This window comes from Vicia villosa, linkage group LG2 (genome assembly GCF_029867415.1).
Source record: "Vicia villosa cultivar HV-30 ecotype Madison, WI linkage group LG2, Vvil1.0, whole genome shotgun sequence".
Classification (NCBI taxonomy): domain Eukaryota; kingdom Viridiplantae; phylum Streptophyta; class Magnoliopsida; order Fabales; family Fabaceae; genus Vicia; species Vicia villosa.
Window position 1 is genome coordinate 190,887,870 of NC_081181.1, and position 72,089 is coordinate 190,959,958.

The 72,089-nt window shown below is 35.5% G+C and overlaps 3 protein-coding genes across 3 annotated transcripts; 1 reads left to right on the forward strand and 2 right to left on the reverse strand.

Moving 5' to 3' along the window:
• Positions 1-26,518: 26,518 nt before the first annotated feature.
• On the forward strand, positions 26,519-31,193 carry LOC131650956 (rop guanine nucleotide exchange factor 14-like). Its single transcript, XM_058920650.1, has 10 exons — positions 26,519-26,565; positions 26,653-27,017; positions 27,156-27,310; positions 27,398-27,472; positions 27,680-27,949; positions 28,093-28,446; positions 28,728-29,710; positions 30,339-30,398; positions 30,790-30,870; positions 30,968-31,193. Exons 1-7 carry the CDS (start codon positions 26,519-26,521, stop codon positions 28,737-28,739), a joined length of 1,278 nt encoding a protein of 425 aa, XP_058776633.1. The 3' UTR covers positions 28,740-29,710; positions 30,339-30,398; positions 30,790-30,870; positions 30,968-31,193.
• Positions 31,194-32,384: 1,191 nt separating this feature from the next.
• Positions 32,385-33,364, reverse strand: LOC131647744 (kunitz type trypsin inhibitor 106-like). Its single transcript, XM_058917595.1, has one exon. It carries the CDS (start codon positions 33,279-33,281, stop codon positions 32,688-32,690), a length of 594 nt encoding a protein of 197 aa, XP_058773578.1. The 5' UTR covers positions 33,282-33,364; the 3' UTR covers positions 32,385-32,687.
• A 4,419-nt stretch (positions 33,365-37,783) lies between these two features.
• Positions 37,784-41,133, reverse strand: LOC131653376 (probable sodium/metabolite cotransporter BASS1, chloroplastic). The gene is made up of 7 exons (XM_058923502.1): positions 40,551-41,133; positions 39,394-39,487; positions 39,168-39,201; positions 39,033-39,087; positions 38,623-38,706; positions 38,236-38,523; positions 37,784-38,140 (listed from the first exon to the last, which is right to left on the reverse strand). The coding sequence occupies exons 1-7, from the start codon at positions 41,040-41,042 to the stop codon at positions 37,988-37,990; spliced, it is 1,200 nt and encodes a 399-aa protein (XP_058779485.1). The 5' UTR covers positions 41,043-41,133; the 3' UTR covers positions 37,784-37,987.
• Positions 41,134-72,089: the final 30,956 nt, after the last annotated feature.

Here is a 72,089-nt window from a genome sequence, read left to right on the forward strand (position 1 = left end):
AAGTTGCTGCATCTTTAGAGAATCTCAGAATTTCTGAAGAGCCAACAGTCAGAAGATCTTCTAGACTCACCTCAGCTAATTCAGAAGATGTGATTCTTGGAAAGAAAGATGATCCTATCAGAACAAGAGCATTCCTTAAGAACAATGCAGAATGTCAATTAGGTCTTGTTTCTTTGATCGAGCCAACTTCTGTTGATCAAGCTCTAGAAGATCCAGACTGGATAATTGCCATGCAAGAAGAACTAAATCAGTTTACAAGGAATGATGTATGGGATCTTGTTCCAAGACCAAAAGGATTCAACATCATTGGTACAAAGTGGGTTTTCAGAAACAAGCTAAGTGAGAAGGGAGAAGTGGTAAGAAACAAAGCCAGACTGGTGGCTCAGGGTTATAGTCAGCAAGAAGGTATTGACTATACAGAAACCTTTGCACCAGTGACCAGGTTAGAATCTATTCGCTTATTAATTTCTTTTGCCACTCAACATAACATCACTCTGTATCAGATGGATGTTAAGAGTGCCTTCTTAAATAGCTATATAGATGAGGAAGTTTATGTCCACCAACCTCCTGGTTTTGAAGACTCCAAGTCTCCAGAACATGTTTTCAAACTAAAGAAATCATTGTATGGGTTGAAGCAAGCTCCTAGAGCTTGGTATGAGAGATTAAGTTCTTTCCTTCTGAACAATGGTTTCACTAAAGGACAAGTGGATACGACTCTCTTCTATAAAACGTCTAAGAAGGACATTTTAATTTGTCAAATTTATGTTGATGATATTATTTTTGGAACATCTAATGCTTCACTTGGAAAGGAGTTTGCTAAGTCTATGCAGGTTGAATTTGAAATGAGTATGATGGGAGAACTCAAGTATTTTCTTGGGATTCAAATCAATCAAACTTCTGATGGAACTTATGTTCATCAAACGAAGTATGTGAAAGAACTTCTGAAGAAGTTTAATCTTTTTGAAAGCAAAGAAGTCCAAACTCATATGCATCCAACGTGTGTTTTAGGTAAGGATGAGGTAAGCAAGAAGGTTGATCAGAAGTTGTACAGAGGTATGATTGGATCTCTTCTATATTTAACTGCTTCTAGACCTGACATTTTGTTCAATGTTTGTTTGTGCGCTAGATTCCAATCAGATCCTAGAGAATCTCATTTAACTGCTGTTAAGAGAATTCTGAGGTATCTGAAAGGTACTACTAATGTTGGTTTAGTCTACAGAATATCTAAAGAATACAACTTAGTAGGATTTTGTGATGCTGACTATGCTGGAGATAGAATTGAAAGGAAGAGTACTTCTGGAAGTTGTCAATTTCTTGGAAGTCACCTGATCTCCTGGTACAGCAAGAAGCAAGCTACAATTGCTCTCTCAACAACAGAAGCAGAATATGTTGCTGATGCTGGTTGTAGCACATAAATGCTCTGGATGAAGAGTTAGCTAGAAGATTATCAAATATATGAGAGTAACATTCCTATCTTCTGTGATAATACTTCTGCCATATGTTTATCTAAGAATCCTATCTTACATTCCAAAGCTAAACATGTTGAGATCAAACATCATTTCATTAGGGACTATGTTCAGAAGGGTGTTCTTTCTTTAAACTTTGTGGATACAGACCATCAATGGGCTGATATCTTTACAAAACCCCTTGCTGAAGATAGGTTTAAGTTCATTCTGAAGAATATCAGTATGGATTTATGCCCAAAATGAGAAGATGAGAAGGTCTTACGTATGGTTAAGTTCTAAAATGTGTTGGGATTATGTTTTTATAAGAAGTTCTGATAATGATCAATTAGAAGTTCTGATTCTGTTATTACCAACGTTTCATTATCTAAGTTGATTCAGAATCTCTTTTAGAGTAAAACAGCTGTCACCAGTTTTCCAGAAAATGAACACGTGTTCACTATTTTTGGACAAGCATGCGTGCAGTTGAGGAGACGCCGCCCTAGGTAACTATGCAAATCATGTCAATTTTTCACTTTATCTCTCCTAACGTCATATCTCATTAAATGCAAATTCATGTCATGTTTTTCTGTAATCATTCCACTTAAAACATATTGCATTTTTTTATTTTCTTTTAACCAACCTTTTATATACTCATTGTAGCGGGGAAAATCTGATATCGAAGCCATGAAATTGACTCGAATCAATATTTCGTTTGAAATCGCCACCGCGCTTTATTTTTTCAAAGGAAAAGGGAAAAGAACGAAAAACCCAAAGTTTTGTTTTTAAAACAAGAAAGAGATCTCAGGTACGGGTGTTGATTATATGAGGGGAAGGTTTAAAGCACCCCTCATATCCGTGGTACTCCACGGGAACCTTTTTGAAAATATGTGTGTGTGTGTGCTAAAAAAGGGTTTGTTTTATTTTTAAAATAAGCTCGGCAAAGTGTTAAGCTTTGGGCCTACATACCTCCTCGGTGCAATGGAGAAGTCAGAGCTAATGTAGTTCCGCTTTTTTGGGAAAATACGTTTTTAAAACGAATAAACACTTTGTTGTCGTTAGAGAGAAATACTCAGCCATTGATCTTGAGCATGAGAACAAACAAGTTCTTTGCATCGCAAATGAAAGAAGGGCTCCAACTCGGATAAAATCAACGAGTATGCCACTAGCTCTCTCACGCGGAAAAGATCTCGTTATTATCAATGAATTTCAAAATCGTGGGGTATAACCACTCGTTTCGACAATTAACGATGTCTAAACTTTTGAAGAAAAGCCACTAAGGGCGAAAGATATTTTTAAGAAAAAGTTTTGAAAAGGTTTGCAAACATAAGAATGTTTTGGAAAAAAGAGAGAAGATTTTGAAAATTTAAGAATGGGAGGAGATGAAGAGGCTATCCTATTGCGTAAAATAAAAGCTAAGGAAAGAAACGGTCTAACCAAGTAAGAAGCCAACACTTGACATTAAGAGTCAAGGTAGATTTCCCATCCTTTGGAATTATCGATACCAACACATTAACACTTGGGGATCCAGATGAACTTATTGTCTTAGCACCACTTTTCATTAAGCACATTAAGATTCTGACAAAAATCGGGCAGAGTAACGGCTGTTTTCGGGTAAAATCCTTATCTCAATGCCTTGGAATTAACCATCAAGGGCTTTCAAGGAAATACCTGCACACATAAACATACAACAGAACAATGCCAGACAGACAGAACAATCACAGGATAGTAATAGAATGAGTCCAGAGGTACTAGGTCCATAAGTCCGAATCTCCAAAGTGCTAGGGATAGTAACCGATAGTCCAAAGAGAGCCTTATGTATTTTTTTAGATTTTGGTTATTTATTAGTGTTTTAGCAAGAAAAGATAAAGTATGGTCCAAGTGGACAAAGGAAAAATGGCGGAAGCATAAACATATGTCCAAGTGGACAAAGAGAAAATAGCGGAATTATAAACGTCCAAATGGACAAAGAGAAAATGGCGGAATGTAAATATGATGAAATGATAAAATAAAGCGATAAAGCGAGAAATATAAAGAGCGGTATAATAAATGGCGGAAATTAAAGTTAGTGGTTAGATGTTAAAGATAACCATCTTGAAACTTGTCAAGTATGTTATCAAAGTTAGTAAGAAAGATCGATGGTGAGTGAATGATGTACTCGGATTTAAGGTCAATGGAAACTTATCAGAAGCTTGATAAAATCATAGCGACTACACGATAAATTTCCATAAGTCATAAATCAACCGCATACAATTCTCTTCCATATTTGATCTTTTATCGAGTCGGGACAAATGTAGGAGAACTCTCCATGTATCAAGATCATCAATCAAAAGAAATAAGAAGGAGAAGAAGAAATGATCTAGCCTTTATCAAGAATCCATAGAATTCTCAAGATATCAAGACTTTCATCGATCAAGAGAAAATAAGATGAAAAAAGATAAGAATGAAAACAAATTGATCTAGCCTTTATCAAGAATCCATAGAATTCTCAAGATATTAAGACTTTCATCGATCAAAAGGAAATAAGATGAAAAGATAAGAATGAAAACAAATTGATCTAGTCTTCATCAAGAATCCATAGAATCCTCAAGATGTTAAGACTTTCATCGATCAAAAGAAAAATAAGATGAAAATAAGAATGAAAACACAAAAGATAATCAACTCACACTATCATTGATATCATTCATCCATTTTGGTGGATTAGGTCATTTCAAACCTATCAACACCCTAGATCCAATGATATTAATGAAGTGTAGGAAGAAGGAAGCCAAAACAAGCACAAAAAAGGCAAAAAACCACATTCTGCCTGCTGGAAATCGATTTCATGCAGGGGGAAATCGATTTCCATAGTGCAATTTTCAAAAAAACAAGTTACGTTCAGCAGGAAATCGATTTCAGCCTTAAGGAAATCGATTTCCTCAGTGTAAATTTCAGCAAAAACAGCATTTAAAGGCATGAAACTTGATTTGAACAAATATACAAACACCTTATGATCACACATCAACTTGAGCACGAATTTTCCATCAAATTACTATCAATTAGCACCAATATAGCATCAAAGATGCATCACACACAAGCACAAAAGAATTGCATTATGATAGATGAAAAAAGATGATGAAAATTACCAAATCTTGAACAAAACTTAGATCTACTTCAAGAATCACCAACACAAATCTTGATCTCTCAACAATTGAAGAAAAAAGAGTGAAATGGATGGTGGCTTAGCTCAAAATTTGTGAGGTTCAAGATGTGACTCACAAATTTTATGAAGGAAAAAGAGCTTTGGTGAATTTTGGTAGGGATGAGGAGAGAAATTGCAAGGGATTTTTTGGCTCTCAAAGCTTGAGAAATGAGAGACTAGTGGGCTCTATTTATAAGATGAGAGCAAGAGTAGTGGTAGTTTGGTCTTTTTGCATTTGGTAATTAGCTTGTGTTTAATTGGTCATTAAAGTGGTATTTAAATGGTAAAATGAGGTTTAAGTGGGTTTAATGAAGGGATTAATTTTGATGAGGTGGAAAATTGGTAAAATGATCAAATAAAAAGGTGCCAAAATGATGTCAAGCTTCCTTCCTTATATTTTTTGAATTTCGCCTTAAGGAAATCGATTTCCCCAGGAGTGAAATCGATTTCACTCTGTTCCAGAAGAGAATTTGGCGCAAAATACACTAGGGAAATCGATTTACCCAGGAGGGAAATCGATTTCATGCTGTCCAGAATGTGATTTTGTTGAAGATTGCTGCAGGGAAATCGATTTACCCAGTAGGGAAATCGATTTCATCAGTCAAAAATTTGAAAAATGCCTTGTTTATTGCATGTCTTGGCTTGGTACCTACAAAACAAAAGCCTACAAAGAAACAAAGCAATATTTTTGGTATTTGGGTTAGTATAATATGCATACAAGATAAACAATCATTGGTGCTTGATGGTCCCTCTTATTGATGAGGTGAGTGCAACACCATAAACAAAACTTCCAAGTGAAGCTCTTGATTAGTGATTGGGATATGAATGATATAGGATCTTAGGGTCAAAAATTGGGGTATGACAGATGCCCCTATTTAAGTTTCTTCGATTTGGAGATACGATGATTGGAAATCTTCGTTTTGACAGAATCGAAGAGACTTAAATATATAAAACACAATTTTTGATCCTAAGATGCAATACAATGTTTAATGAATGCATATGATGATAATAAAGCATGACAAGGGGAGTAAAAGGTACTCCACTGGGGAAAATAAATGTCTTGCTGGCAAATCTCCGCTGGGGAAAATAAATGTCTTGCTGGCAAATCTCCGCTGGGGAAAACAAATGTCTTGCTGGCATAAATCCACTGGGGAAGGCAAGACTTTGTTGGAGAGACAAAACTTTGGTGGGAAAAGAAACTTTTCTGGGGAAAACATTTCGCACCAGAGAGGTTAAAGCATCACCTTTCGCTGGAGGTGAGAAAATGGGGTATCCTCTTTCACTAGGGATGAGAAAGTACGCATCCTGAATCAGAATTCCAATCTTCCGTCAACAGAAAACACACCATCGTACCACTGATGATATGAAGAGATGTACCACCGTTCCACTGACGATAAGATTTTGATTCGCGGACCATCCTCTTACTCAATAGTTGAAGGTAGAAGAAAATCGAATCACCGTCTCAATAGTTGACGATAAGCTACCAACTCAATAGTTGAAGGTAGAAGAAGATTGAATTACCGCCTCAATGGTTGACGATAAGCTGCTGAGAACAATAAGTTGCCGCTAAGAATAGGGATCAACTTCTTCAAGGACATGGCTTGAGAAAAGGAACTGGATGCAAACTATCACTTCTGATGAAGGGATTTACCATTTGCTGACTTTGTTGAGGAATCTTTAAGCAAAACGAACTGTCTTCGTGAAGAAGGCTGCCATTCGTTATCTCAAAGGGAACAAACTGTCTTCTACTGAAAGAGACTGCCATTTGCCGACCCTGTCGAGAAATCCTTAAGCGGAACGAACTGTCTTCTGCTGAAAGAGACTGCCATTCGTTGACCCATCTTAGGAAAAAGTGAGCAAACTGTCTTCTAATGGAGGAGACTGCCATTTGCTGACTTTAAAATAAGAATTCTTAAACGAACTGTCTTCATGAAGAAGACTGCCATCCGTTATCTCAAAGGGAACAAACTGTCTTCTGCTGAAAGAGACTGCCATTTGCCGACCCTGTCGAGAAATCCTTAAGCGGAACGAACTGTCTTCTGCTGAAAGAGACTGCCATTCGTTGACCCATCTTAGGAAAAAGTGAGCAAACTGTCTTCTAATGGAGGAGACTGCCATTTGCTGACTTTAAAATTAGAATTCTTAAACGAACTGTCTTCATGAAGAAGACTGCCATCCGTTATCTCAAAGGGAACAAACTGTCTTCTGCTGAAAGAGACTGCCATTTGCCGACCCTGTCGAGAAATCCTTAAGCGGAACGAACTGTCTTCTGCTGAAAGAGACTGCCATTCTTTGACCCATCTTAGGAAAAAGTGAGCAAACTGTCTTCTAATGGAGGAGACTGCCATTTGCTGACTTTAAAATTAGAATTCTTAAACGAACTGTCTTCATGAAGAAGACTGCCATCCGTTATCTCAAAGGGAACAAACTGTCTTCTGCTGAAAGAGACTGCCATTTGCCGACCCTGTCGAGAAATCTATAAGCGGAACGAACTGTCTTCTGCTGAAAGAGACTGCCATTCGTTGACCCATCTTAGGAAAAAGTGAGCAAACTGTCTTCTAATGGAGGAGACTGCCATTTGCTGACTTTAAAATTAGAATTCTTAAACGAACTGTCTTCATGAAGAAGACTGCCATTCGTTATCTCAAAGGGAACAAACTGTCTTCTGCTGAAAGAGACTGCCATTTGCCGACCCTGTCGAGAAATCCTTAAGCAGAACGAACTGTCTTCTGCTGAAAGAGACTGCCATTCGTTGACCCATCTTAGGAAAAAGTGAGCAAACTGTCTTCTAATGGAGGAGACCGCCATTTGCTGACTTTAAAATAAGAATTCTTAAACGAACTGTCTTCATGAAGAAGACTGCCATCCGTTATCTCAAAGGGAACAAACTGTCTTCTGCTGAAAGAGACTGTCATTTGCCGACCCTGTCGAGAAATCCTTAAGCGGAACGAACTGTCTTCTGCTGAAAGAGACTGCCATTCGTTGACCCATCTTAGGAAAAAGTGAGCAAACTGTCTTCTAATGGAGGAGACTGCCATTTGCTGACTTTAAAATTAGAATTCTTAAACGAACTGTCTTCATGAAAAAGACTGCCATCCGTTATCTCAAAGGGAACAAACTGTCTTCTGCTGAAAGAGACTGCCATTTGCCGACCCTATCGAGAAATCCTTAAGCGTAACGAACTGTCTTCTGCTGAAAGAGACTGCCATTCGTTGAGCTTCTTCCATTTGGAATCAAGAAGTTCATAAAGTATGAGAGATCATCACTTGATTTGAAGATAAGATTGATATGTGGAGACGCACAAACTTGCTCAAATAAAGAGGCTTCAATTTGTTGTCAACCAAAACATGATGGGGATAACACAAGTTGCTTAAAGTCAAAACCTGCCCCTTGCTTTCAAGCACAAATTCCAAGGGAGTGCAATAACAACACTGCTGGAAAATAAATATTTCAAGTCTCTGATAAGAACATCAATCACAAATGAATTTTCCATTGTTGAGGAAAGAAGAAATCCTCAAGAGGTGCAAAATAAATGCCTTCTCAATCTAGGTTTCCCAGCCTAGAGAGGTTCAAAATAGTATTGTAAGAGACCAAAGTTCAACTCCAAGAACAAGCTGGATAGAAACGGTCAAACAAAGCTTTGCCCCTTGAGGAATAAACTCAACTGGGGATTAATTCCATCCTGACAAATGAGCTGAGGAGGAACACCGAAGCAAAATTCTTCCACGAAGAACAAACTCAGTGGGGATTATCAATCTCTGCGAGGAATTTACAGATCATCTTCTTCTTATCAAAAAGATCGGACAACACCTCAAGCTCTATTATGGGGAATCAGAGAAAATTTCTTTGGAGACAATCACCATTCTGAACTTGCAGAGGAAATAAGAAGTTAACATCAAAGCAAACAAGTTAACATGCAGGGGATTTTAGTTCAAAACTCAACACAAGGTGAGAAAGAAAACCCAACAGTCAACCGTTGTCTCAAAACTTCTTGGTAGAGAGTGACATACTCTGGACTGATCATGGCAACAACCTTTGTTCTTCAAGCTAATGAGGTGATCAAGGTAACTTCTGATTCAAAACTTGCCCCAGATTACATAGTCTATGAGAGGAAACTACCTCAAAAAGGTTCACAGAGACCCTTGGCGTCATGAAGACTTGGAATAATCTGCCCCAGATCAACATATTTTGTTTTTGAGATTTGTCAAATCTCGACGTAACTGCCCCAGATTGACTAAACTTGGCACATTCTTTTACTCGACAAAGTCTTCGAGCTTTGCCCCATGATGGTAATCAAACTTGCAAAAGCATTATACTGGGAAAACAACATGCCCCTGGCAATGTTTTAGTTTTCTATTGATGATCAGATGTAAACTTCCTGGATGTCAAACAAATGTTTACAAGCAGAAAAATGTTTATTCTGAGAATGATAATGAAAATGCAACAATTATGTAAGTCTTGAAGTTTTATTGAAAAGATGTCACAAAACCTTGTGAATGAATCACTGGTTAAGGAATGACATTGATTTTTGTATGCATATGATACCAACACAAGTTTTCAGCATAACCGAGAGGAGTCACGAACGCTTTCTTGTTTAAGTATGCTTTCGAAACAAACCCTGCTTCAATTAGGACTTTTGAGGGTTGTAACGTGGCCTGGTTCAAGGTTTTCAGAAAAAAAAAAAATTTAGGCTCAAAGTTTATTTAGCCCACCCCAACTTCGTGATGTTCTCCAGTCCTATGTTCAGTTAACTCAACATGAGTATTCATCTCTCAAAATGATTTTGTGCCATTAAGAATCCTATGAAGCTTTCTTGGAGATAGCAGTCACCCTTTTTGTCTTCGTTTTCGTATTCACACAGATTTGTTCATTTTTTAGGACTTTTGCTTTGTAGTCCTTTCTTTTCACTTTTCACTCTTTTTTTTTATTTTCCCTAACTTTTGCCTGGACTAATTCTTTTGAATTGGTCGTCCAGCGGGATGCTCTAACTTTTGCCCAAGTCACTTGTTTTCAAGTTTTTGACTTAGCGAGCTTTTTTTCTTTCTTTTTTTCACTTTTTCTTTCATTCTTTTGATTTGAACAAATCGTGTAACATTGACTTTGTCTTGACTTGTTGAGAGGGTTGTGACTGCCTCGCTCCTTGGCGTATGGAGGATAACCATTGTGGTTTCACATTTCCATGCCTTTTGATGCGTGGGGAATAACCATTGTGGTTTCACATGATCCATCCTTTGATGTGGATATGACGTGCTTGACCTTTGGATGCACAATCCTTTTTGAAATATGAACACTCGGTCAAATTAAACTGAACACTACCCTGCCCCAGGTTAAAAATTAGGGTTTTTCGTTTAGAAAAGAAAACTCCTACTTCAAGGCTCAAAGGGGTTAACAAGGGATTATCTTCCTTATATCTCCGGTGTTTGGGAATTTGAAACAATGTCTGTACATCATCAGCAGGGTCTTATTCAAAAGCATACAACCAGAAATTTTGCGTTTTCAGATCATCATCCTCCCTCCAATCTTTGCATAAGCAAGAGTTTGGCAAAAGTAATTGGTATCATAATGCATAAAAACAAATAAACATGAGTGAAACGAATGGATTACTTCAAGACAAACATTATCATTGCATTAGCATTAACATTCAAAAATAAACAAGTTTCTACATGCAAACAATGCATTGAAAAACAAGAAATATTACAAATGGAAATCAATAAGAATAATAAAAACTGAGAAAAACTCTCTCCATCTGGGCATATGCTGAACGAAACATCTTTCGAGCTTCAGGCTACCATCAATAGTGATTCAATCATGCTTTGGCAAAGAATTGGCTTGAACATCATAACCAACATCTTGGAAAGTCAAAATACCAGCATGGATTAATCTTTGAACTTCATTTTTTAGAGGCCAACAATTCTCTAAGTCATGTCCAGGAGCATTCTGATGAAAAGCACAAGTGACGTTAGCATTGTACCACCAAGGGATCTTCTCGGGAATTGGAGGTGGTGACCTTGTCTGAACCAAATTCTTATGAATTAGAGCAGGGAACAATTCTGCGTAAGTCATGGGGATAGGATCAAAATTCCCCTTTTGAGGTTGATTTTGCTCGTTTGGTGGAGAATCTTGTTGACGAGTGCTCTGCTGATAATCTGGGATTGCATGAACTGAATTGGATACAGGAATGACATAGGAAACATTCTGATGTTGATGATGATTGTTTCCTCCCCTGATTATCTTCTTTGAAAAGTCATTACCAAACTTCTTCACACTACCAGCTGAGTTACCTTCTTCAAACAAACATTCCTTTCGGACATCCTTTTATAGAAGCGCTTTCATATCCACCTCTCTGTGGAAGTCAGCAGGTGTACTGACTACTGTCCCCTTGGGAAAGAACGAGTTCAGAGTTTAAAGAAAGACCTTTGCCATCCTTTCTTCCATCATAGGAGGATTGACTTGGGCAGCAACTAGAGCCTCAACCAGAGTAGTCAGATGCTCCATACCAGCCTTCAAAGTAACCACCTCTTTACGGAGCTCAAGAATCTCTTGTTTGATGCTTTCCATTTCTTCTTAGCAAGAGTGTTGTACTGATGATACCAGGAGAAAGGAAATAAGGCTCTGGAAAACTTCTTTAGAAAGCAGAACCAAATGCAGAATGATGCATGCAATGCAAATAATTTGTTTTTTTTTATTTGAGTTTCAAGGAACTTAGGATATTAACTTGTAAACACTCAACATTGGACTAAAGCTTCGATTAAGTTATCATCAAAATCAATCATCCATTTTGGTGGATTAGAGTTTTCACCCCATCAACACCCAAGATCCATTGAGTTTGATGAAACTTATGATGTTTACAAGGAAAGACGTCTAAGTTCCTTGAAAATCAAAAGAAAAAGAGTTTTCATGGATGCATGAATGCATGGTTTATGCATCAACCACAATCAAGAGCATGCAAGGTCACATAAGATCATAGTTCAAAGGTTCGACGTCACGAGCATGGAGCCATGGGTCTAACCATCCCAAAAGGTATGATCTAAGGAATTTTGTACCTGCCAATCGAGTTCTACAAAGGTTCCCAGAGTTTTCAATCTTCTATTGGATATTACCGGCACGCACAATTGCTCATGGGCGCCAATAATATGCCTAAAAAGACCTCGTCTGAGCGTAGTATCGCATGACAACAAGCTCAAATTGGTACTTGATCTTGTTTCTGCACTACATCCTAAAAAGGCTTAGATGGGTTAAAAAGGTTCTAGGTCATTCAGCTTCTACGGACACTCACTATTGAAAGTAATAGCGTTATCACGATGGTTCGTAACAACCTCTACTACCTTCCATGAGGCCTCCACTGATTGGGGTTCCACCATATGACGCTCATGGTAAGGATTGCTCCTGACATGCGACTATTGGTCTTATCACCTCCTATCTCAAGTTACTCACCAAAGTCCGGGTTAGAACTTTATCTCATCACAGAGGAACCATCGAGCACCAAAAAGAAAAAAAGAAAATAAACAAACAAACAAAGCACACAACAATATATACAGATAAACAAAAATAGGCTTAACACACTTAAAACTGGATCCCCAGTGAAGTCGCCATTTTTCAGTAGCGGGGAAAATCTGATATCGAAGCCATGAAATTGACTCGAATCAATATTTCGTTTGAAATCGCCACCGCGCTTTATTTTTTCAAAGGAAAAGGGAAAAGAACGAAAAACCCAAAGTTTTGTTTTTAAAACAAGAAAGAGATCTCAGGTACGGGTGTTGATTATATGAGGGGAAGGTTTAAAGCACCCCTCATATCCGTGGTACTCCACGGGAACCTTTTTGAAAATCTGTGTGTGTGTGTGTGTGTGCGCTAAAAAAGGGTTTGTTTTATTTTTAAAATAAGCTCGGCAAAGCGTTAAGCTTTGGGCCTACATACCTCCTCGGTGCAATGGAGAAGTCAGAGCTAATGTAGTTCCGCTTTTTTGGGAAAATACGTTTTTAAAACGAATAAACACTTTGTTGTCGTTAGAGAGAAATACTCAGCCATTGATCTTGAGCATGAGAACAAACAAGTTCTTTGCATCGCAAATGAAAGAAGGGCTCCAACTCGGATAAAATCAACGAGTATGCCACTAGCTCTCTCACGCGGAAAAGATCTCGTTATTATCAATCAATTTCAAAATCGTGGGGTATAACCACTCGTTTCGACAATTAACGATGTCTAAACTTTTGAAGAAAAGCCACTAAGGGCGAAAGATATTTTTAAGAAAAAGTTTTGAAAAGGTTTGCAAACATAAGAATGTTTTGGAAAAAAGAGAGAAGATTTTGAAAATTTAAGAATGGGAGGAGATGAAGAGGCTATCCTATTGCGTAAAATAAAAGCTAAGGAAAGAAACGGTCTAACCAAGTAAGAAGCCAACACTTGACATTAAGAGTCAAGGTAGATTTCCCATCCTTTGGAATTATCGATATCAACACATTAACACTTGGGGATCCAGATGAACTTATTGTCTTAGCACCACTTTTCATTAAGCACATTAAGATTCTGACGAAAATCGGGCAGAGTAACGGCTGTTTTCGGGTAAAATCCTTATCTCAATGCCTTGGAATTAACCATCAAGGGCTTTCAAGGAAATACCTGCACACATAAACATACAACAGAACAATGCCAGACAGACAGAACAATCACAGGATAGTAATAGAATGAGTCCAGAGGTACTAGGTCCATAAGTCCGAATCTCCAAAGTGCTAGGGATAGTAACCGATAGTCCAAAGAGAGCCTTATGTATTTTTTTAGATTTTGGTTATTTATTAGTGTTTTAGCAAGAAAAGATAAAGTATGGTCCAAGTGGACAAAGGAAAAATGGCGGAAGCATAAACATATGTCCAAGTGGACAAAGAGAAAATAGCGGAATTATAAACGTCCAAATGGACAAAGAGAAAATGGCGGAATGTAAATATGATGAAATGATAAAATAAAGCGATAAAGCGAGAAATATAAAGAGCGGTATAATAAATGGCGGAAATTAAAGTTAGTGGTTAGATGTTAAAGATAACCATCTTGAAACTTGTCAAGTATGTTATCAAAGTTAGTAAGAAAGATCGATGGTGAGTGAATGATGTACTCGGATTTAAAAGGTCAATGGAAACTTATCAGAAGCTTGATAAAATCATAGCGACTACACGATAAATTTCCATAAGTCATAAATCAACCGCATACAATTCTCTTCCATATTTGATCTTTTATCGAGTCGGGACAAATGTAGGAGAACTCTCCATGTATCAAGATCATCAATCAAAAGAAATAAGAAGGAGAAGAAGAAATGATCTAGCCTTTATCAAGAATCCATAGAATTCTCAAGATATCAAGACTTTCATCGATCAAGAGAAAATAAGATGAAAAAAGATAAGAATGAAAACAAATTGATCTAGTCTTTATCAAGAATCCATAGAATTCTCAAGATATTAAGACTTTCATCGATCAAAAGGAAATAAGATGAAAAGATAAGAATGAAAACAAATTGATCTAGTCTTCATCAAGAATCCATAGAATCCTCAAGATGTTAAGACTTTCATCGATCAAAAGAAAAATAAGATGAAAATAAGAATGAAAACACAAAAGATAATCAACTCACACTATCATTGATATCATTCATCCATTTTGGTGGATTAGGTCATTTCAAACCTATCAACACCCTAGATCCAATGATATTAATGAAGTGTAGGAAGAAGGAAGCCAAAACAAGCACAAAAAAGGCAAAAAAACCACATTCTGCCTGCTGGAAATCGATTTCATGCAGGGGGAAATCGATTTCCATAGTGCAATTTTCAAAAAAACAAGTTACGTTCAGCAGGAAATCGATTTCAGCCTTAAGGAAATCGATTTCCTCAGTGTAAATTTCAGCAAAAACAACATTTAAAGGCATGAAACTTGATTTGAACAAATATACAAACACCTTATGATCACACATCAACTTGAGCACGAATTTTCCATCAAATTACTATCAATTAGCACCAATATAGCATCAAAGATGCATCACACACAAGCACAAAAGAATTGCATTATGATAGATGAAAAAAGATGATGAAAATTACCAAATCTTGAACAAAACTTAGATCTACTTCAAGAATCACCAACACAAATCTTGATCTCTCAACAATTGAAGAAAAAAGAGTGAAATGGATGGTGGCTTAGCTCAAAATTTGTGAGGTTCAAGATGTGACTCACAAATTTTATGAAGGAAAAAGAGCTTTAGTGAATTTTGGTAGGGATGAGGAGAGAAATTGCAAGGGATTTTTTGGCTCTCAAAGCTTGAGAAATGAGAGACTAGTGGGCTCTATTTATAGGATGAGAGCAAGAGTAGTGGTAGTTTGGTCTTTTTGCATTTGGTAATTAGCTTGTGTTTAATTGGTCATTAAAGTGGTATTTAAATGGTAAAATGAGGTTTAAGTGGGTTTAATGAAGGGATTAATTTTGATGAGGTGGAAAATTGGTAAAATGATCAAATAAAAAGGTGCCAAAATGATGTCAAGCTTCCTTCCTTATATTTTTTGAATTTCGCCTTAAGGAAATCGATTTCCCCAGGAGTGAAATCGATTTCACTCTGTTCCAGAAGAGAATTTGGCGCAAAATACACTAGGGAAATCGATTTACCCAGGAGGGAAATCGATTTCATGCTGTCCAGAATGTGATTTTGTTGAAGATTGCTGCAGGGAAATCGATTTACCCAGTAGGGAAATCGATTTCATCAGTCAAAAATTTGAAAAATGCCTTGTTTATTGCATGTCTTGGCTTGGTACCTATAAAACAAAAGCCTACAAAGAAACAAAGCAATATTTTTGGTATTTGGGTTAGTATAATATGCATACAAGATAAACAATCATTGGTGCTTGATGGTCCCTCTTATTGATGAGGTGAGTGCAACACCATAAACAAAACTTCCAAGTGAAGCTCTTGATTAGTGATTGGGATATGAATGATATAGGATCTTAGGGTCAAAAATTGGGGTATGACACTCATCTTCATTTTCATTTCATCTTTTTACTCTCTCTCTTCATTCATCCCTCTCTTTCTTTTCTCATTCATCGCATAAACCCTAGTTTGTGACAACATCTCAGTATATCACCATGAATCCTTCGTCAAGTTCATCAAGCCAAGCAGAAATGTCTTCTACTCATATGGTTTTCAGCAAGCATGGGTATGCTCCATTGAAGACCTGTTCTATTCCTACATCAGAAATGGAAGTTCTTTGTGAATCTTCAGTGGATTTTGAAAATCTAAAAGTACATGGTTTCAAACCCGATGCAAAGACAATGGCTCAAGGCTGGTCAAACTACCTTGATAGATTGGTTGGACCAATTCATCCTGCTCTAGTGAAAGATTTCTGGGCTCATGCAACGGTTACCCCAACTGCAATCATCTCCTTCGTGTTAGGGCATGAAGTTGTGATAACTGAAAAGCTGATAAGGAAGCTGTATAACCTGGATGATGAAGAAGGAAGTACTGGTCCTCTTCATGGCAAAGTTTGTTGGCCACAGGTTGAGAGACAAATATCTAATTCTACTGGTATTTCATCTCATCAAACTGGTGTGTTGAAACCGTTCTACCAAGTTTGGGCTGAGATTATTCTAGGGTCTCTCCATCATAGAAGGAGATCGTTCTCCTCCACATACATTAGTCCTGATCATAAATATACTCTCTTCTGCATTGGAAGAAGAATTAAACTCAACATCTCCAATATTCTTTTTCAGAATTTGAAGACTTCTATTGAAGAGTCAAGAGATGAAGAACGTGAGAAGTTTCCTCACCTTCCAAGAACTGCTGTTCCTTTCGCCAGAATGATTTCTGACATTCTGATAGAAAGTGATTTAATGGATTCCCTAAGGACTATTGGAACGTCCAAATTCTTTGGAGTCATTCAAGGACATGTCATTAATGGCTTTGATCTGCAAAGGTTGGAACTTATTCAGAATGTAATTTCTGCTCCAGTAATCTTCCCAGATATTCTGACCAAAAGAATTCTGGTTGATGGCTTTTCTTCCTTGTTTAAAGAAAAACTTAACAAGTCAGTTAAGCATTATTTTGAAGCTTCTGTGAGAGCTCAATCTTCTGTTGATCCTGCATGGATTCGTGGAAGAGTTCTTCCTTCTCTGGCTGACTTACAAAAGAAGGATCAGAAGAAGAAAGAAGCAAGGCTGAAGAGAAAGGCCCAAGAAGAAGAAGCCAAGCAAGCCAAGAAGCAGAGGGTCACTTTTGATCCTGTCAAAGTAAATTCCAAAGAATATCAAGAGCAGCGCATCAGGGAGTCTTTCCGTGCTGAAAGAACTAACAATTTTCCCAGGCAAGTATACCAACCACCTCCTTCTGAACCTCAAACTTCTCTCCCCATCCCAAACAGTATCCAACCTCCTCCTTCTGAACCTCACAACACCTTCACCATTCCAAATCCTCCCCAACCATCTCTTTCTACACCTGTTTGAACCCTGTTCCACTAAATGTCTATCCCTCAACCCCTTCTGATATCCCATCCTCATCAACCCTCCCCATAGATATTCCATCTTCATCAACCACAGCAGCTCCACCTTCTATATCCCATCCCTTACCTTCCAGAAAATCCAACCCATATTGCCTCCTTTACCCTGACTACAAATTCACCTTCAACCCTCCTGAACCTGAACCTCATATCTTCCTGGAGTTGTTCAAACATGAATTTGTCTATAGGCTGGATCTCTTGAGAGATGCCTTCTTCAATGATCTTGATGATGTTTCTACTAGAAACATTTGGAGAAGCTTTCGACAGGATTTTCAGGTTGAAGCAATGAAAGTCCAAAAGAGACTAGTGGCTGCTGCACCTGATTATGTTGGATATCGTCTAGAAGCTAATGATGGTGTATACTATCATCCCATCAGAAACAGTAGAGTTCTTGAAGAGAAGATGTTTGTTGATGAATTGCTAGATAACCCCTGTAGGGAGATTGTGGTTTGGAGACCTAAGTATCCAGTTCTGACTGGAGACTTCAAGTGGCTGTTTGACTTTCTGAGGGAGAATCCTTCTGAGAAGTCCCCCAATATGGTGATTCCAGAAGTTGTCTATCCTCCAGAAGTTGAAGGTCCAACTCCACCAAGGAATCTTGCTGCCATTCTTCAAGCACTTGAGAATGGAGATTCTGATCTTCCTGCTCCTGAGTATGAAGAAGATGCTTCTAGGGAAGAAGCTGATGCTGAAGATCATCCTGCTGGGAATATTCCTATTGAGGAAAATCATGATGATGATCTGACAATGGATGCTGCAGTTGAGAATGATGTCCCTCTGAATAGAAGTTGTGAAGCTTCTTCTGGTGAACCCTCTCTTCTGGTGAATACTCTAGAGGTTATTCAAAAGAATCAATCTGATCTGGCTTCTCGCATGGACAAGCAAGATGTTATCAATGATGAGTTTTGCTCATTCATGGAGAAGCAGTCTAAGAGCAATGCTGGGATTCATGACATGCTGGCCAAGATTATGTCTAAGCTAGGCTCGTCTTAGTCTTTTGTGTCTTAGTTGTTTCCTTTCTTTTTGCCTCTGCTTTGTGCATCTATCTTCTCATCCCTTGTATCTTCTAATTATTTCCAATGAATGAAAATCTTTTATCCTTCTCTCATATTGTTTTGTTTTTCATCTGAATCTTTTGTGTTTTTGATGTTATGACAAAAAGGGGGAGAAACTGTGATAAATGATCTGATTTATATTATCTGTTGCTGGGAGTAAGTCTCCACATTTCTAACAAGAATTTGCAAGTTCTATGTCTTTGAGTGTTTTGCAGGATTAAAGAAATTCTAAAAAAGCTCAACATGAGAAGCAAAGACATGAGGAAAAGCAATTCTGTATGGAAACAAGCTCATGGAAATTGAAGCAAGCTGAATGCTGTGAAGCTTCAAGATCAAAAGCAAGAAGGAAGAATGTTTTGATATTCTGATGATAGAATATGCTCTAACACATTTTTTCCTTATATGTTCTGATGCATGTTTTTGTTCTAAATATGCTCTGAAACATTATTGTTTATGCTCTGATACATATTATATGTTCTGATACATATTTTATGTTCTGATTTAGTCATGCTCTGACTTTTGTCGTTCAGTTTGTTCTGTAACATTTCAGGATGTAGAGATGCTCTGATGATGCTCTGGTGCATTCAGCAATGTTCTGATACAATCTAGCATGCAATGATTCAAGAAGAAATTCAAAGCTCTGAAGCTGTCCTTTGGAAGCAAGAAGCAGAAGCTATGAATGTTCTGAAGATCTAAGCATATGTGATCGTCTCAACTGAAATGGAAAATACTCAGGGAAGTCCTTTATTTATAAATATCTTCTAGTATTTATTTCAGGGGGATTATTTATCTCAGGGGGAGATTGTTAATCTCAGGGAGAGACATATTCACACACTATGTTTATATGCTTATGCTATAACTGTGTAATTGTCTTTAGCCGTCTGATATTCTGATTGCAAATTCATATCATTTATATATGTTTTTGTCATCATCAAAAAGGGGGAGATTGTTAGAACAAGATTTGGTCTAATCAATATTCTTAGTTTTGATGATAACAATGTATATGAATTTTGTATGAGATAATGTGGTACTCTAATCCTATGCAATTTCCATTTCAGGAATCATATAAAGAGTATGCACAAAATCAGCGCAAGAAGCACTGACTCAGAAGGTTCAGCATGCAACATCAGAACATGGTCTGGCAAGACATCAGAAGATGGTCAAGAAGAATCAGAACATGGTCTATGGAAGCATCAGAAGAACTTGAGATCAGAAGCAGAAGCACTGAAGTTCTCATGGTATCACGCTAAGAAGCACTTCAAGGTCAGAAGACAAGAAGATGCTTTGCACCAAGCTGTTTGACTCTGATGATATTCAAACGTTGTTTACACAAACATCAGATCAGAAGCAAGTACAAGATGGCAGGCTACGCTGACTGACAAAAGGAACGTTAGAAGCTATTAAAGGCAACGTCAGTAGACACAGCGAAAGCAAGGCTCGAGGTAGTTGACAAAAGAGTGAAACATTAAATGCAATGTTGTACGGATCACGCAAAGCATTAAATGCTCCCAACGGTCATCTTCTCAAACGCCTATAAATTGAAGTTCTGATGAGAAGCTAAAAACAACACTCTGCGCAAATATACAGAAACGCTGTCAAATTCAAAAAGCTCTCAAACTTCATCTTCAACCTCACTACATTGTTGTTGTAATATATTAGTGAGATTAAGCTTAAACTTAAGAGAAAATCACAGTTGTGATAATAGCTTATTAAGAAGCATTGTAACTCTTAAAAGAATTTGTTTACATTAAGTTGTAAGAACTAGAGTGATCAGGTTGTGATCAGAATACTCTAGAAAGTCTTAGAGGGTATCTAAGTAGTTTGTTCCTAGAGTGATCAGGTTGTGATCAGGATACTCTAGAAGACTTACAAGTTATTTAAGTGGAAAACCATTGTAAACTTGTGTGATTAGTGGATTAAATCCTCAGGTGAGGTAAATCACTCCAAGGGGGTGGACTGGAGTTGTTTAGTTAACAACGAACCAGGATAAAAATCATTGTGCAAATTGTTTTTATCTTACAAGTTTTAAAGCTACACTTATTCAACCCCCTCCCCCTTCTAAGTGTTTTTCTATCCTTCAATTCATACAAAAACAGCATAAGGTTCCCGTAGAGTACTACTTATAGGGTATTAATACCTTCCCTCTGTATAACCAACTTCCCAAACCCCAGATCTCTATATTAGGTGAAATCCCCACACCTAAGCATCCAGGGTGGATTTAGATTTCCCCCCTTCCTCCTTGTTAGGATAAATTAAAAGTTCTAGTGTAAACCATTTAAAGAAAGGTGGCAACACCTGGACCCAAAGTCTTAAGTTATTTCTTCGCGCGCTACAACTACTAAGTTGTTTTGAGCAACCTGCTATATCTCTTTTGCTTCTGCTATGAAGTTAACTTTTATGAGACTAAATATTGTGAGCTGGAATATTGTTATTAATTGTTCTATTAATGACTCCACTACGATGACATATTATGGAAATGTATCATTATATAAAAATGTGATACCAATCAGATGATTTGGAATGTCGTGTAAACATCCCAATTATATATTTGTGACCTTGAACTATTATGTTGAAACCCTTGAGACAGAGCAAGAAGAGTGTTTTTTATGTGTGTGACACCCTATGTGGTTGTATTTATAATTAAATTATGTGATATTACATGTGAGTGGTTTAGGGTGTTACACACATTATTCTATTTTTACCACAACTACTAGTTCGTGGTGGTAAAAAGGATATTTACTATCACACCCTTCATAATCACTGAATCTCAACCGTGATAAAATCCTTCTCCCAATTGCGGTGACATATTCTTTTTATGGTAGTGACGTTTACTTTTATCAATAGTGGGGAAATTTTTTATATATTTGCCTATATAAAGGCGCAACACGTTCATTCACCTTTTCACTTAATCTAACCAATTCCAGCATCAAACTTCATCTTCATTCTTGTTGTGTTCTTGTATCAATGACCCTGAAAATTTAGGATTTTAATATAGTACAATAGTGTATTCAAAAACTTGGTTTAAAGATTAATGTCAAATTTCACTTTATCAAATAAATGGTATGATTGAACCACTACTACCAAATATACCTTTGGTAACATCATATTCCTACAACCGTTTAAATAACCATAGTAATAACACATTTTCACATGCTTGTATTTTTTAATATTTTATTAAAATACATTTTATTACGTTCCTTAATCACAACACTAACAATTTTTCTTCTTTTTTGTTACAAAATGAGGTTATCATTATAGTCTTATAGATAGATTATAATAAAAATACTTATTACCACGGTTAATACCAAAAAGCATTGTGAATAGTACTTACATATTATCACAGTTGTTTTTAACAATCGTGGTGATAATTTTTACATATATATAAGCGAAGTTATCAAGCTTCGGTGCTAAATTGGCGTCACTCTCAAAACAAAACCAAAACATCGCTCTCTTCCACATGCAAAATACTCGTCCTCATAAGCTTCTTCAAACTTAAAGGAAATCAAGTTCATCCGCTTTCTCTTTCTTCTTCTTCTTCATAAGCTTTCTTTCAAGTTATTCATACGTTTTCTTCCTTTTTTCTCAAAACAAAACCCTAACATCTTTTTCTTCCACATGCAGCGAACTCATCTTGATAACGTTCTTCAAACTAAAAAGGAAATCAAGTTCATACACTTTATCTTTCTACTTCTTCTCCATTAGCTTTTTTCTATTTTTTATATATGTTCCATGTGTGACACTAGTTCCTCTTAAAAAGAGTTTTTTTCATTTGCATGATTTATTTCTTTTTTGGATTATGTTTCCGTTTATGTTAAGATGTTATTAATGCTAGTTTATGTTTTCAAATCAGGTTAACATCTGAAGTTGTTCATCTTTTGAAATCATGTTCAAGAATTTATGTTTCCAAATCTGATTGAGTTTATGTTTTCAAACATGTTTACATTTGGCATGGTATTTTTTGATTTGTAGGAAAGTGAATGAAAACAATTAACTTAAGAAAGCGCATACTATGGATGTGGTTCACAAATGATTTGTGTTTCTATGGTGAAACAATACAAGAAGTATGAAGCTATTGTGGAAGATTTATATGTCTTGTAATTTTTCTTCATATCAATGTAACACCCTTCAAACCCCGCGGAGTAATAAGATAAATTCAGAGTAAAACATGTAAAAGGGATGTTACAACTCGCAAAATAACATTTTAAAACCATATGTCATGCTTACCACGAGGAAACTCAATAAGCAATATTCACCAAAACATGTTTAACACAGCGAAATAAGTTCATAAGTTGAATAATAACAAAAAATCAGTTATCGACTCCAAGAGGTCACCACCTCATAACTCAACAAAATTATTCAAAAAATATAATTAAGAGTTTATCAAAACAACTCTAAAATAAACGAGTGTTCCCCCAGTGTTACAAGATCAGAGCATGAACCCGACACAACTGACTCTAAACGGATTAACTCTACGAGCTATCCTCACCAAATCAAAAAAGTCGCTACTCCTCAATCTAACAATGATCAACAGTGAGGATACTGAGACATATTCACAATTAACAAATGTTATGAGTTCATAAACAACAAAACATCATAAATACATTGTTCACCCTATCATACATATTCTAGATTTTAGAATTATTTACACAACAATTCATGGAATACAACCAAATACAATTCACCACACAACATTATATGTATATGAATGCATGCATATACCACCGGGATACATCCACAATATGAATATGAACGCATGCATCACAACTAGCATACATTTCATCAACACCAAAATAAGATGAACACTATCATCAGAAACCGAATCATCGGAACAACTCCAAGTATAATGGATTCATGCTTCAATATCGATCAAACAATTACATTATACATATTCACACCGAAACACAACATCACCACATTGTCACAATCAGCAAATTATGCGCACAATGTATAAAAACACCACAAAGAATTTAATCGAGATTTTAAAAATAAAATCGAACCATTGGTCATTAAACTAATTTATTCGATAGAAAATCCAATTATCTTTCCAACGCACAAAACGGCGCTCAAAACGAACTTACGGTTTGAAAAATACGAATTTTTAAAATATTTAATTTTTCCAAAAAAGCTACAGTGTAACCGGTTACAAAAATGGCGTAACCGATTACACACACGAAAAATCATTTATTTTCCAAAAATGCTTCAGTGTAACCGGTTACCAAGAATAGTGTAACCGATTACACTTGACGTAACTCTATTCGCTATTTTTGAAAACACTCGTAATCTGTTACCGTAACCGGTTACCAGTCCCAAAACCCAATTTCCAGAAAATTCACGTTGTCGTAATCAGTTACCGTAACTGATTACGCACGACCTGTAGTAGAAAATCAACATCTGGCAGCAACTCAGCTCTTTTAATAATCTCCATTTCGTACCAACACGAAAACTACACCAATACAGAGCCAATTTCGGTAATTTAACGCAATTCTATCATACAAAGAGTCTATCTAACATCAAGGATCATCCACAAACATTCAATTACATCAAAATATTGAAATTGACCCTAAAGGTTTCAAAACCCCAAAATCTATAACATATACAATTGGGAAGAACTAACCCACCTAATCAATCCTATCATTCATAAACCAATAATAGATGATAATCGGAATTAGTCCCCATTTACCTTAGCCAAGAATTTAATTCTTCCTCTTCCTCTTTCTCTGCTCTTTCACGTACTCTGAGTTCTCTTCTCCTTTCTCCCTTTTTGCTTCTAATTTCCTTTCTTTCTCAATTTCTACTATTTTATGAAAAATATAATAATAGTTAGTAAGGCCTACACTAGTTAGCACCTCCCTTCTACTAGCCATCACACCAAGCCCAATTACTTTATTTTTCATAATTTTCCAATAAACCACCAATATTCCAATTAATTCCAATTAAATAATTAAATTTCAATTAAATTAAACAATGGAAATTATGGGGTGTTACAATCAACACAATGTAGATCAACTTCAAATTATTCCATGAATCTTTTTGATAAAATGTATGTTGTTGTTGTTTTGTTGATAAATGATGATAAATATTGATGTAATTTGTTGCTGTTGATAAATGTTTCTCAGAAGATTCAGTTGCGTTTATTATATCGTATGAAGATATATTAGGGGTGACAAAACGGGTCCCCCGCCCCGCCAAAAAGCGAGCGGGGCGGACAAGCCCTCCAAGTAAAGTGGACATAAAAATCATGCCCGCCCCACCAAGGTGGCGGGTTGGCGGGCGGTGGGCTTACCCACTTATTTATTTATTTCATTTTATAATAGATTAATAGTATTTTTTTACCTTTCAATTAAATTTTTCACTTATTTTACCTAAAAAATATTGCATATATTTTTAAATAAATATATAAAATAAAAACATCAAGAATTTGAATTACTAGAATTAACTAAAAAAGGGCGGACTAAGGCGAGACGAGCTTAACAAATAGGTGAAGTGGACTTTAGTGGGCAGCGGGTTTTCGCGGGGAGGGAAGCGAGTTTTGGCGGGACGGGCTTTGGTGGGCGGAAGACCGAAAATCCAAACCCAAATCCCCATTTATTGGCGAGTGCGCGGGCTGGCCCAGCGGGCCATCGTCAGTTTTGCCACCCCTAATGTAGATTGCTTGTTTCACTAACCCTTCACTGAACATGCATTCGTTTAAATTGATTTAGAAAATAATAATTTGAAAATTAAGTTATATTTGAAAACCAACTTAGATCAATCAATAACTTTTGAATTGCATACATCTCGTAATTCATTTATCGCTCTTTAACACGTAAAATTTGGTTCAATGCCCCAAATTATTCAAAGAAATGGTTCATTCTCTTTTATTTTATATTACAAAACATCACATTAATTGATAAATTCCTAATCATCTTCATCGCTCTCATCGTAATAATCATCATCATCGATTAAAATAATGACCATGATGGTGATGGTGATGATTCTGAATTAGTCAACATATTGATGTTTTGCAAAATAAATTAGGGGATAATGAATTGTTGCTGTGAAGAACTTGGGGCATTGATCCAAATTCTAAGTGTTAAATAGCAAGAGATGAATTATGAGATGCATGTAATTCGAAAAACAATGGTTCGTTTAAATTGTTTTTTAAGAAAAAATTTCAAATTATTATCTTCTATACACTAGTACAAAAAGATCAATATAATTTTAAAATTTACACCCAATATACGAAAAACGGGTGTAAATTAAAAATGCGGTGGCAATTTTGTAAATAATATATCATTTTAAATATTATCAGGTGATAATTTACACCCTATTTTTTAAAAACGGGTTTAAATTAAAAATATTATTATAATCAAAGTTCAATTACTCCCTTTAAACAAAAAATGGGTGTAAATTTATATGAAAAAAAATTGTTTAAATTTATAACTCAAAATATATAAACTATATAGCATTTTAATAAATAATTTAAATATTATTAATAAATTAATGAATGAATATTAATGAATCTAAATTTATTAGGTGAATAAAATAGTTTAAACATTATAAAAAACTCTTTATTAGGTGAAACATTATACTTTTAAACAAAATTCTTTAAATTTATTAATATAATAAAATACTTTCTCTATTTTCTATTGAACTCTTTTACGGAACTCATTTTCAACTATTTCAGAAAACCCATTTTTAATCTAACTCTGTTTCATTCATGCATTTCGGGCGCTGCTTCAGGCCATGGCAATTTCGGAATTCAGCGAGTTTGATTGGAAAAGAGGTTGATTTCGGATTTCTGCGAAGTTTGATTTCTCTAAACCACACTACAATACCCTTGCAGTGACGACACCGTTCCCTCACTGAAAAACGAAGATCTCTTCTTCGCTCACACTCATTTCATCAAAACGTTTACGACAACGAAGCTGAGGGGAAACTATTGCAGTGACGACAACGAAGCTGAGAAGAAATTATTGCAGTGACGACACCGAAGCTGAGAGGAAACCATTTCACAGTGACGACAACGAAGCTTAAAATCTGGTATCGATCTCGATTCCATTCTCAATTTTCTACGGCTGATCTATGGCTGTTAACGATCATGCATATTCAATTTACACAGCGAAGTTAGGGTTTAATTGATTTGTATTCATTTGCAGATAACTGAATCGTGATCATGTGGGGGAGATTTTCCTTTTCCTCTCTCCTTGTTAAAGATTCTACGCACGCCACATGTTTGTTACTTTGCTGGTTTTGTCATCTTTCTCACCAGTTTGGAAGCATAGTTAATATCCATGAACTTGATGAATATGCTAGTATGAGAATGGTTTAGTATTGAATCTCATACATGTTTCCATTTCACCGATTCAAGATACTGTTATTCTTTATCTGCAGGTTCATGCTTTGCAAGATTGGATAATATTTTGTTAAACAATAAAAGTGGAGATTAGTAAGGTTTATTTTAACATGAACATTGTTTAGTATTTTCTTATATATTGTGCGGTTATATGTGAATCTGAAGTACTGTCAAAACATTGTCCATCTAAACATTGATGAAGATGACTCAAGTTGTTCTTCATTCAAAGATGCTTTTGGATCATTCTCTTCAAAATGTTTAACAATGAAAAGGGAAGATGAACAAGGTCTTGAAGAATGGGAACTTTCAGAAAGTCCTCAACAGTTTTATGTCAAAGAAAAAGAGAAGCCTTCTTATGCAATCCAACATTCAGATATTGAAGCCATGAAGGAAAAGTTTTCGAAGCTCTTACTCGGTGAAGATGTTACAGGAGGAACTAAGGGCATCGCTACCGCCTTGGCACTGTCTAATGCCATCACAAACTTAGCAGGTATGAACTTTTCCATTTTACTATCATGTTTTATTTCATTTCATGAAATTAATTACAAATTTTCTATGATACCATTTTCTTTAAGGACATTATTGACGAATTAGTAGTTAATGTATGTACTTCAATGATTATGTGCAGTTACTGTTTTTGGTGAGCTGTGGAAACTGGAACCTTTATTGGAAGAAAGGAAGTGCAAATGGCGAAGAGAATTGGGTTGGTTACTGTCTCCTACTAACTATATGGTTGAGCTAGTTCCGGCTAAGCAAAACACTGCTAATGGTCGGATCTTTGAGGTATCTTTCATTTCAGCTTGGTAGAAAAAGAATAAACTATTTTATACATCACCTTGCAACAAAGAGTTATTTTTTTTCTTGGAACAGATCATGACACCGAAAGCCCGTGCAGACATTCACATGAATCTTCCAGCACTCCAGAAATTGGACTCTATGCTTATCGTACGTCATCTCTTTACTATAATCAACAATGATCTTGAAATTTTTTTCCTCAAATTTATCCGTTCTAAGAAAAGTCTCCTTATTGACTCGTAATTTCAAACTCTATTTTCTGTCATTGTTTTCTCCATGTATATGCAGTTTTGCACGAGATCTTTACAGTTACACTTTAGGCTACTACATCTTATTCAGATTATTTGTTGTTGACAGGAGGCCCTTGATTCGATGGTGAAAATAGAGTTTTGGTATGCAGAGGGAGGAAGCCGGACCGAAGGGAGAGACACGAGTGAACGGCATAGTAACAGATGGTGGCTTCCATCGCCTCAGGTGCCAAAAACTGGCCTTTCTGATACTGAAAGAAAGAGGTTGTTTCATCAGGGAAGGATGGTACGTCAAGTATTCAAGGCTGCCAAATCTATCAATGAAAATGTGTTGCTTGAAATGCCCGTGCCAGCAGTTATTAAAGATGCACTTTCAAAGGTAAAATAGTTTTGTAATATTGAATAACTACAAAGGAAATTAAATTCTAATGCTTTAAAGGCATTTAACTTTAGACGCTTAATATGTGATTTGGTTCTTGATTAATGATTTAAATCGATCTTTTATATGTTTGTATATTGCAGTCAGGAAAGACAAACCTTGGACAAGAACTAGAACTGCACAAGGTTTTGACAACTGAATCAAGTTGTGGAGAAGACATTCTTAAATCTCTGAATTTGAAATCCGAACATATGGCTCTCGAGACTATTAATAAACTGGAAGCTGTTATATTCTCATTGAAAGAGAGAACTATAGAACAAGTCACAGGAAAATCACCCGTTAGAACTTCATGGTCATTTGTGAAGGGCCCTGTGTCTGAAATTGATAAAATAGAGTTATTATTGGACCGTGCCGAAACACTATTACAGTTGCTTAAAATCAGATACCCCAACCTTCCTCAAACATTTCTAGATGCTGCTAAAGTACAATATGGCAAGGTAAACTATTATTGTTTAAATTAATAATAATATGTTTTGTCTTAACAATATTCATCCAATCCATATTATTATTTTAGCTCAAAATCATTTTCAAAAAGAGTTGACTAATTATTATTATTATTATTATTATTTTAATTGTTATCATTATTATTTTTTATTAATATTATGTCAATGTAATAAATAATATATTATTATAGTATCTTATTTATGTTTTTCTATTTCTTCTCTTTTAAAAATTAATTTGATTTTCTGCAAAACTTGATGAATACACGTTTTGACAGAGCAAGTTATGATGAGTGTGGTCCATATCCATGAAGTTTAGAAGTAATAAATCCATTCCCTTAGAATGATGGACCAGTCAACATTTGGCAAGGCCGAAAAGATAAGTTCATTATACATCTCATAGAAAGTTCCCTTGATTTGTAATCACATGCTTCCTGTAGGTTGTCATATATTTATCTTGAAAAATAATCCATGCAAGTCCACAGTTACAGCACTTATGCTTTCATAAGGTATATGATATGATATCATGTAGTGTCTATTGAAAACTAAATTGTCTACATACTGTCTTGTATTTGTTGATATGTTATAGCTAGTATAAACTGACTGTAAATCCCTGCAGTCAAGAAATTGTAATACGTTTTGATGAAGTTGCATACACATTAAATTAGGACAAATTAAATCTATCATGCATCAATAATATAGATTCGGTACTATGCATAAGAATTAAATTAAATATAAAGATAACCTATTAACTTTTATTATAGACATTATTAATGCTAAAGTACTCGTGTTATTGAGGCACTTTATTTGTTTTGTTTTGTGTTGGGGCAATTTGATCCATGTGTTGAACAAGTTGCAATCTGAATTGATGTCTTTGATGGTAAGAACTAAGAACCTTAAATCTACTATCATATCTACTATCACATGCCCTTCACTCTCTCTACTCATTTTCTTTACATTATTGGTGTTGGAGTGTCCGTGTCGGAGTCTGCGCTTCATAGGCCGGCTCTCAACTTCCCAAAATCTTTACATGCTTTTAAGTTTTTCTTCAAATTTGGTTTATTATTTTATGATGCACATAATTTTTTTTTCAATTTTGTATCTGAGGAGTAAAGGGAAAATATAGTTACAATTTATCACACAACTGAAACAAGAAATTGAAATATTTGACATTTTTAATTACACAGTTCTAACAACCTAGTTTCTATTTCAGTATCCAGACAATCCTACAAGACAACAGAAGAAGGATGTAAAAGAACTGGTATTTTCTTTCCCTACTGTTTCCCTGTTATAAATTATAGAATTTCATTGTCAGAAATTAGATAACACCAAGTTTTTTTTAGTATTATAATTGATAGAAGAAACCCCTTTCAATTAAACTAATGCTTTGTTATTGTCTTATGAAACTATGATACTGATATATGATTTATCATGTTGACAAGATTACAAAATATTTTTTCTTGTTTTACCTTTCCTTTAATTAAACTTTTTCATTCAGTCAAATACAAAGAGCTATAAACAGTAATACAAAGAACCGGTAATACCAAGGTCTTATTTAGTATTATAATTTATAGGAGAAAACCCTTTCAGTTAAATTAATGCTGTGGTATTGTCTTACGAAACTACTAGTATGATGCTTGTATAAGATTTATCATATTGACAAGATTTAATATTATACTTATAATTAGTTTGAGATAAATTTTCAATTTTTTTCCTTGTTTTACCTGTCCCTTAATTAAACCTTTGGTTCATTCATTTAGTCAAAACATAAAGAACTGTAAGCGATAATATTTCCTGTGTACTAATATGTGATACTGATGGTGCTACTTTGCATCTTACGTTTATCTTTCTTGTTTTGCCATGCCTGCTATTGGGTTATTTGGGTCAAGCTGCATACCTTATGGAAAACCATGCTGATATTGGTCAGGCCTTTTGGTCATCTGTTCCGAGTAAGCTCTCTTTATAGTTTTACAAAAAAAGTCAAAACCGAATTTGAAATATTGACAATCCAATCTTGATACAATAGTCACTAATGCAACGAATGAGTGAGAGTTCCGACTAAAGACCGTCCAAATTCAAGAGTTATGACTCTTATTTATGAGCCAGGAACTAAGAATTGAGCTGCAAAACCTGCCTTGAGAAAGAGAGCACAATATTGATTTTTGGCAATTGTATAATAGTTCTGATGTGTTTTCTTTCCATTCTCTTATTGTTAGGAATTGTAAGAGTAATTACATGGTCAATATTCAAATGTAGTTTTAAGTTACATCATTGAAAAAGCTAACACCTTTTATCTGAAATAGAAAAACATAACAAAATACATTTGTTTCTATTATGCAGAGAACAATGAAGCTCATCTTGCTTTGGGGACTACCCTGTTTCATAGCGGAATGTGCATACAAGATATGATCAGCTTTGAAGGTACAATAATGCTAATAATGTTTTCATTTTATTTTTATTTTTATTTTTATAATAATTGAAAATGATGGTGTACATTAACTTTGGTTGTTGGTTGTAGATGTATTGAAGGAGTTTACTTCTAAGAAATGCGGTAAACTTGGGAAATTGCTTAAGGAAAGTGGTAATTATGGGGTTCAGATGAAAAACAAAGATTCTAGAGCACCGAAGCTAACCGTCAAGCATGGCGTAAAATTATATATGAAGAAAGTGTTATGACTTAGTTAAAATATAATTTTTATGTGTATGATTTTATAATACTTGAAATATTATGACTGTCCATGATTTTGTATACTTTTTTGGTTAATATTAAAAATATTTTGACTTAGTTAAAATATGATTTTTATGCGTATGATTTTATAGTATTTACAATATTATGACTGAAAATAAAATATAACTAAATGGTGTTTATGAAATAGGGTGTAAATAGATATAATTGTTCATTTATAAATGGCGTATTTACACCCGATTTTTACTAAAATAGGGGATAATTAAGAACATATTTACACCTGTTTTTTATTAAAATAGGGTGTAATTAAAACATAATTAAACTCAATTACACCCAATTTTTATTAAAATAGGGTGTAATTAAAATGTAATTAAGCCAAATTACACCCGATTTTTATTAAAACAAGGTGTAATTAAAACGTAATTACGCTCAATTACACACGATTTTTATTAAAATAGGGTGTAATTAAAAACGTAATTACGCCCAATTACACCCGATTTTTATTAAAACAGGGTGTAATTAAAAACGTAATTACGCCCAATTACACCCGATTTTTATTAAAACAGGGTGTAATTAAAAACGTAATTACGCCCAATTACACCCGATTTTTGATAAAACAGGGTGTAATTAAAAACGTAATTACGCCCAATTACACCCGATTTTTGTTAAAAATAACGGGTGTAAATTCGTTAGACATTTCTCACCCTGTGGATATACACCCGATTTTTATTAAAAATAATGGGTGTAAATTTAATAAAAAACGGGTGTAAATTAACATTTTTGTACTAGTGATATCAATTTTCATGGTTGTACATATTTAATGAGGTGAATGAAAAAATAAAAATTATATTTTGCAAAAGAAGATATAATGTAACATTCAGTAATATTTGTTGATTGTAAATACCATTACAAACCATACACACAAGAAAATTGTTACACTCATAGCCAACCACTCTAGGGTTAATCTATACAATAGTATTTTTGTTTACAAAATATTCTCTCCGTTTCATAAAAGTGTCTTATCTGAACAATTCGCAGTTCTTAAGAAAATAATTAAATGTATTGTTTTAGTGGGAAAAAAACTAATATCATTTACTAAAATATCTCTTATTAATTATAATCGTATTAATTATAGTTAATAGAATAGTTGAATAATGTGAAAGCGAATAAATAAGGATATAATTAATAATAGAAAATAATAATAAATGTTGGATTAGAATTGTGAATAAAGAATTATTTTGAGAAATAAAAAAAAAAGGGCAAATGACACTTTTTATGAGACTTACACATAACATTTTGGAGCTAAATTCTAGACCAGAGAAACAAAAGACACATGCATCTTTTTACCCTGTAACTATTTAATATGAATAGCTCCAATTATTTAACAAGTTGTTACAAGAACAAAGAAATAAGTATACATTACAAACACAAACTTTAATAAAAACTACAAAACACAAGTAAGCTCAAGCCAACGACATTGTCATTGGTATTTTAAGTTATTTTTTCATATATCAGTCTAATGTGTAGAAGTAGAGCCTGCCCTACAAACACATTATGCCTTTATAAACTCAACTGGGAGCTTATTACCATCCAAAGCTTGTAAAATCTTCCCATTCTCACGCAGACCACCCAAAGTACCACAAGCAAATCTACAAGTGCTACACACAGAGGGACAAAACTCAATATTATATATACCTCCAAACTGAGTCTTCGCGATTCTAAAATAGTTATAGCGATCAGTTCCCGTTATGATAAGCCTCCTTCCATTAATACTGTCCCCACTCACTTTCCATTCAGTGGATTGTACACAAATAGAAGAAGCTGAAAACTTCACCTTAAAATCCCTTTCTATTTTAATAACTTTATCTTCTTTTGCAAAAGGTGTGAAGATAACAGGTAAACCTTTTCCAAGATCTGTGTTTTCTTGACCTACATATAAAGGGCAAGAAGTGTTTCTGCTTATCAAAGTGAAGCGGCCTCCACTATCTGTTATAGCTGGTTTTATGTAATACTCTTTGCCACTCACAAGAGGGTTACCTTTTGTGTCAAGAACTTGTTCGTTTTCAGATTGTGCTAGAATTGGTGCAGCCATGAAGAGCCATAACAGAAGACTGAGGCTTGTGATTTTGATTAATTTTGTTGACATGGTTGTGTGTAAAATTTTTTAAGGGGATATTGGACTGTGTGTTAATGTTGTAGCAATTGATTGATATTTATTTATAGTTTATTTATAGGATATGATATGTGGATATTATGTTGGCGAGCGGTGGAGATATTAAACATATGTTAGGTAGATGAATTAAAGTCTAACACCACTTGCCATATTTTTCAACAATGTTACTTGTACCAGCAAACTGGTTTATTGTGGAAGGAAGGTTTGAATTGACTTTAGGTCGGCACTTTGTTAAAATAGTCAACTCTTTATAAAAATTAATTTAACCATTGAATTATATGATATTATCATGATATCTATAAAATTTTAAATAATTTATACCTATGTTGTTATATATTTTAGTAGTTGATAATTACATATATTTTAAATTACTTATTATATGTTAAAATAAATTGATGTAATAGAATTTCAAATAATTCTTTAGATTCTATAAAATTATATATAGTTAATAATACCTCGCAATTCAACAATTTGAATTCATTTAATTCATCATTTTCAATTAGTTATTGAGATGTGTATGTTTGTTGAATTTAACACCTAGTTATCAAAGTTATCTTCTCCCTCTCTTTCGCTCTCACCTAAATCGTGAAAGATTTTGGCTTATATTTGCTAACCAGGTGACTTAAAATCTTCAACGAGTCTCCCAATAAGTAGCTGCTAAGAGTCCAACATCAAACATCTGAAACGTGAAAATAAGTGGTAGTGGCCTAATAGCTGAAACTCAATAACAGATTATTCACTAAATTTTAAACGAAGCTTAAATACCATATTAAAAAATAGGTTAGATCTAGAGGCCAGTAATTTTATTAAAACTTATATCGAATTATCTATTAATAATAATAAGACATTTCTTTATTACGTTTGATTTTCTAATATAAGAAATTTCCTAAAATATCTAGTTCGTTTGATGAAGCATTGAGTATGACTTAATTGTGAGACTCCATCAAACATAAGGATGATATTATAGCATTAAGAATATTGTGTGGATAGACTAATGATCACATCTAACGTATCATGGATGAAAATTTATCAAGTCTTCACATAGGTATACATGTTAGGTGTAATATTTATATTGAATTGACAACTATAAGAATACTACATAAAATGTTATGCAAGTGCCATAATGTATTCTCGATGTGATAATGGTGTATATCACTCTTCGACCTAAAACCATCAAGGATCCTAGATGTGAAATCAAGTACTTTATTGTGGTTCAAACGTTGTTCATAACTTGATGACTATAAAGATGTTTGATGGTATTCTAAAAAATCAAGATGAGTGACATAAATGACCTAGATTAAATTTTCTCATCCAACTTATCAGAATAAATATCTAAGGAGCCAATATGACAACTAGAGAAGGATGACATGGTCAATTTTTTGTGTTTAATATAGATATAAGGGTAAAAGAAAAATTGTGAACATAGACATTATTACATAAAGGTTTCGTCAGATCACATAGCATTTCGGTAACTTGTGTAGTAATGGTGTTTTTCTAGATACCGTTCATTGTTTATTATATTAAATGTGTGATTTAGTATAATTGTCAATGTCACGAGAAACTGCAAGGTCACACACATAAGGACAGATTGATGAGAGATAAAATGAGTACATGAAGTTTATTTGATTGTTCGACTTTGTGAAGAACTAGCATTAATTATATAAATGTGTTACATTGTAAGGTATGTTGTATAAGTGAATTATAGAACACCATAGTTACCGTGTACTTATGTGGAATACGTAACACGATAAGGTATGGTGTAGTTAAGTGTAAAACACAATAACATGGTACAGTGCACTTAAATGGAATATAATACATCGTAAGGTATGATGCAGATAAATGAGCTTGTTCAACTTGAAGCCTACATAATTAATTCTATAAATAGAACCCTTGTGCTCAAGTATTCACACTTGATAAAATCTGGTATATGAAACCCTAGTCATATCCCCCCTCTCTCCAGAACCTAAATCGATGAAATTTTTTAGCCATTTTGCCTTCGGCCACCATATTTTAACCTAATTAGGCAAATGTGAAAATCTTAATTCTTTGTCTCTGAACATACACAAATTTATTTATTTTCAGATAACCAATATATTATATAATCAAATGACTAAACACATATCATCTTCTAACTCGTAAAAAAATAAGGAGATATGAAGATCATATATGTTTAGGACTCTTGTTCGATAGTTGGCAGAATAAAAGACCGAAATCATTTCTTTCACTTCTTCTTCACATATCTAGTATGTCAAACATCATTATTCATGTTACATTAATATTGTTGTTGTTGTTACTGTTGTTGTTGTTGTTGTTGTTATTGTTGTTGTTTCTATTATTGTTGTTGTTGAGATCTTAAATCATAAAGGTTTAATTTTTTTTTTGTGTAAATTGAGTTGAATGTTATATGTTGTTGTTTTTTGTTGAGATAAGTACGTTATAGGTTTATACTTTATGTTGATGTAGTTTTGTTAAGAGTTTTTTTTTTGTGTTCTTGTTTAATGTTGTTGTTTAGATTGAGATTGAATGTTAATGTTGTTTTTGTTGTTATTTATTGATATTTTTGAGTTATTGATGTTGTTATTGTAGTTGTTGTTTAGTTGTTCTAATTAGAAAAAAATTTAAAGCTATATGTTGTTGTTTAGTTGTTGTTATTGAGTTTGAGATTGACATTGAGATTTTTAGTTGTTCTACTTAGCAAAGTTTTGAAAGTTATATGTTGTTGTTTAGTTGTATGTTATTATTCTTGCTATTGTTCTTGCTGCTTTAAACCAAAAATGTTTAATCTTGTTGTTGTTGTTGTTGTTGTTTTTGTTGTTTAAACTGAGATTAAATGTTATATGTTGTTGTTTTTTTAGATGAGTACGTTATAGGTTTATTATTTTATGTTGATGTGTTTGTGTTGAGAGATTGTTTTTCTGAGTACTTTAATGTTGTTGTTTAGATTGAGATTGAATGTTACTCCCTCCGTCCCATATTATAAGCAAATTTCACCTTTTTAGATTCATTCAATAATTAATGTATCTAGTCTATATACAGACTAGATACATTAACTATTGAATGAATTTAAAAAGGTGAAATTTGCTTATAATATGGGACGGAGGGAGTAATGTTGTAAATGTTGTTGTTTATTTTTATTGATGTTATAGTTTTTGTTCTTTAGTTGTTCTACTTATCAAAGTTTTGAAAGCTATATGTTGTTGTTTAGTTGTTGGTAATGAGTTTGAGATTGAGATAGAGATGTTTAGTTGTCTAGTTAGCAAAGTTTTTGAAAGTTACTCTCTCCGTCCCACAATGAGTGACCCATTTAAAATAAAATAATGTCCCAAAATGAATGACCCATTTCAATTTTCAAAATATTTTTTCCAGATCTACCCTCAAATTAATAAAAAATTTATTATTCCCAATACATGATAAGGGTACTATAGTAAAAACAATATTTTCTCTCTTACTTTTATACATTTTTCTTAATTTGTATGAAATGATGTGTTGGGTCACTCATTGTGGGGACGGAGGGAGTATATGTTGTTGTTTAGTTGTTGTTATTGAGTTGGATATTGAAATTTAGTTTGAGATAATGTTTTTGTGATTCTTTGTGCAACTTTCATCTTGTTTCTCCGAACATGTCAAGAGGATATTAGAGTGACAGAAAATACAGCTGAGTTTATTATATCTAATGTTGATTGTTTGTTTCTCTAACCCTTCTTTGAACATATGACCTATTAAATTGATTTTGAAAATAATAATATGAAAAATTATGTTGTATTTGAAAAACATCTTACATTAATTGATGTTTTTTTCGAGCATTTTGTAACTCATCATTCATCTCACATTCTTTAATGGTTAAAATCTCTCCATGCTTCTGGTTTTGGTTCAACTTTTTTCTATACTTATTCATTTTGAAAAGCATCAAATTTTATGCTTTGAAAAATGAATTAGTAGAGAAGGAAGTGTTGAATAAAGAGCTTGAAACATTGAACAAGATTCAAACCATTAAAGAACGAGAGATGAATGATAAGTTACAGAATGCTTAAAATTATTGATTAGTGTAAATTATTCTTCAAATATATCATAATTGTTCGTATAATTATTTGTAAATCAATTTGAAAAATTATATGTTCAATTAGGATTTGGTAAAAAAAAATCACATCAAATAATAAACTCAATTTTGTTTTAAAAATTCCTTAAAGTTATTGCTAGGATCAAACTCATGACCTTTACACCTTTCTCGTCGGTGGAGTTACAACCGAGAGGTAAAGTGGCGCACTTTTAATGACTCCCTTCATTACCTCGCATATGAAATAGAGATATCATCTCATATGCAACTGAGATTTGAGATTAAAGATATGGGAATCCCATGTTAAGTCCAAGAGGATAAATATTAGGTCAAGAATATCACTCAACCGATGATGAACCCACAACACAATACAACGCACAATGTCTAATTTCCTATGCCTTATTACATGCAATTTTAGAACTAATTCACAAAAATATATGTATGATTGAAGAATCTCCACCAAGCATCCAAATATATACTTAGTCTAGGTCAATTTTTTACGGTTACTAGAAAATAACATCATTGAAAAACCCTGAGAATCGAGAAACAGCTTATTTGTGACCACAAAATGTTACAACAATGAAACATCCTAGTTACACTTAAAAGCTTATTCAGCTAACTATATTCAGTCCTTTATCTCAGGAGGCCCAGAACGTCTCCACATTCCTGCCAAGATGCTACCAAAGATTGAGTGACACACACTTGAAACAGCACACGGTACTGTTGTTAGGGGATCTCCAAAGTGCTTGGCAGCCAGAACTACACCGAGAACCGAGTTCTAGAATATCGAGTTTACAGAAACAGGTAAGTTTTGGCAGAATTGAACAAAATCTGCCTATCCATAAGATTGTAATTACAGAATATTAAATTTACCTGCATGCCAACTTCAATGGATATGGTTCGCGATGATGGCACATCTAGCCCGAGAATCCTTGCAAGAACGTATCCGAAGAAAAAACCAGAAGCATGAAGAAGGCAGACGGCTAGGATCACCTGTCTACCAGACATCAGGATTGCAGAAGAACTCTGTGAAATTGCATTTCCACATAAAATTGCCACAGTTGCTACAGCCAAGGGTGGCATCAATGGAGATACAAGTTTAACAAGAGGTTGGAAATACTGATTAAGAAGTGCACCAGCCAATACAGGAAAAAGCACAACCTAGAGATAGATTATTTTTTGTGAGAGAAGGGGTAACATTGAAAAAGAAGCAACGCAACAAATTAGAAACAGAGATACAATTTGAGAAGGAACGCTAACCTGCAATGTCGACATTAATAAGCCAGCTGCATCCACGGCTACATATTTACCAGCTAGTTTGGCTGTCAGATAAGGAGTCATGATCTGCAATATTAAGACGTCAACAAATTAAATTGACAAGCTGTTTACCAAAAAAAGTACTACTCAATGCTAATATAACATTTCAGTTCGACACACACACCCCTCCCCCAAGATTCTTTTTTACCCTTTTCATAATAATTTCTTCCCTACTTAAAATTACTTAATTATCTAGGGTTAAAGACATGGAGTTCAAATCTATTTTTTGAAATCCACATGGTGCCACTTCTATTATACTGTAATGGCGTTCAGTACCATATTTTTTCATTGACATTGTACATCAAGATGGAAAACAAAATATAGAACTAAGATGATTATCTTAATATACTAACCACGGCTGATAGAGTGCTTGCAGCTGTCATTACAACGGAAAGCGCCACATTTCCACTAGCAAAACAAATAGATCATCAGATTACTGTGCTCCTCAAATATATGATAAGACATTCATTGGAATAACATTTATGTACCGTGCAAGATATGTAACAATATTACTAGCTGTGCCTGCAACCAAACAAAGACTACAAAAATTAGGTTAAAGATAGACATAAATCATAAAGCAACATCTCCATAATACCAAATGTGTCACAACCAAACAAAGATTACATAGAATATATTACAAATAGACAGAAAGCATAATTCTCCATCAACAAAGACTACGTAAAACCGAGGTTAAGGGCAGACTAAAACTCATACCTCCTGGACAGCACCCAACTAATATTAAACCAGCTGCATAATGTGATGGAAGATTTAAGAGTTTGCTTATAAAAAACGCAGATAATGGCATCACCTGAAAATTGTCAAAAGAAGTCCTCATCAAGATAAACAATTTAGAATTATATAAAACATGCGAACTAACTAACATGCTGTTTGGAATCACAATATACAAAGCTTTAAATAAATTATGGCCGCAACGTCAAGCATTTTAGAACCTCAGCGACCACAATCACAGCAGCAATAACTACATCTGATATATTTACAAATGTTCACAATATCCAGGATTGCAACCACGATGTGACTGCAATTGTAATTTAAAATCTCGAGAATACCACCTTAATCCCTTGCATTTATGTATGTACAAAGGTGAAAATGGACATAAACTTAATTTGTTGCATGAAAAATCCTTGTGTTACCTCTTTGAAGGGGAAAAAATCATTTTATGGTTTTCCCCTACAAATTTTTAAAATAAAAATGATATGTTAACACACAAATTCCAACAACAATTTCAATGGTTAAGGCAATCCAAACATGTGGTTTTACTTTTACATTAAGCAGATGGTTAATTAATATGATAAGGTGTTGTAAAGCATTAACCATCCACATAATGCAATTAACCACAATTTTAAGTGTATTAACTATTAACAATGATTTTCAAGTGTTTGAATATACATTAACCATCCAAAATGTTAAGAAACTGAAATCAGCATGAATGAAGAGAAGAAAAGAGAGAAAAGAGAAGATGCTTGAAGCCACAAAATGAATTAATGAGCTTAAATTTTGTGATCATACATGAGCCATCCTTATACAGCTAATGGAACAAGCTATAAACTATCTCCAACTAACTAAACTTAAGCTCAACTAACTTCAACAAACATAAACTAATTCTAACTAATTAGTTTCTTGAAATGGAAACTTCGGAACTAATTTTTGAAACTCAGTTACTAAAAAAAGTAAGGTTGTTACAAGATGAAAAAGCTCAAAAACATCATCACATCAATGCTCCTTTGCTTCATTCTTTCAAACACAAAATGTGTTCAAAACCTTATGTCAATTAATCATCTACTAAACGTAATTAACCATATATTAAACTACATAAACCATCCAAACTTATGTCAAAAATAACAGAAACTAACCGAATATTGAAGAAAAAAACCAGAGAAGACTTCTTTAGGCATAGAAAGAGCAGAACGAAGATCATCAAGAGTTAAAGTCATACCCATACCAAGCATAATTACACTAAGTCCCACAATGCTCAATTTAGGAGTAACCCAATTGAATGAACTCGGTCTCACCAAACCCAATACACACCCAATCGTAACCCATAGCGGAAACGCCGTGGATATCACCTCACCAGTAAGCTCGACCCACTGTCTTAAACTCCTCTCACCCACATTTGCGCTCTCACTGTTCGATGAAATGCCGCAACGAAGAGGACCGGAGTTGGAGAAGCGGATTAAGGGGGATTTTAATGTGGAAGGGGTTGAGGGGGGTTGAGGTTGGAAATTGCATAGTGTGATGGGAGAAGATGGTTTGGTTCGATGGAAAATAGGGTTTGGTTGGGAAGGTTGTGGTCTGAATTTAATGAGTGTGTGTGGAAGTGGAGAGAATGTGATTGATGCTTGCATTGTTGTTGTTTGTTTTTTTTTTGAGGTTTGACCACTCCAGAGTGTAGATGATCCTAGTAAAAACTGCGTGTGTCATTCTGGGATTTGTATGTGGGAGAGAAGGTTATTTGCTAGGAGGAAGAGACAAAAGAAAATGATAAAAAAAGAACTACAGTAAAAAGTAACACTGCTTTTCCTATTCTGGGAAACGAGTGTGAGTAAGAGACGGTTAAAAAGACTTTTTTTTTTTTTTTTTAATTTCTTTCTTCACCTCCCTATACCCCAGCGAAAACCCCTAAATAACCCTATTTCGGAAATATATTTTCGAAATAATTTTTTTTTAAATTTTTCCAGAATTCAGAAATGCATTTCCGAAATCTCATGGAAGTACACTTCCGAAAAAACGTAGAAGTTTTGCAGTATAGAATTATTTTGAAATGGTGGTTTAAAATTAAGATCTTCAAAGATTTATATTATTTATTAGTTAATAAATTGACAATAATGTTTCTTATGACAAATATATTGATTTTAATTATAGAGAACAACTATTTCAAATTTTGGACCGATCAAATAAAACATCTTATAAATGAAATATTTTAGAATAAAAAAAGATATTTAAATAATTTTGGAAATTTGTTAAATTGAATTAATAATGATACACAAAATTAGAATGAATTTATTATATTAGAATGACTCAAAAACTGTCATATTCAGTTCATTTTATTTCTATCAATTAATAAATTTTTTTCATTTTGATGTTTTGTTTCTTTAAATTATTATTTTTAGTATATTAAAAAAATTATAAATTTTGATTCCTCTAAATTATTTGCTACTATTTTAATTTAAATTTTCTTTTGCAAAGTTTCACGTGGTGCACTTGTGTATTTCAAATGATTTTTTTATGACATTTCATCAATACAAATTTAAATTATTATTAGTTTAATAATTTTCCTATTTAAATTTTAAATTTTATTAATTTATTTATAAATTTGAGTAAACCTTTAATTTTTAAAATTAAAATTTTAATTGTATTTTTTAATAAATTTTATTAGTTTTAGATATTTTATAATTAACGTAATAAATTTTAATTAAAGTTAAAATTATATTTTGTAATTAACTATTAAACTATTTATATTTATAAAGATTAAAGTTATAAAATTATATTTTATAATTAACTATTAAACTATTAAAATTATATTTTGTAATTTACTTTTTAAATAGTTAATAATAGTTAAAAAATAAATTAATAAAGATTAAAGTTATAAATAATTAAATTAGTAAAATAATAATATTTTAAAGTTTTATCAATGATATATAAAATACTCACGGTACTTGTATATTCAGTATATTAAAATATATATAATTTTTTTGATTAATTTATATGTTCTAATGATTATTTAATGACATATCATTGATAAAATATATATTAAAAAAATAAATGAAGATTAAAAAATAAACAATTAAATTAAGAAAATAATAATATTTTAAAATTTTATCAAAATGAAAAGAATTAATATTTAAAAAGAAAAGATTGAATAATTATTTTTACTAACTTAAAGTTTTATGTATAGAATTAAAGTACCAAAATTAAAAGAATTAGTAATTGGCAGACATAAATATAATTAAATACAACTTTTTATTTTTTTAAAGAACACTTAATCTAATATTGGAAATTAATCAATTAATTTTATTAGGCAATTATATAATCAATTAATTTTAATTTAATCTTGGTAATTATATAATTTTAATTAATACAATTGATTCACCTTGATTTTTGTTTTCTGTATCAGACAATATTTCGGAAGTGTACTTTCGAAATATTCCAGGGAGGTGAATTCAGAAGTGCATCTCCGAATTCACTTTTTTATTGAAAAAAAAGGGTGTTTTCGAAAATACATCTCTGAAAACACATTTTTTTTCATAAAAATAAAGTATTTTCTGAAGTGCACTTCCGAAATCAATCTTTTTTCAAAAAAAAGTGGTTTCGAAAATGCATTTCCGAAATATAGGTGTATTTTGGGATTTTCGCCGGAGGTAACTAAGAAGGTTGGGAGGTTGATAAAAAATTTCCTTTTTTTTCTTACTATCAATCTTTTGTGATCTTGAACTATAAATAGATAGATGAGAATAATTATAATATATTGTATTTCAGTTTACTATTTGATGAAATAATAAAATGGATTTAAATTTTGACAATCTCTCGTTGAGTTTCTCAAAGTGGTCTGGATCGACGAATTATAAATAGGGTTTCATAATCTTTCGTCTTCAAATCTTTATGTGCAGCCTTCTGTTCAACCATAGCAATTTCACTAGTGAAATTCTATTTTGACACCATATTATACACTACACCGTAGAAAATACATTGTTTTATAATTTTTTAATATTTTATTTGTATCTTGAAAAACGTGCATGCACTTAAATGAATACACCAATGCCATAATAAGATACGGTGTAGCATATTAGTGTCAAATTTAGTGTCATCCTAGCATGCCTCTTTTCACTATTCGGTATTAATCCATTCTTCACAAGATCCCAAAGATCTTGATAGCAGAAGACAACTTTCATCTTCTTCCACTAATTCTCATCATTCTTATCTTTCAGGATGGGAAGATTTGTTGGAAAGTGTCTGTTCGGATAATTCATTACAATTTGCTTCCCGGGAATCGCATCCAGTGCTCTAGATACCAGATGTTGGAATTTTCCACAATCTTGGAGAGAACGAATCAATCTTCATGAACTAGAATCAATCTTTCTGATTGATCACTGCTCTTATTCTTCACTTTTCACTCGAGTGAATCAACTTGTGGACCTCCGTTTTTTAATTCCGGGCCATACCTCTGTTCTGTAGAGATACGTGAACTGACTCTTTTTTATCGCTTAATGCTTTCGCATTTTGAAAATTCACAGAGTCGCCACCGACCTTTTATTTTATCCAATTAAGGAAAGGTTTATAAAAGAAACAGAAAAAAGACCTTTAAGAAATTCTGGGTAAGGGGGTAGGTTATACAAAGGGAAGGTGTTAGCACCCTTTGTATCCATGGTTATCCATGGGCTCTTAAGTTTGCTTAGCTCATTTGTTTTTCGATGACTTTTCAATTGCTCTGAAATTGCTCATATGTGGTTTCAAATACCTTTGTAAATTGAATTTTGTAATGATCCGTGTGTGGATGTATACAAAATGCTTGTTTATCTTTCGAAAGATGTTTTGAAAAGAACGTTAACTTTGTAATAATCCGTGTTTGGATGTATACAAAGTATTGTCTTTTTTAAAAGTTTTGTTTTGAAAAACAACAGTGTATGAGAATTTTGTTTGTTTTGATTTGAGCAAGCAAACTAGGAGGTCTACCTTGAGTTGTAAGGTCTTTATCCTTATTTCCTTTAAAAATCTATCCTTTCACCGGATATAAACGCAAGGTTCGATTTTGTACTCAAAATAGTAGAATTTTGACTTTGATTTTGAAAAGAATGAGAAGGGATTACCTTAAGAGGTGCAAGTGTGATTGTGTTTGTATTCAGATATTTTATCTTTGAAGTTAGTGATCTAACGGTTCAATTTTATCTTTGACATACACGCAGTTTATATTTGCTGGAAATTAAAATGCAGAAATGTAAAGTGCGGAAAGTAAATCTACGCTATTACATCGATTGTGCAGGAAATGTAAACTAGCCTATTTACATGATTTTGACATCCTATACATTTATCTAGGAATTTAAATTGCAAGAAAATAAAAGGCATGTTTTTGGATTTTTTATGATTTGATTTTAATTATAATTAATGCATGATTAATTAAATTAAAATGAAGAAAAAAGATGAAAATAGATTTAAACCTAGAAATTAAGTTTAAAATATGTACAAAATATTTGTTAATTAATTTTAAAACAAAACTAATTTTTTTGGAATTTTTTGAAATTGATTTGAAAATTGATTAAGCTAATTAATACATAATTATACAAATAATTATACAAATAACTAAAAATTAAAGATAAAATTATTCAAAATATGTAGAAAATTAGTTTATAATATATAAACAATATTTAACATGAAGAACAATTTTTTTTATGATTTTTTGATTGGTTAGAATAATTAAAAAGCAAATATATAAATATATACTAATTAATTATGCAAAATATTGAAATTTTGAAGAAAAATAAAATATTTTTATTTCAGAAAATAATATATTATTTTAGAAGTCTAAAAATATTTTTTTATGTATTTTTTGGATTTTTAAAACTATTTTTAATTAATTTAACAAAGAAATTAAAATAAAAAATAGAAAATAAAAGGATACTAATCAGATGTGGTATGCATGTGAGGGAACATGATGTAGCTGCATGATCTGGCGCGTTGGATTAGGAGATGGATGGATCAGATGGTGGAAAGCATGAGGGACCATAGCACGTGGAACACCTGCAAAACACTGAATCCAAGGTCAGTTTAAAAAAATCACGCGCGCGCCTTCCAGCCAATCAGAGGACGCCACGCATCATCTTCAACCTTCAGATGGGCTTTTACACCGTTCATTTGCAGGTGGTGTAAAAACTCCAATCTTTTACACCTGTTAATAATAGCGAATACAAGCAAACATGAGTATAAATTTGGCGCGATGCCATGGTTAAGTTCGTATTATTCATGCGATTTTAATGGTGCTATTTAGAACTTGCAATTTTGCATGGATCATAAAACCCTAAATTTGAAAGTAAGAACCCTAAAATGGTGGTTCCTCGTATAGGTGTCCAAACTTCAATTAAGTTTCCAGAAATGATCTACACCTCAAACCAAATCCAAATATATGTCTACATCTTGCTAAATATGCGTGTGTTATGAGATACAAGTTGATTTTAGTTTGAACAAACCGTGGCTTGTGTAGCTCGATTTGTGAGGTTTCAGAGCTTGCAATTGATTGAGACACGTTCAATGATACTTGAGGATGATGTTTAAGTGTTTAGTTTGAATTGAAACAAGCTGGAAATTAAAATTCGAATTTTAAATTTCCTTGAAAGAAAACAAGTGATTACAAGTATGTTACACACTATGCTTAGGTTCTGATTTCTGTCTCTTTTGTTACTGAAGTAAGGTAGCCTATATATAAGCATTGAGTGCTTAGAATTGAAGCTAAGAGGCATCTAGTTGCCTTTGTGGAATTCTTGAATTTTTTATATTAAAAAGCTTTGAATTATTGACCAAGTCTTCTTGTCTTCAATGCACTTGCCTTGCTCTTCAATTCTCTGCAGAAAGATGAAGATTCCTTGGGTGAGTCATGCTTGATTTGTAAGCTACTCTTTATCCATTCATTTTCCTTTTAATTTAATCTTAAAATAAGATAAAATTATGCCAAAAATGGATAAAAAAGGTGTGGGCCTTGTCTTGGTCGTGGGAGGCCCATAATAACATGGCAAAGATGTTTGAACCATGAAAACTTGGCCCCATTTGGAAAAAATACATTTTTGAGCAATGTTGATTTCATGCATTTTCCCAAAATTTAGCCAACTTCAACAAGGTGTAAATCCCTCAATTTTTGTCATATGAAGGATATCTTTCACTTTTTGGAAACCTCAAAGAGTCCTCTAACCAATGTCTTTGGTCTCATGTCAAAATGATTTTTGATGCTCCTTGTGTGTCCTTTTGAAAAAAGTGTCTTTTTGTTGACTTTGAAAATGACCTGTAATGTCTTTGATCATATTTTTCAAATGGTGAATCCAATGACCATGGGATCAATGGAATTTGAAAGATAATTGAATTTCCTTCAAAATGAGCTTTGGTTTGAATTTTTTGGATGAAGGATGAGAGAGTTATGATCAGTCAAAGTTGAGTTGACTTTTCAGGCAAAAACCCTAATTTTGAATCTTAGGGTTTTGTTGATTTTTTATCTTTCCTTGATGAATTATGATCATCCAATGATCAAATGATGAATCCTTTGACAAAATATGGACTTTGACAAAAAATTTCATTTTTGACTGTCTGTTGACTTTTTTGGTCAAACGGGTCGTCTGTTGACTGTTTGAGCTGCTGACGGTGCGTCTGAGTGAATTGAAGTTTGAAAATTTGTATGATGGTACTTTGAGATATATGGATGTGTATTAAATCCATTTGAGCTCTCAAAAACTTGTTTCTCCTGTAAAAACAAGAAAACCCTAGTCAGGGACTGTTTATGTAGGAGACAGTTAAGCGTACCTGATTTTTGTGCAGTGTTGAGTCTCTGCTAATCGCGTGATATTCAGAAGACTTCTAGAACAAAAATCTTGGAATTTTGAATTGTGAAAGATTGATTTGATTGATGGTACAAAACACAGAGAATTGTACTGCCAGCAGTTTGGCTGTCAACTGACTGTTCAGGTATTGATGTAGCAGTTAGAGTGAAAAATCAACAGTCAAAGTTAATTTTCTTTTTTTTGTTGTTTTTGTTTTATGTGAAAAATGAAAGTATATTTACATGACTTGTTAAAAAAACATAGACATAATAAATAACTAATATTTACGGTATGCGGGCAAAATTACCGATAATAACCCTGAAAATCATTTAATGCACAGAAATAGGAATATTTGACTGGCAGAAAACACACAAAATATTATCTTAGTAATTAAGCAATATTATGACAAATAGTACAACATTTAATACTGACAGTACAAATATTACATACTATATTGAACAGTACGACGAATAAACGGTACATTTAAGAAATAAGAATCACGGCAGACTTCAGGAATGACGGTTAATGACCCATGCTACAAATAGTAACATGTAGATGATTGGGAGCATAAGCATCCCAGGTCCACAGTGTTCCGGTCTATGTAGACAGAAGAAAGACATGATCACCGTAGCAATGGTGATGACCATAAGAAAACACGTTTCCCACCGCTTCGCCATTTTGTCGGGAAAGAAGAAAGGATGGATTATGAAGTGGAAATTTGAGAGATGAATTAGAATTTGATGTGAGATTTTATGGAAGAAAATGGGAGGTATTTATAGAATGGAAAGGAGGATAGAGACGTTGGGGAATGATGTGATTCCGTACAAAAGGAAAATTTGAGTGGAAGTAAGATTTGAAAGAAAGTGGAGATAGTGTTGGGAAAAAGAGAGATTTGATTTTTGAAAAAGAGATTTGAAAAGATTTTTGAAAATAATGGAATATAGTACCAAAATTAGTGGGAAACAAAAGATAATAATAATCTACTTGTTACCAGTACAGTCTGAGTTTCCTGATTCTGCGCCTGCAAAAAGATTTAACTATGTACCAATTGTGTCAGTACTATTTATCTGTAAATAAATAAATAGCATGTGTGAAGTAATAAACAATATTTGGCGTTTGCGTAAGAATAAATTCAACTACAGGCCAAATTACTGTATAAGAAAAATTCTAAAAACTAAGTGTTTCATATGTTAGGATATTTGTTGAAATAATCCATAATTATATGAGACTCTTAATTTTCAGATTGGAGTTTTCTTGAAAAAAGATGTGGGCAAATTTTGGGGTATAACAGTTGCCCCTATTCAATCTTCTTAAACCTGAAGAGATTGTCTGAAATCTGAAGGTAGAAGATGATTGAATATTTAGATGCCCTGAAAATTTGCACTTACCTTGATCAGAAGAGATGTTGGAAGTTGCATTTGAATGTCGTCTGCGAAATGTTGTTGGCAGATTGGAACATTACCTGAGATGGGCTTTCAGATGCCACCTGGTAAATGGGTTGAGGGTTTGTTCATCAGAATGAATCCATTGATTAAATCTTGATGAAGGATTTGAAAGTCTTTGTGTTGACTGTTTCGGAACCGTCCAAGGTTACCGCTTTAAGTCTTGGAAGATAATCGTTACGGAACTTGTCCAAAGTTTTTCCGATTTAGATTTTGGAAGTTGATCATTGTGGAACCGTCTGAGGTATCGCTTTAGATCTGCAATGTTAAATCGTTCTGGAACCGTCTGAGGTATCGCTTTAGATCTGCAATGTTAAATCGTTTTGGAACCGTCTGAGGTATCGCTTTAGATCTGTGATGCTAGATCGTTCTGGAACCGTCTGAGGTATCGCTTTAGATCTGTGATGCTAGATCGTTTTGGAACCGTCTGAGGTATCGACTTTAGATCTTCGATGTTAGATCGTTTTGGAACCGTCTGAGGTATCAACTTAGATCTGCAATGTTAGATCGTTTTGGAACCGTCTGAGGTATCAACTTTAGATCTGCAATGTTAGATCGTTTTGGAACCGTCTGAGGTATCAACTTTAGATCTGCGATGCCTGTTTTTGAGTTGGTTAGTGACCAGAATGAATCTTCGGCTTGATCATATCTGAGAGAACCGTTTATGGTATTCAGATGAACACTGCATGTGATTGAGAATATCTTTGTTGAAGATATCTGTCTACCTGAAAAATCAAGTTAGTGATATGCAATGTTTATGATGCATGTAAATGTGAGATATTCCCGGAGAAATATGCATGTTATGTTGTGTATGAATATGCGTATGAATATGCGCATGATGCATGATGTATGAATATGAATATGATGTATGAATATGAATATGTGATGTATGAATGTGAGATGTCGAGCTTTTATTTGGGAAAATAAATTTCCGCCAGTCATCTGGATATGACTATATTGTGATCGTTGATGATCTTTTGTCTTGTTTGAGTACCCTCGGCTGGGGAAATTCTTTGAGAACCCTGGTACTCTGTTGAAGGATCTTTGAATATCTCTTGAGAATGAAAGGTAGCTGGAAGTTCTGATGCCCTTTCAAATGGGAATGAGGAAGATGCATAATCCTCCGATGCAATATCTGACCAAGTCCGGGTGCGGGGATCACACCTTCTGAAGATAGTAATCTGGAACAACCCTGCTGGGGGATAAGACTTCTTTTGAAGAGAAAATCTATTTGAGGAATTTGCTGAGAAATACGTTTCTCATGGGGATTTTCTTCTGATGGGATGATGTCCAGATAATTGGGACATTTCCTGAATGCTATTCCTGTTTTTCCTGGTAAACATCAATCATATTCAAATGCACATGTTCATTCAAAATTATCATTGGGACGCTTACGTATTTAAAACAGAAAAAGTGAAAATAGTGATTTTTGAGCCTAAGCTGCATTGATTTTTGAAAAAGAGCCATGATAGGCTGGTTAGCACAGGGAGACAACAATCCTAGAAGTAGGAAATTGTCAGAAAGCTTTGGAAAATATTTATGAAGATAAATAGCTATGTGAAAATGATCCTAGTCAAGTTTCAACTCTGCTATTGCCAATCTGTCCTCGAGCATCTCATCCCTCACTTGTTGGAAGAAAGTGATTGGACTGATCGGTGTCTTTGAGGTGTTGAATCTTGATGGTGAGTAGGCAGCTGAACGGAACACTGTTGTATGCTTTATTCCCTAACTTTTGCCTAGGCCGCCCTTTCAGGTTTTCAGCCTACCGGGATAGTATTTGTTTAGTCTCTAACTTTTGCCTGGACCGCCCTTTCGGGTTTTCAATCCACCGAGACGCTCATTTTTTTTTTGCCTAAGTTGCCCTTTCAGGTTTTCAACTTAGCGAGCTGTTTTTTTTTCTTTTTAAGCGAAGTATTTTTTGACTATGTCAGCATTCACAGGGTGTGGGAAATCCTCGCCATCCATGGTGGTAAGCAACATGGCTCCGCCGGAGAATATTTTCTTGATTATGAATGGTCCCTCGTAGGTGGGAGTCCATTTGCCTCTGGGATCACCTTGTGGTAAGATGATGCGTTTGACAACCAAGCCACCAGTTTGGTATGCTTGACTTTTGACTTTTTTGTTGAAGGCTTTGATCATACGCTTTTTGTATAGCTGACCATGACAAATAGCTGCGAGCCTTTTCTCATCAATCAAGTTTATCTGGTCCAACCGTGTTTGAATCCAATCGTCTTCGTCTAGATTGGCTTCTTTCATAATCCTTAGGGAAGGAATCTGAATTTCAATTGGAAGAACTGCCTCCATACCATAGACTAAGGAGAATGGAGTTGCCCCTGTTGAAGTACGCGCAGATGTGCGATAACCATGAAGGGCAAAAGGCAACATCTCATGCCAGTCTTTGTAGGTTACTGTCATTTTTTGTATGATTTTCTTGATGTTCTTGTTGGCAGCTTCCACCGCGTCGTTCATCTTTGGTCGATATGGAGAGGAATTATGATGCTTGATCTTGAACTGTGTGCAAAGTTCAGTAATCATTCTGTTGTTTAGATTTGTGCCATTGTCCGTGATAATCCGTTCAGGGATGCCGTACCGACAAATGAGATTGTATTTGATGAACCGGGCCACCACATTCTTGGTAACAGAAGCAAATGAAGCTGCTTCTACCCACTTTGTGAAGTAGTCAATAGCGACCAGGATAAAGCGATGTCCGTTGGAGGCAGTAGGTTTGATTTCTCCAATCATATCAATACCCCACATTGCAAAAGGCCAAGGAGCCGTCAGGACGCTTAATGGAACTGGAGGTACATGTACTTTGTCAGCGTATATCTGGCATTTGTGACATGTTCGGGAGTGATGATGGCAGTCTGTTTCCATGGTAGACCAGTAATAACCTGCTCTCAGGATCTTTTTAGCCATTGTATGTCCACTGGAATGAGTACCGAAGGTACCATTGTGTATTTCTTCCATGATCTGTTCTGCTTCCTTCTTGTTCACACAGCGAAGTAAAGTCGAGTCATGGTTGCGTTTGTATAAGGTTCCATTGCTTAGAAAGAATTTGGCAGCAAACCTCCTTAGAAACTTTCTGTCGTTAATGGATGCCCTTTCAGGGTACTCCTGAGCTTCGAGATATCTTTTTACTTCATGGAACCATGGTTTTTCCTCGGTTCCTTCGGTATTGACCTCATTGCAATAGGATGGTTCATCTTACCTGTAAATGGTGATCATAGGCGCCTCGTTGTCCCATCTGACTTTGAACATGGATGACATGGTAGCTAAAGCATCAGCTAGTTGATTTTCCTCGCGTGGGATGTGTTCGAAAGTGATTTCTTCGAAGTAAAGAATCAAACTCAGCACATATTCTTTGTAAGGAATTAGATTTGGGTGCTTTGTGTCCCATTCCCCTTTGACTTGGTAGATTACCAAGGCCGAGTCTCCGTAGACTTCCAGGAATTTGATTCTTAGATCGATTGCAGCTTTGAGACCCAGAATACATGCTTCGTATTCGGCTATATTGTTAGTGCAATTGAAGCATAATCTGGCAGTGAACGGTGTGTAACTTCCTGCGGGGGAAATGATCACAGCTCCGATGCCATTGCCAAGTGCATTAGAAGCTCCGTCAAAAACCATAGTCCACCGGGATCCTGGCTCGGGTCCTTCTTCTGGTCCTGGTTGTTTGTAGTCATTGACTAGCATAATGTCTTCGTCTGGGAAGTCAAAATTCAATGCTTGATAATCATCCACTGCTTGATGAGCCAGATGATCAGCTACCACACTTCCTTTGATTGCTTTTTGTGAAGTGTATTGAATGTCATATTCTGTTAAGATCATTTACCATCTCGATATTCTTCCAGAGAGAGCAGGTTTTTCGAACACGTATTTGATGGGATCCATCTTGGAGATTAGGAAAGTGGTGTGATTTAGCATGTACTGTCTTAGTCGGCGAGCCGCCCAAGCTAAGGCACAACAAGTTTTTTCGAGTAGTGAGTATCTTGTTTCACAATCGGCAAACTTTTTGCTAAGATAGTAGATTGCGTGCTCCTTTCGGCCGGATTCGTCATGTTGTCCTAGTACACACCCCATTGAGTCTTCTAACACAGTTAGGTACATTATTAGAGGTCTGCCTCCCACAGGTGGCAACAAGATTGGAGGTTTTTGGAGATATTCTTTGATTTTGTCAAAGGCTAACTGGCATTTGTCATTCCACCTTTCCACTTGATCTTTCTTCAACAGTTTGAAGATCGGCACACAAGTAGTAGTCATGTGGGCAATAAATCGGGCAATGTAATTTAGACGTCCCAAGAATCCTCTAACTTGTTTCTCGGTACGAGGTATAGGCATTTCTTGAATGGCTTTAACCTTGGCAGGATCAACCTCAATACCTTTGCTGCTGACGATGAAACCTAAGAGTTTGCCGGATCTTACTCCAAAGGTACACTTATTTGGGTTCAGTCGCAACTTGTATTTCTTGAGTCTGTCAAACAACTTGTGTAAATGACCCAAATGTTCTTCCTCGGTGTTGGATTTTGCAATCATGTCATCGACATACACCTCTATTTCTTGATGAATCATATCATGAAATAGCGCTACCATTGCACGTTGATAGGTTGCTCCTGCGTTTTTCAGACCAAAGGGCATTACTTTGTAACAAAAGGTTCCCCAGGGTGTTGTGAAGGTTGTTTTTTCCATGTCTTCGGGTGCCATCTTGATTTGATTGTACCCTGAGAATCCGTCCATAAAGGAGAATACCTTGCATTGTGCGGTATTGTCAACCAGTACATCGATGTGTGGTAAAGGGAAATCATCTTTGGGGCTTGCCCGGTTCAGATCTCTGTAGTCCACGCACATTCTGACTTTCCCGTCTTTTTTAGGTACAGGGACGATGTTAGCTATCCAAGGAGGATAACTTACAACTTTTAGGAATCCGGCATTGAACTGTTTTTCAACCTCGTCTTTGATCTTTTTTGACATATCAGGCCTACTCCTTCGTAGTTTCTGTTTGACTGGAGTGCTACCTTCTTTGATTGGCAGGCGATGAACTACGATGTCCGTGTCAAGGCCTGGCATATCCTCATAGGACCAAGCGAATATCTCGACGTAGTCTCGCAGCATTTGAATCAGTCTTTGCTTGATGCTGTGTTCTAAATCAGCCCCTATTTTGACTTCTTTCTTTTCTTCGTTGCTGCCCAAGTTGATGACCTCAATTGGCTCCTCGTGAGGCTGTATGGCCTTGTCTTCTTGTTCTAGCAGCCTTGCAAGTTCTCTTGGCACTTCACAATCTTCCTCACTTTCGTCCTCAGCTTGGTAGATCGGATTTTCAAAGTCATGACGGGCAATAGCAGAATCGTTGTTGACTGGATCCAGAGTGTATGTGAATCTGCAAGTTAGTTATGTGAGTGTGTGTGAAGAAAAAACATAGCTATTAGAAAGCGAAGAAAGAAAGAAAAAAGGATCACAAAATTTAAATATGCAAGCGTCCCATGATTTTATTGAATGCACATGATCATGATATGATAAGCCCTTATAGAAGGACCAGTGTGCTAAGGCACACGGCTTTTCAAGCTCATGGTTCGATTGTTCAGGAACCATTTTTATCTTTGCACAAGATACACAAAGAGAACAGGAAATGGCATTTACTCCTGGTCAAAGGAGATCACATCCTCAGCTTTCCAGTTGTTCAATCCACTGTTGTGAGCAGGGGGTACCCAGCTGTTCCAGTTGCAGTTGTCTTCTTCATCTTCCACAGCATTGATTTCATTAGTGGGAAAATGAGCCGGTGATCCTTCGGGATAAGGGATATACTCTGCTGGATACGAGAGCCCAGGCTGAGATATCTCTGTTGGCTGAGCGAGATGCTCGATAAGGCCGTCCCATGCAGTCGAGATGATGTTTTGAATAGAGACTTATGCATCCTGGTGAGGAGTGTATTGTGATAGAAAGCAACCCTCGTTATTTGGTATTTCCCTGGCTTCTTCGAAAGCGAAATTGTCATCGTAATGTTCATCCCATCCAGTTGGGACAATGTCCTTCATAGCAATTTGTGAGCTTGGAGGAGCGGAATATTTCACCACATAGTCATATTTGCCGCTGGGTTCTCCTAGCGTGTCCCATACTTCTTTGGGTGGATTTTGATATTGCTCAGTGACGGGACTTGTGAAACTTTCGTCATTTCCAATTTGATCACCCCATCCAGTCGGGGTAAGGTCTTCCATAGCAATATAAGAATTCTGAGGTGCGGCATACTGATAATTATACCCGCCGTTTGGTTCTCCCACAGCATCCCACATTCCCATGGAAATAGGTGGAATTTCATCTGGATATGGCTGAATGATATGGTTCAAGAACACTCCTTCATCTTCAATAGCGTTTACTTCTTGGCTGACAAAGTGTGACATCAAGCCTTCAGAACGAGGACTTTGATCATTCTTTTGATTTTCACTATCATAGCCCAGACCTAGTTTGTCAGACTTGTAGGGTATATCGGGAAGCTGTCCCCATACTGTGCAATCACCCTGTTCAATCAAGGCTTTGGCATCTTTGAGAGAAGCCATAGTTGTAGTTGGAGTAGCAGGAATATGCTTGGTGGTAGAGACATCTGGAGAGACCATCTCAAATGATTGGCATGGAGTTTCGATGAATTCGTCCTCCAACTCAACATATTTGGAATTGCTTAGGTGACTAACCACATATTCCTCTTCGCCATAGACTGTGACAATCTTTCCTTTTACTGGATATTTTAACTTCTGATGCAGGGTAGAAGTTACAGCGTTTGCCCCATGTATCCAAGGGCGTCCAAGTAAACAGGAGTAGGCTGGGTGAATTTCCATTACGTAAAAGATAGAATCAAAGATATGAGAACCCACTCTGATTGGGAGATTCACTTTTCCGTATACCGTTCTGGTTGACCCGTCAAAGGCTCTTACCACAACATCACTTGGTTGTAACACAATTCCTTCGAAGTCAAGCTTTTCTAGTACTGTTTTCGGTAACACGTTCAAAGAAGAACCGTTATCTACTAGCACATGAGATAGAGTGGTGCCATTACATTCAATGGAGATATGTAAGGCTTTGTTGTGATTTTTTCCAGCAGGAGTTAGATCCACATCAGAGAAACCGAGACCATTGCTCATGGTTAGATTGGCAACACAATTCTCAAATTGGTCGACTGAGATCTCTTGAGGCACATGCGCAGCATTTAGGAACTTCATCAGGGCTTTGGCATGAGCTTCTGAATGTTTTAGCAGAGATAGCATTTAGATTTTTGAAGCGGTGTGCCCCAGTTGCTCAACAATATTGTAATCACTTTTGCAGATGATTTTCAATATTTCCTCCATTTCTTGCTTTGACGGATCCTCAGCAGTGATCTCCACCGGGGTTTGAACTTGTTCAACTTGTGGCTCTTTGCCTCGAGCGTTGACATTTTGATTAGGAACTGGGACTCGGACTGGACCAGCAGCAACATTTGGAGAAATTTCTGGTGAAAAGATTCTTCCACTTCTGGTGATCTTGCTGGTACCCACAATATTACCCACAGTTGGAGTAGTTAACTTTGCGGCCTCTTCAGTCGAGGTACCCTGCTTAACTCCATGAACATAAACATTAGCGTTGTATCCCCATGGGACAGCTTTGTCTGAGGAGTATGGAAATGGAGTTGGACTAGCAATGACTACTGATGCCACTTTGAGTGTAGCAGAAATTTTGAATGGAGCCTTGGCAGAGATTTTGAATGGTAAGCTGGAGATCACTGAGGCATCTTCTATTCTCATCCTGTTTGCAAAGACTTCGCACAGCACGTCCATAGAAGGGAGCCTCTCAAACATAATGATACGGCGATCCATCCATTTTTGAATTCCCATCCTCAGATTTTCACAACCATTGGGCAGGCAGGAGCAGTAAAAGCAGTCGGGGTCACATCCTGGGAAGTAACCAGCTCGGATTAGCTTTCCTTTGACTTCGCAGAGTGGAGTTGATAATTCGTTCACATCATAGATGTAAACAGTGTCCAGAATAGCGTTAACAGTTTTGTCATGCTTTGGCATAGGTGCAGTGATGACATTTGGAGTTTCTGGAGGATCGAACTCAATTTCCCCAGCATCTTATCATATCTTGTATTTTATTTTTCAGGGCCCAGCAGTGATCTGCGTCATGTCCTGGACAGTTTGAGTGATAGGCACATGTTGCATCAGGGCGATAATTCGGAGAGGAAGTGTTGACATTCTTTGGAGGACCTTTTAATGTGATCAGATCTGCTTTTAGCAAGTGCTGCAATGCCCGAGAGATTGGCATGTTGATTCTGGTGAAATTTCTTCTTGGTGCATCTGGTCGATGCGTATATTTTGGCTGTTGATCTTTTTGAGGTGCAGATGCGGAGATCAGAACTGCCCCTACAGATTGATGCTGCTCACTTTTGCGACTTTTCTGAATTTGTGTTGCATTGACCTCATTTCTCCCGCTGATGGGCCTTTTTGTAGTACCAGAGGAGGAACCTATTTGAATTTTTCCATTTTGAATGCCACTTTCGACACGTTCTCCGGTCAGTATCAGGTCAGTGAAACCTGATGATGAGCTTCCCAGCAAATGGCTATAGAAAGGGCCAGTTAAAGTGCCCATGAACATGTCAACTAGTTCGCGATCAGATAAGGGTGGTTGAACCCTTCCAGCCATATCTCTCCACTTTTGTGCATATCCTTTGAAACTTTCTTTTGGTCCCATAGACATGCCCCTTAGTTGAGTACGGGTCGGCGCAAGATCAGCATTGTATTGGTACTGTTTGTAAAAAGCAGCAGCTAATTCTTCCCAAGTATGAACCTTGGTATTTTCCAGCTGGTAGTACCACTCGAGTTGTGTACCCGACAGACTTTCTTGGAAGAAGTGAATCCACAATTTGCTATCTGTTGTATGAGGTTGTATCTTCCTCACATAGGATCTCAGATGTAGTTTCGGGCAAGAAACTCCATCATATTTTGCAAAGACAGGAACTTTGAATTTTGGAGGGATAACAACATCCGAGATGAGCCCCAGATCATTGAAATCTAAGCCAGGTATTTTTTGTATCTCCATAGCTTTCATACGGTCTTCCAGCTGTTGGTATTTTTCATCATCCGGTTCGTCCCCAGAATGATCATTTTCTTCATTTGAAGAGAGAGAGGGTTTAGCAGAACCCTGGTTGCTTTGATTGTCTTCTTGTTCATCATCACCGACTGTTTCAGGGATCGGTGGCTTTTTGAACTTTTTGACTGGGATTTTGATCTTCCTTTTCAGGTGACTCACGCCTACAGATCCTTTGGGCTTCTTTTTCTTCTTGATTATCAGGGCTTTCAGTTCTTGTTGCCCCTTTGCCAGTTCCAGAATTGCCACTTGAACTTGGGCATTTTGTGCTTCGAGATTCTTGATGCTCATTTCAGATTCCATCTCTTTTGACTGAAATAAACAGCGAGAAGATGAGAAATCCGTCATGTGAACCTGTTATGCAATGTGTATGACTGGATGCCATGTGTATGAATGAAATGTATATGCAATGCATGAAGTGAAATGTGTGTGCAATGTTTCAAGGATCTTAGAGTTTAGATTTGTTAAAGAAGAAACAAACGTTAGTTAATCAATTTATTTCTTTTTTTTTTTGCTTCTTTTTTCTTTGCCTCATTTGGGCTTACAAGACAAAAATAAAATAATTGATCCTTCAGGTCTCCCGTGGATGCTTTCTCTTTGCCCCCAGGAATGTGTTGATCTGCTGTTCTTCTTGAAGCTGTCCGGTGAGCTCCAATATCCTTCTCTCATAGTCCTGACAGTATGATTTGAAGGTGTCTCTTTCCTCTTTGAGTTGAACCCAAAATTTTTGCAACTCTTCTAGGTCAGTTGGCATGTCCGGGTGTAGAATAACTTGAGGTTCATATCCTTCGACCTCTGGTTCAATAGTCACAGGTAGAACAGCATGATATGGCATAAGGAGTTTCTGAGCATGAGTGCGGACCCATCTGAGGTAGGGTTCCATAGGAATAGAATTCCATTGCCCCAGAGTTTTTCTTTCTATTCTATAGACACTGTCACATGCATGTATGAACCTTCGTCGGTGTCTATGAGAATCATTCTCGTAATCAAACACAATGCCATGGATAATCATGTCATGAGGACCGTTGCTCCTTGCATATCCGAATTGGCGTAGAGCTAAAGAGGGATTGTAAGTGATGCCTCCTTTGATGCCAAGGAGTGGCACATTAGGGTACTCTCCACAATGATCAATGATAGTAATGTCTCTTTGAAAGAAGTTGTTCCACCGGATATCTGAATGAGACAAAGACATAATCCTGCGAGACCATTGCATTCTTTGTTCATTTCTCAACACTGATCGGGGAAGATGAAATGTAAACCACCTAGCCAGTAGTGGTATACAGCACATGAGAGTTCCTCGTTTCTTCATGGTACGAGTGTGTAGAGAATGTAGAATGTCTCCCAGCAATGTTGGTACCGGGTTACGGATTAGGAAAAGGTTGATGATGTGTACACTTATGAACTGGTCGGGATTTGGGAATAAAACCAACCCATAGATCAAAAGTGCCATAACTTCCTCAAAAGCTGGATAACTTTTGTTTTCTAGCAGTAGTCGAGCCTTTTCCAACAAGAACTTGGCAAGCAAACCCTTAACTCCACTCTTTGTTTCCCAATTGGACTCGATTTCTGATTTCCGCAGATGTAAAGCAGCAACAATGACTTCAGGTTTTGGAATCCTTTCTAAACCAGTGAAAGGTAATTGATCTCGAATAGGTAATCCAATTAGCTCAGAGAACTCTTCCAAAGTGGGTACCAACTGGTAATCAGGAAAGGTAAAGCAATGATGTTCAGGGTCAAAGAACTGGAACAGGACCCGTATCATGTCTTCTTCAAATTTTGAGGTAACCAAATGGAGTAGGTGACCATGCCTTTCGGTGAATTGAACATTCCTGGGGAATTCTAACACTAAGTCTTTTAGTTCAGATGGTACCGTTGAGATGTTGATTCGGATGTAATCTTTGGTGGCGGGAGCCATTACCTGCAAAAACAAAGGTAAACTCTTTGATCCTTGAAGTGTTTGGTGCAAAAATGATATGCTTATGATGCAAACATGTGGCACACAAAAACAAATCAAACAATAGCCTTAGGTTTAAAGGCTTGCATGGAGCTGATAGGTGATACCCTCCCCACTGAAGTTTAGTTGGTTAAAACCTGTCCTAGAATAGTATTCGGGTTCTATGATCCTTGGAAGTAACATCTCAATGCGGCGCTCGAGCGGCCGATCAAAATATTCCTCGAGGATAACTAACTTCGATCAATTTCAAAGCTAGCCACTTAATAGGCCACAAGTCAAGTTCAACTAAAAAGGTTCTAAGACAAATTAGTGTTTAATGACATTTCGGAAGCCTAATATACTCCTTGATCGTTTTCAAGGGACATCAGTATAAACCAAAGTATCGCACTAACGATGACTACCAGATCAACCGTATCGGTACATGCCGTACAGTTTCCTTGGTCTATTGTCATATACTTAAGGTATCTCGAGATTCGGGTTAGAATCTTTCACACAAGCAAAATACCCAAACAAACCTTTGAAAAAATAGAGCAATTAAGTCAAACAATTGAAAACATCGAAGTGATCTATTCTCTTAAGGTAACCCCTTTTGAAAACATTTTGTTTTTGAAAGTATCTCCCCAGCAGAGTCGCCAGTTCTGTGGACCTCCGTTTTTTAATTCCGGGCCATACCTCTGTTCTGTAGAGATACGTGAACTGACTCTTTTTTATCGCTTAATGCTTTCGCATTTTGAAAATTCACAGAGTCGCCACCGACCTTTTATTTTATCCAATTAAGGAAAGGTTTATAAAAGAAACAGAAAAAATACCTTTAAGAAATTCTGGGTAAGGGGGTAGGTTATACAAAGGGAAGGTGTTAGCACCCTTTGTATCCATGGTTATCCATGGGCTCTTAAGTTTGCTTAGCTCACTTGTTTTTCGATGACTTTTCAATTGCTCTGAAATTGCTCATATGTGGTTTCAAATACCTTTGTAAATTGAATTTTGTAATGATCCGTGTGTGGATGTATACAAAATGCTTGTTTATTTTTCGAAAGATGTTTTGAAAAGAACGTTAACTTTGTAATAATCCGTGTTTGGATGTATACAAAGTATTGTCTTTTTTGAAAGTTTTGTTTTGAAAAACAACAGTGTATGAGAATTTTGTTTGTTTTGATTTGAGCAAGCAAACTAGGAGGTCTACCTTGAGTTGTAAGGTCTTTATCCTTATTTCCTTTTGTAGCGGCGGAAAATTTGAGTTTAAGTCATTGGTTAACTTAAGTCGTTAAAAGCAAGAGTCGCCACCGAACTTTTTTATTCCAAAATAGGAAAGGGAAAAAACTCGAAAAAACCACAAAGAAATCTGGATACGGGGGTTGGTTATGCAAAGGGAAGGTGTTAGCACCCCTCACATCTGTGGTACTCCACAGGAACCTTTTGAAAATCTGTGTTTATGTTAAAACCATTTTGTTTGCTAAAAGAAATGAGAAAATAAATATATACAAAAGAAAAAGGTTATTTACAAAAGTTTGCTCGGCAAGACGTTGTGTCTTGTGCCTACATACCTCCTCAGTGCAATGGAGAAGTCAGAGCGTTTGTAGTTCTGCTCAAAAGTTTTGGAAAAAAAGGTTTTATTGAAAACAAGTTTTAAAGGGAAAAGAGTGCAAGCGCACAAAAGAGTTTAAAGTTCACATGACAAAAGTCAAGGTTTTATTATGAAAAGAGTTTTGAAAAACAGGTCGATGGCGGTGCGCAAGGCACTCGACTTACAAAGAGTTGGTTGGGTACTTGGTATATGGACCAAGTAATGCGAGGGTGAACATTTTATTAAAAGAGAAAAGTAGAAGAAGTAAATGGAAACATACAAGCTCATACAGGTAAAATCCATACAAACAAGCATACAAGTTCAAGCATAAAGGGATGAACATGAAAGAGGTAAAATAAGGGTGTACGTGCAAGTGTGCATGTGTAAGTACGGTTGATGGCGATGCGTGAAGTGCGATCGACTTATGGTAGAAAACGGCTAAGGTCCTAATTTTATTTTGAAAAAAACGGTTAAAAGCATGCAAGCAATAATAAAATAAAGCGATAAAGGAAAGCGATAAAATTATTACAAGGCTTCGGGGACGGGGATTACACACTTAATAAATGGGGATGAAAATTAACTACTAATTATTACAACCCAATCGAAATATTAAAGCGGAAAATAAAAGGATAATATATACAAAGATTAAAATGAGTTATAAATGTCCATAATAAAAATCCAATGGCTCAATGATAGTAGTACCTCACAAAAGTCAAGAAAACATTAGCAACGGATATATATAATGATGCATGAGAAATGATAAAGAAAATATTAACAATTAATCAAGAGAATAACAAAAGAGAAGATATAGAAATAAGCATATTAAATCTAAAGGAAATTAAAATTAAACAACATATTTTGGTGTTTTTAGTATGGAAAGTAAAACTAACATATTTTTTTGATATTGAAATAAAAGACTAAGATAAAAGCATGTTTTTGTATTTTTGTGATATCATATTAGAAGTTAAAACAAACATATCAAAATAAAACTAAAATAAAAACAAAAATATAAAGTAAAATAGAAATGGGCTTAAAATCAAAACAAAATGGGGTGCAGTTATTGAATGGGGGCGCTGGGCTTAGCATGTCAAAGGCCCAAGAATTCAAAATAAACTACCAGCCAGGGTGTGTGTTGCAGACTGCAAGCAGGGGTGCAGATCCAGAGTAGTGATGGATAGTAAAATGGGCTGGCTGTATACATTTGGCCCAAGGTAAATTAAAGAAACTTCAAACCCTACAAACATAGTTGCTAGCCGCCCCCATTCACCATTTTCGGTCTCTCTTTCTGCTTTCTCAACTCTCACTCTGTTCTTCTCTCAATCCTACACTCTGTTTTTATTCAAACTCAACCTCTCTAATCTCTACTACCCCAAATATGTGTAAACAGAACCAATATAACACAATCAAGACAAACAATTGCATCAAAATATGATATCAGTTCATCCCACAACAACCACAGCTTGGCAAAAAGAGGGAAAGCTAAAAACAAGGCATAACACAAAATCGACTAATCACAAAGTATGAAGAAAGTCCAGGAAGATACCAAATCAGGGATGCGTCGGTGTTATTGTTGTATTGACGCTGAAATTGCTCGAAGGTACGTCTGGAAGTTGAATCCCGTCGATGTGTCGAGTGCTTCTGAACGCGATTATTGATCTGCTCCGTATAGCTTTGACGTTGCAAGTGCTTCTGTTATGCTGCTGATGTTGTTCGGTCTGCCTTGTGATTCGAATCTACAGGTTGCGTGATGAATTTATGCGTATCGAAACTTCTGATTCTGAATATCTGTGACAACAAATAAAGTTTAACGGTAACAAAATCACAAGAGTTAAATATGCAGCTCTGTTTTCTGAAATGTGATGTAGTAGTTGCGTTTTGAATTGTGATGAAGATCGGTTTGAAGGTGAATGGTGATGGTTTGGATATGAAGCTGGAAACGTGAAAATGCAGGTTAGATGGTGATGAGATGCTAGTGTATGGAGAATGGATCTGCAGGTTTATTGAATGTTTATTTGGAGGAAGGTTTTGGTTGAATTTCAGCAGAGTAACAATACCATTTTCTTCCTTGAATTTCTGGAAATGTATTTGCTATATCTTCAGTGAAAGTTCAGAGAAGATTCATAAATTGAATCTCTCATGATACTTGACTGAGCATTGTTAACAGAAGAAAATGAAGTGTGTATAATTTGGTTCTGATGAGACTTTTGTGGAGGAAGTTTGTGATGATATTTCTGCAGAGTAACAATAGCTTTTTCTTCCTCCCCTCTCTAATGATCTGAGAGTCTGTATTTATAGTCATGGAAGAGTGAGGGTAGAATGGATATTTGAGTGATGAGAGGATAAGCGTGAGCATTTTTCCGATCCACTATTTCCGGAGTGGAATCAAAGACGCGTGAGGAATTTTCACGAGGAAACTATGATGCTGTGAAGATATTTTTTTATTTTTTGTCTGTAGTGCAAGCTGAATTCACGAAGATACTGCTCTTTGCTGAAAATAAATAACGTGACTTGCACACTCTTGGTCCCACTACTTTTGGCTTCATGACTATCTTCAAAATGGCTGAAAGAATATGGCTCAAAAAAATAACATGGGCTGGCATCTTGAATCAACATGGGCCCTCTAATTGAATTGTAAAATGGACCTCCTTTTGATTGCACCTATTAAAAGAACAAAACAAAATAAAAGTAATAATAATAAAAACACAAATAAAATTGTTTTAACATCTTAATAGAAGTTCAAAATAAATTGAACCAAAATTAAAATATTAAAATCATGCAATGGTTAGCCTATATAAAAACTATAAATTGTAAGATGATGTATGAAATGAATGTATTATATATTTTTCGTTTTTTTTGAATGAGAATGATGCAAATAAGTACTACATATAATTTTTTTTGGATTTTTGAGATAAAATAAGAATACTAAATGTAAATGATGTAGATAAAAAGTCGGGGCAAAATTTAGGGTACAACAGATGCCCCTATTTAATTATCTTTAGCCAAGTAACTTGAATGACTTAGTCATCAAGATATCGGTGGCAGAAGGTAATTAAATACTTAAAAACCTGAATTTTGCCCCTTGATGCAATGACATGTTATGCTATGAATGCGGGGACTCTTTTTTTTGTTTTTTCGTATGATATGAGACCGACTCGAATCTCTGTGAGGAATATAGTGCCACAAAAGACAAACTGTTGATGGAGAAATTTGGAAAAGGGAGCAAGAACTCCGCATGGGAATACACAAAAAGAATGCATAGTAGACTTGAATGAAAGAAACAGCTGGGGAAAAGGTATGTGTTATCCAGGAATAAAACTGGACTTCAAAGGATCACGATATTCAGGAATAGCACTGAACAAAGAGAAATCACAACATTCAGGAATGGCACTGAATGAGGTGAGAAAATCACGATATCCAGGAATGACACTGAACAAAGAGAAATCACAACATTCAGGAATGGCACTGAATGAGGTGAGAAAATATTTCAGGAATGGCACTGAAAGAAAGAGGAATCACAACACTCAGGAATGGCACTGAATGAGATAAAGAATCACAATATCCAGGAACGGCACTGAATAAAGTGAAGAAACATCTTTCAGGAATGGCACCGAAAGAAGAAAGAATCACAACACTCAGGAATGGCACTGAAGGTTGAGGTAAGAAATCACAATATCCAGGAACGGCACTGAATAAAGTGAGAAATATCTTTCAGGAATGGCACTGAAAGAAATAAGAATCACAACACTCAGGAATTGCACTAAATGAGGTAAGGAATCACAATATCCAGGAACGGCACTGAATAGAGTGAGAAACATCTTTCAGGAATGGCACTGAAAGAAAGAAGAATCACAACACTCAGGAATGGCACTGAAGGTTGAGGTAAGAAATCACAATATCCAGGAACGGCACTGAATAAAGTGAGAAATATCTTTCAGGAATGGCACTGAAAGAAAGAAGGAAAATACATATAGGAATAGCACTAGACGGAGAAGACAAACAAGTATTTGTTTTGGATAGGTGCCAAGTAGGTTGGACTTTCATCTCAAGGTGAATATGTTGATAGCAACAAGACCTCGGAGAATGTAAATGAGCATGAATTTGTTTCTACGCATGATGTTGAATTTTTCTATGCATGATATATGATCAATGCAATGCAATTGTGTGTGACAACTGAGGTAGACTCTTTTGTGAGGCAAGATTGGGACCCTGATTCCTCAACACGGGAACTCCACCAACTCTGCTTGGGAAGAAGATGCTTAAACAAACTTTTGTCACATTGAAAACAATATCAGACTGATGATCCTTTGATAAGGACTAATAAAACTGCTTGGGGATTGCTGAAGAAGATTGCCCCTGATTGACTAATTTTGCATGTTAACTGATCATAGCTTCAGCTCTTGATATGAACGCTGGGATGGCTTGCCCCAATATAAGTCTTGAGAGGATAGTCTGAACATCTGAACAACAGGATCTTGAAGTAACGTGCCCCTGATAGGATCACTGATCAAGTTTCTCGACTGTTTGAAATTCCTGAAAGATGAGTGCTTACTTGCAAATAAAATGTTCATTCAAGAATGGTAATTTTAATGCAATGCTCAAAGCATATTTTTGAAATCAAAGTCATTATTGGAATGATGTTATTGATGTAAAGAAAAATGGAATCACCGGTAAAAACACAAAAGGGTTAAGACATTCAAAGTGAAAGATAAAGCAAAGGCATGGTATCAAAACAAATGATTGGCAAATCTCATGGGAGTCAGGTTACGCAACCTTGTTGTAGTATGCTTTCAAACAAAGCTTGCTTCAATTAGGTCTTTCAAAGGTTGTAACGTGGTCAGGTTCACGGTTTTAGAAACAAAGGATATAAGGCTCAAAATTTGATTGTACCCACCCCATCTTCGTGATGATCTCCAATCCTAAGCTCAGTTAATTCAAACTATGCATTTAGATTCTAAGAGACTTCTGGATTTGCACCTTTGATAATGATGATAGTTCACAAGCAAAGAGAACTATTGAGATGACAATCACTTCTTCCTTTTCATAGTCACAACATTTTGTTGTTTAGGAATTTTATTGACTTCTCTTTTTTTCATCCTTTTCTTTTGATATCCCTAACTTTTGCCTGAACTGTTTATTTTTGCACTTACAGTCAGCGGGATGCCCTTATTTTTGCCTAAGTCATATTTTTGGTTTTGACTTAGCAGGCTTTTCTTTGATTCTATTTTTTTTTTTTTGAAAGATAGTGACTGCCTTGCTTGTTGATTGATGAACCATCATTGGCTTTTGATTGACATATCCAACACTTCTTTGATGTGTGCAGAGGAACGCTTGCGATTAAAACCTTTGTTGAAAGGTGTATTGAATGATTCTCTTAAAATAGAATGCACAACCAAATTAACTGAGAACTACCCTGCCCCAGGTTAAAAATGCGGGTTTTTTTGTACAAAAAGAAACTCCTACTTCGAAGGCTCAAAGGGGTTGACAAGGGATTAACTTCCTTATTTCTCCAGTGTTTGGGAATTGAAGCAATGCCTGTACATCATCAGCAAAGTTTATTTGAAAGCATACAAGTCAACAACTTGGGTATTTCGTTGTCATCATCCTCCCTCCAATCTTTGCATAAAACACAAGTTTGATAGAGAAAGCAAATGGAAGAAAATTTTGTAAAAGAAGGCATAAACATAAACATAATGGATGTGAATGAATTCAAAATATGCAATGCTCATATTAAACTTAACATTCAGGAACAAACAAAGTTTAAAAGTAACACACAATACAAACAAGGAAATTGTAAACAGTAAAGAAACAAGGCCTAGTGACTAATCAGCAACAAAGATGAGCTATCCCGTCGGAAACACTTGGCTTTAGGAGACCATCTGGCTTTGACTTGTCTTCAGCCACTTTGATCTGGCAAAGGATTAGTGACAACGTTAGGACCCATATCCCTGAAAGATAGCATCTTTGATCTAACCAACTCTTGCACCAAGGTCTTCAAAGCATAACAATGTTCTAAATCATGGCCAGCACCACCCTGATGAAACTCACAATGAAGATCAGGCCGAAATCCTATTGAGGGAGGGTTTCGAGGAGGAGGCATGGGTCTTGTTGTGATCAAACCTTTTCGGACCAGCGCGGGATATAGTTCAGTGTAAGTCATAGGAATAGGATCGAAGTGAGTCCTATCGCGATTCTGATTCTGGTTGGCAACCTGAGGTTGAGGAGCTTGAACTCGCACAGGAGTGACAGCAGATACATAAGGTTGATCACCATTTTGAAGTCTACGGTGAAATCTTCTTCTGTCATCTGACACAGCATTAGTCTCATTCTCTTTCTTCTTTTGGAAGCCCCCAAAAGGTTTCTTTGAAGAATCAACAGCAACAGACACTTTTCCTTTCCTGATTCCTTCTTCTAGCCTTTGACCAATTGTTACCAAATCAGTGAAGTTTGAAGACACACTTCCAATCATCTTCTCCCAAAAGAAAGGAGAAAGGGTATCCATGAACAAGCTAGTTAATTCCTTCTCAGACAAAGGTGGTTCAACTTGGGAAGCCAATTCTCTCCAACGTTGAGCATATTCCTTGAAAGATTCCTTTTCCTTCTGAGCCATATTCTGAAGTTGACGACGATCAGGTGCCATGTCCAGATTATACTTGTACTGTTTCATGAACGCATCAGCTAAATCTTGGAAATTCTGAACACAACCCTTTTCCAAACTCATGTACCACTTCAACGAAGCACCACTTAAACTGTCTTGAAAGCAATGAATGAGCAAATTCTGGTTGTTGGTGTAAGCAGTCATCTTTCTGTAGTACATGGTCAAATGATTTCTTGGACAAGTATGCCCCTTATACTTCTCAAACTCAGGAACTTTGAACTTGGAAGGCATGACAAGATTTGAAACAAGACCCATGTTATCAGCATTCACACTAAAGAAATTGTTTCCTTCCATAGCTCTTAGTCTCTTTTCCAATGCCTGATATTGCTCACGGACTTCTTCAACTTCACCACAATCTCCTTGACTAACACTTCGAGAACCCACAGAACGGTAATCATAGAGAGGATTGTCATAACGAGCTGGAACAGCTTGAGCAGTAGTATGAACAACAGGTGGAGGTTCAGAAAAGACCGGAGGTTGGAATATCTGCCTCGAAGTTTGACCCACCATAGAAGCATTAACATATGTTGGAGAGAAATTCTCAGGTAACCCAAATTCTGGCCAAGTAGAAGGTGGCTTCTGAACCTGTAAAGGATCAACAACAGCAGTGGAGACTTCGGAAATAACAGTCCTCTGAGGTGGATCAGTCCTAGCCATCAACACTTGCATCATCTCGGTAAGCTTAATCATGCCTGATTTCAACTCATCAATTTCCATTCTAACTTCCATGTTATGTTTCTCTTGGTCTGCCATTCTTTGTCTAACAGCAGCTCTAGTTCCGTACTTGTGTGGAGGAATCAGCTTGACGGTAGACAGACAACACTGAAGATGGAGACAGACAAGGATAAGTTTTCTGGACAACCTGGATAAATGCATGAAGTATGCAAATGATGCAATGCAAATGCAATGTTGTTTTTGTTATTGTTTGATTTTCGAGGAATTCAAGTTATTAATTTGTAAACATCAAAGCATGAAGGAAGTAAATCCTAAATTTGATGAAAGCATTGATCAAGTTATCATCAAGATCAATCATCCATTTTGGTGGATTAGGGTTTTCACCCCATCAACACCCAAGATCCATTGAGTTTGATGAAACTTATGATGTTTACAAAGAAAGACCTATGAGTTCCTTGGAAATCAAACGAATGCATGGTTTATGTATCCATCATAATCAAGGTCACACAAACAAGGTTCAAAGTCACGAGCATGGAGTTATGGTTAAGAACCACCCACAAAGGTATGTACTAGGGAATTTTGTACCTGCCAAACGGGTTCTATAAAGGTTCCCAGAGTTTTCAATCTTCTATCGGATACTACCAGCACACACAATTGCTCATGGGCACCAATAATATTCCTAAAAAGACCTCGTCTGAGCGTAGCATCGCATGACAACAAGAACAAATTGGTACTTGAACTTGTTTCTGCGCTACATCCTAAAAAAGGCTTAGATGGGTTAAAAGGGTTCTAGGTCATTCAGCTTCTACGGACACTCACTATTGAAAATAATAGCGTTCTTACGATAGCTCGTAACAACATCTACTACCTTCCATGAGGCCTCCACTGATTGGGGTTCCACCATATGATGCTCATGTTAAGGATCGCTCCTGACATGCAACTATTGGTCTTACCACCTCCTATCTCAAGTTACTCACAAAAGTCCGGGTTAGAACTTTATCTCATATCACAAGGTATCACCCAAGTAACCACATAAACAGATAAGAATATATACAAAATAAGATATATACAAAAAGAAAAAGCAAACAATAAGCAATAACATAAACACACAGATAAACAAAATAGGCTAAACCCACTTAAGAAAGTCCCCAGCAGAGTCGCCACTTTTCTGTAGCGGCGGAAAATTTGAGTTTAAGTCATTGGTTAACTTAAGTCGTTAAAAGCAAGAGTCGCCACCGAACTTTTTTATTCCAAAATAGGAAAGGGAAAAAACTCGAAAAAACCACAAAGAAATCTGGATACGGGGGTTGGTTATGCAAAGGGAAGGTGTTAGCACCCCTCACATCTGTGGTACTCCACAGGAACCTTTTGAAAATCTGTGTTTATGTTAAAACCATTTTGTTTGCTAAAAGAAATGAGAAAATAAATATATACAAAAGAAAAAGGTTATTTACAAAAGTTTGCTCGGCAAGACGTTGTGTCTTGTGCCTACATACCTCCTCAGTGCAATGGAGAAGTCAGAGCGTTTGTAGTTCTGCTCAAAAGTTTTGGAAAAAAAGGTTTTATTGAAAACAAGTTTTAAAGGGAAAAGAGTGCAAGCGCACAAAAGAGTTTAAAGTTCACATGACAAAAGTCAAGGTTTTATTATGAAAAGAGTTTTGAAAAACAGGTCGATGGCGGTGCGCAAGGCACTCGACTTACAAAGAGTTGGTTGGGTGCTTGGTATATGGACCAAGTAATGCGAGGGTGAACATTTTATTAAAAGAGAAAAGTAGAAGAAGTAAATGGAAACATACAAGCTCATACAGGTAAAATCCATACAAACAAGCATACAAGTTCAAGCATAAAGGGATGAACATGAAAGAGGTAAAATAAGGGTGTACGTGCAAGTGTGCATGTGTAAGTACGGTTGATGGCGATGCGTGAAGTGCGATCGACTTATGGTAGAAAACGGCTAAGGTCCTAATTTTATTTTGAAAAAAACGGTTAAAAGCATGCAAGCAATAATAAAATAAAGCGATAAAGGAAAGCGATAAAATTATTACAAGGCTTCGGGGACGGGGATTACACACTTAATAAATGGGGATGAAAATTAACTACTAATTATTACAACCCAATCGAAATATTAAAGCGGAAAATAAAAGGATAATATATACAAAGATTAAAATGAGTTATAAATGTCCATAATAAAAATCCAATGGCTCAATGATAGTAGTACCTCACAAAAGTCAAGAAAACATTAGCAACGGATATATATAATGATGCATGAGAAATGATAAAGAAAATATTAACAATTAATCAAGAGAATAACAAAAGAGAAGATATAGAAATAAGCATATTAAATCTAAAGGAAATTAAAATTAAACAACATATTTTGGTGTTTTTAGTATGGAAAGTAAAACTAACATATTTTTTTGATATTGAAATAAAAGACTAAGATAAAAGCATGTTTTTGTATTTTTGTGATATCATATTAGAAGTTAAAACAAACATATCAAAATAAAACTAAAATAAAAACAAAAATATAAAGTAAAATAGAAATGGGCTTAAAATCAAAACAAAATGGGGTGCAGTTATTGAATGGGGGCGCTGGGCTTAGCATGTCAAAGGCCCAAGAATTCAAAATAAACTACCAGCCAGGGTGTGTGTTGCAGACTGCAAGCAGGGGTGCAGATCCAGAGTAGTGATGGATAGTAAAATGGGCTGGCTGTATACATTTGGCCCAAGGTAAATTAAAGAAACTTCAAACCCTACAAACATAGTTGCTAGCCGCCCCCATTCACCATTTTCGGTCTCTCTTTCTGCTTTCTCAACTCTCACTCTGTTCTTCTCTCAATCCTACACTCTGTTTTTATTCAAACTCAACCTCTCTAATCTCTACTACCCCAAATATGTGTAAACAGAACCAATATAACACAATCAAGACAAACAATTGCATCAAAATATGATATCAGTTCATCCCACAACAACCACAGCTTGGCAAAAAGAGGGAAAGCTAAAAACAAGGCATAACACAAAATCGACTAATCACAAAGTATGAAGAAAGTCCAGGAAGATACCAAATCAGGGATGTGTCGGTGTTATTGTTGTATTGACGCTGAAATTGCTCGAAGGTACGTCTGGAAGTTGAATCCCGTCGATGTGTCGAGTGCTTCTGAACGCGATTATTGATCTGCTCCGTATAGCTTTGACGTTGCAAGTGCTTCTGTTATGCTGCTGATGTTGTTCGGTCTGCCTTGTGATTCGAATCTACAGGTTGCGTGATGAATTTATGCGTATCGAAACTTCTGATTCTGAATATCTGTGACAACAAATAAAGTTTAACGGTAACAAAATCACAAGAGTTAAATATGCAGCTCTGTTTTCTGAAATGTGATGTAGTAGTTGCGTTTTGAATTGTGATGAAGATCGGTTTGAAGGTGAATGGTGATGGTTTGGATATGAAGCTGGAAACGTGAAAATGCAGGTTAGATGGTGATGAGAT

What these genes read in the sequence shown, in the direction of transcription:
- LOC131650956 (XM_058920650.1), top strand. Translation starts at nt 26,519, where the DNA reads ATGTTTCCATTTCACCGATTCAAGATACTGTTATTCTTTATCTGCAG. An exon ending in TGCCATCACAAACTTAGCAG is followed by an intron (nt 27,018 to 27,155) that starts GTATGAACTTTT and finishes GATTATGTGCAG; the next exon opens with TTACTGTTTTTGGTGAGCTG. An exon ending in CTAATGGTCGGATCTTTGAG is followed by an intron (nt 27,311 to 27,397) that starts GTATCTTTCATT and finishes TTCTTGGAACAG; the next exon opens with ATCATGACACCGAAAGCCCG.
- LOC131647744 (XM_058917595.1), bottom strand. Translation starts at nt 33,281, where the DNA reads ATGTCAACAAAATTAATCAAAATCACAAGCCTCAGTCTTCTGTTATGG.
- LOC131653376 (XM_058923502.1), bottom strand. Translation starts at nt 41,042, where the DNA reads ATGCAAGCATCAATCACATTCTCTCCACTTCCACACACACTCATTAAA. An exon ending in ATTGTTACATATCTTGCACG is followed by an intron (nt 39,088 to 39,167) that starts GTACATAAATGT and finishes TTGTTTTGCTAG; the next exon opens with TGGAAATGTGGCGCTTTCCG. An exon ending in TATTAATGTCGACATTGCAG is followed by an intron (nt 38,524 to 38,622) that starts GTTAGCGTTCCT and finishes ATCTATCTCTAG; the next exon opens with GTTGTGCTTTTTCCTGTATT.